This window comes from Diabrotica undecimpunctata, chromosome 1, assembly GCF_040954645.1.
Source record: "Diabrotica undecimpunctata isolate CICGRU chromosome 1, icDiaUnde3, whole genome shotgun sequence".
Classification (NCBI taxonomy): domain Eukaryota; kingdom Metazoa; phylum Arthropoda; class Insecta; order Coleoptera; family Chrysomelidae; genus Diabrotica; species Diabrotica undecimpunctata.
In genome coordinates this window covers 3,110,773-3,170,161 of record NC_092803.1, presented here as the reverse complement: position 1 = coordinate 3,170,161, position 59,389 = coordinate 3,110,773, and the positions used below count along the sequence as shown (strand labels likewise).

At 32.1% G+C, this 59,389-nt stretch overlaps 1 protein-coding gene across 1 annotated transcript; it reads right to left on the bottom strand.

The window, feature by feature from the left end:
• Nucleotides 1-13,792: 13,792 nt before the first annotated feature.
• On the bottom strand, nt 13,793-43,738 carry LOC140442797 (uncharacterized). Its single transcript, XM_072533774.1, has 4 exons — nt 42,386-43,738; nt 32,853-33,751; nt 21,749-22,097; nt 13,793-15,973 (listed from the first exon to the last, which is right to left on the bottom strand). Exons 1-4 carry the CDS (start codon nt 42,711-42,713, stop codon nt 13,893-13,895), a joined length of 3,657 nt encoding a protein of 1,218 aa, XP_072389875.1. The 5' UTR covers nt 42,714-43,738; the 3' UTR covers nt 13,793-13,892.
• Between the last annotated feature and the right edge of the window lie 15,651 nt (nt 43,739-59,389).

The following is a 59,389-nucleotide window of genomic DNA, read 5'->3' as shown; positions in this document are numbered from 1 at the left end:
CCTACAACACATACCTACAGGAGAACCAACTTATTGGCCTACAGATCCAAATAAAACACCAGATCTCTTAGACTTCTGTGTGATTAAAGGTATCTCTCTTAACTATTTAGCAATAGAATCATGCTGGGACCTCTCTTCAGATCATTCTCCCATTCTAATTGACCTAGACTCCAAAATCATACTCAGAAATAAGCCTCCAGTCCTAACCAATAACCAAACAAATTGGAAAATATTCCGAAGCGCACTAGCAGAACAAATACCAACGAACTTGCCACTTAAAACAGAATTACAAATTGAAAATGCGGTACAACAACTTACTACCTCCATACAAAAGGCAGGTTGGATTTCTACTCCTGAACAAACAACATGGAAGGAAAGCATAAACTGTTCGCAAAGTGCAAAAAACCTGATCGATGAGAAAAGAAAACTTAGGAAAAAGTGGCAAAACACACACGCTCCTATTGACAAACAAAATTTAAACAGAATTACCAGAAGACTTAAAAATCTATTAAAAGAAGAGAAAAACAGGGGGATCCAAACTTACTTAGAAAATTTGACTCCGTCCAAAGACACCAATTATTCTCTATGGAAGGCGACGAGAAAGGTAAAAGGTCCACAAGACGCCATACCTCCTCTAAAAAATGTCAAAGGTAAATGGGCAAGAACAGACACAGAAAAATCTGAGACATTCGCTGAACATCTTTCTACAGTATTTAGTCCATTTAACAGAGTAGTGCCATTAGAACAAAAAGAACCATTTAATTCTTTTCTTGAGGCTCCATATCAAATGGATCTACCAATCACCAAGTTTAATATTAAAGAAGTAAAACAGATAATAAAGAATGAGATACAACCCAATAAGGCTCCGGGATTCGACCTCATAACGGGTAAGATCCTCCAGGAACTAACCAATGACTGTTACAGAATAATCACTATGATCTTCAATGCTATGCTTAGTCTGCATTACTTCCCTCTGCAATGGAAAGTGGCACAGATTATACTCATTCAAAAACCTGGTAAAGATCCAAAAGATGTCAACTCATACCGACCGATTAGTCTACTCCCAGTCATCTCTAAGGTCTTCGAAAAACTTCTACTACGAAAAATCAAACCAATATTGGACGAAAAGTGTCTCATACCTGACCATCAATTCGGTTTTCGTAACCAACATGGTACAATAGAACAAGTTCACAGACTATACACAACAATAAGAAGTAGTCTCGAGAACAAGCAATATTGTACTGCAGCCTTTTTAGACGCCTCTCAAGCTTTTGACAAGGTGTGGCATACAGGACTTCTGTACAAATTAAAGAAAAATTTACCTTACCCTTACTTTAAACTGCTTCAATCATACCTTACAGAAAGGAGATATCTGGTAAAATATAGTGAAGCCTATACAAAACTCTACCCCATCCTATCTGGTGTACCTCAGGGTAGTGTGCTCGGACCGATTCTGTACCTGATATATACGGCTGACTTGCCAATAAGCAATAACCTAACGCTTGCAACATTCGCAGATGATACTGCTTTCTTGGCCTCTCATAGCAACCCAATAATAGCATCAGAGAGACTGCAACTACATCTGAACAAAACAAATGAATGGCTTAAACTCTGGAGAATTAGAGTAAACCGCTCAAAATCTACACAAATTACATTCACTCTAAGAAGAGGTACATGTCCACAAGTTAACCTCAATGGACATCCTTTGCCCCAAAAGCATGACGTAAAATATTTAGGTATTCACCTTGACAAACGTCTAACTTGGACCAAACATATATGGACGAAAAGGCTTCAATTGGGAATTTTATACAGAAAACTTTACTGGATGTTGGGAAAAAACTCTCACCTATCGATTGACAACAAGCTGCTGATATACAATACAATAATAAAACCCATTTGGACATATGGCTCACAGCTCTGGGGTTCAGCTAGCAAATCTAATATTATGATAATACAAAGATTCCAATCCAAAACTCTGAGAACAATCGCTAATGCACCTTGGTATATCCAGAATGATGCAATACATAGAGATCTTCAGGTACTAACAGTCTCTGAAGAGTGCAAAAAAACTTCTGAACAATATCAAAACAGGTTGCGGGTGCATCCTAATACCCTGGCACACAATCTTCTCAACAACCAACAAGCGAAGAGATTGAAGCGACATGACCCCTTGGACCTACCTCACCTATCCTGACAGAGCCTACAGCAGTGGCAGTTACGCCTTCAACAGCACCCAGCCATTGTGATCAGTGCCGCTTTTAGTGCTCGCGTATCAGTGTAAGTGCGCATCCTACCGGTAAAAAGCCAATTTGTGTCGTGATGATTTGGTCACTGGACCTTACATCTCTCTGTCATGTAAAGACAAAAAATTTTACTTATTGTTTTCACTGCAAAACAGATTGTAAAAATCTTAAATGTTAATAAAAAAAAAAAAAACAAAAAATCTTTCAGATAGTAAGAAATAGTAAATAACGGTAGGATTATTCTTTGTATTTTAAAATTAATGATTCCCTGATAAAGATGCAAATATGGAAGCTGTAAATACCCGTTTTAATTTAAATAATAGCTACAACTCTTCTGATAAAGGCCCGTATTTTGTTTTTATAGAGTCCATCGACTCAAATATTAAAAGATTATCACCAGTCCGAGAAGGTCATCATTTATTCACTTCTAATAAGTTTATTGCTATATTCCTGAATTTCCTTAATCACAAAAAGGAATAATTAGACAGGTAGATACTTTCTTGGACGAAAAATATATAATGAATAATATTATTTCCGACCAAAAAATAACCGAGGTAATACGTATGAAAAGAAAGCTTATCGATTCAGATAATGAAACTATTTTTGTTCCTAGACAAATGGTAATTTTAACATTTGAAGGAGTTTTTAAATTATTTTAAATTCAGTCATACGCTCAGACAGTGTAAGTCCACTTCCAGCTTATGCAAAAATTGTGAAAAAGAACACGAAGGCAACTCCCGCTGTAGTAACTCACAATATTGTCTTCACTGTAGAATAAATGATCATACGACTCTAACGAAACAATGTCCAGTTTATCAACATCAATTTAATATAAAAAAAAATAATGGCCATTGAGAATACCACATTTAAAGAAGCTGAGTATATAGCAAAAAAACCCATCTTATGCCAAAATCACGAAACAATAAATTTGAATTGCTTAGAAGCTTAAATAATTTTCATTTAGAATTTCAATTTATGAACATTTCATATGTTCCTAAACCTAAACAAATTTCTAATCCTCTTAAACGAAAAGCCATATCCCCCACTCAATGTAAAACTGCCTTACAATTTACTTCAACTTCTCAAACCAAAAAATCAGTATCACATGCAATGCTTTTGCAATGACATCACTGATTGTAATTCTAAAATTGACAGATTGTGCTAATGGCTCGAACAATGGCTTTTGCGCGGTAGGTCGTCGCCAGTCCACTGATTTGCGTTCGGCTTGCGGAGGAGGATTGTCGGTCGGTAGTGATTGGTCCCTTGGGGGTGGGGGAGCTTAGCCTGGTGGAGTGTAATCGTTAGCAAGTTCATTTCCAAATAAAACAATTCTTTTCAGATATTCTTCGTAATTTTTTCAAACGTGTAGGATAGCTTTGGATTGGGAACCAGAGAAAACCAATCTCGTCCTGTCCTTTTAATTATTGACGTGGTACTCATACGGAGTGTTTTCGACGACATTAAAGTATTCATCGGTTAGTTCATTACCGGCTGCTGGAGAACACCTGGATCCTAACTATTTCGCAAGACGTATCTCTTAGCTCTTAGCCGTTCGCACAAGTAGCGTTTATTTTGCTTACCCTATCTCCACCCCCATAGTTTCTATTCCCCAATCTTCTACCTTCAAAATCTTACCCTATGGTATGCAAAATATTTCGTTACAAGGATTGTAATCAGGTACGATTACAGCTCGATTATTTTGACGTTTCGATTTCCACTTCGGTATTGTTCTCAAACTATTTAAAACAAAGTTCAGAACAAATGGAGGATTAAAAATCAGAACGATGAAACTCTTTTACATCATCCATAAATAACGTCAGCATTAAGTTTTATCAATTCCTGTTTAAAAACATTTTATTTTGAAAACTTTCAATTTTCCGAATTAGTTTGGGTATACATTTAAAGACAAACGGCAATTGCTGCAGAAATATACTTAAGTTCTTTTGAACAACAACAGCACGTAGTTCAGAGGCGCACTGATCAAACTAGTTCACAGCAATATGGTGGCTATCACACATGACAAACTTTCATAAATGATAAGCAAGTTTATTTTCTCAACTGGAACATTTGCTAACCATATGGAAAAGGAAGACGAAACGCTAAGCGCACTTACGATAACAGTTATATTAATACCTTGACTATAAGAAGTGAAGGGGTACATTAAAATTTATCTTCTAAGGTTGTTTCCATTCTCAGCTGACATGTCAAGTTGGCCATACACCATGAAAATGAATAAACAGTGGTATTTTTTGTTTTGTTTTATTATTGATTAATCAAGTGACCAAGAGTTTCATAAATAAATATACACATTATTTATTCTAGAATGATTTTATATTTTAACTATTAATCTCCAGTATGTGTTGCCACATGCTTCGATAATTGATTATTGTCAGTAAATTGCTTAAAACAAATTTTACATGTATAAGGCTTTTCTCCAGTGTGTATCCTTAAATGCTTTTTTAAATTTACATCTTGACTAAATTGCTTAGAACAAATTTCACACTTGTAAGGCTTTCCTACGGTGTGTACTCTTAAATGCTGTTTTAAAGTTACAGCATAACTAAATTGCTTAAAACAAAATTGGCACCTGTAAGACATTTCTCCAGTGTGTATCCTTAAATGCGTTTTTAAATTTCCATCTCGACTAAATTGCTTAAAACAAATTTCACACGTATACGGCTTTTGTCCAGTGTGTATCCTTAAATGATTCTTCAAAGTTCCATCTCGAACAAATTTCACATTTGTAAGGCTTATCTCCAGTGTGTATCCTTAAATGATTTTTTAAAATTCCATCATGACTAAATTGCTTAGAACAAATTTCACACTTGTAAGGCTTTTCTCCAGTGTGTATCCTTAAATGCGTTTTTAAATTTCCATCTCGACTAAATTGCTTAAAACAAATTTCGCACTTGTAAGGCTTTTCTCCAGTGTGTATCCTTAAATGCGTTTTTAAATTTACATCTTGACTAAATTGCTTAAAACAAATTTCACACTTATACGGCTTTTCTCCAGTGTGTATCCTTAAATGCCTTTTTAAAATTCTATCTTGACTAAATTGCCTAGAACATATTTCACACTTGTAAGGCTTTCCTCCGGTGTGTACTCTTAAATGCTGTTTTAAAGTTACAGCATCACTAAATTGCTTAAAACAAAATTGGCATCTGTAAGACATTTCTCCAGTGTGTATCCTTAAATGCCTTTTTAAATTTCCATTTTGACTAAATTGCTTAAAACAAATTTTACACTTATACGGCTTTTGTCCAGTGTGTATCCTTAAATGATACTTCAAAGTTCCATCTCGACTAAATTGCTTAGAACAAATTTCACACTTGTAAGGCTTATCTCCAGTGTGTATCCTTAAATGATTTTTTAAAATTCCATCATGACTAAATTGCTTAGAACAAATTTCACACTTGTAAGGCTTTTCTCCAGTGTGTATCCTTAAGTGATTTTTCAAAGTTCCATCTTGACTAAATTGCTTAGAACAAATTTCACACGTGTAAGGCTTTTCTCCAGTGTGTATCCTTAAGTGATTTTTTAAAGTTCCAGCTTCACTAAATTGCTTAGAACAAATTTCACACTTGTAAGGCTTTTCTCCAGTGTGTATCTTTAAATGCGTTTTTAAATATGCATGTTGACTAAATTGCTTAGAACAAATTTCACACTTATACGGCTTTTGTCCAGTGTGTATCCTTAAATGATACTTCAAAGTTCCATCTCGACTAAATTGCTTAGAACAAATTTCACACTTGTAAGGCTTTTCTCCAGTGTGTATCCTTAAATGATTTTTTAAAGTTCCAGCTTCACTAAATTGCTTAGAACAAATTTCACACTTGTAAGGCTTTTCTCCAGTGTGCACTCTTGAATGAATTTTTAAATGGCCTGCTACAGTAAACTGCTTAAAACAAATTTCACACTTATACGGCTTCTCTCCAGTGTGTATCCTTAAATGATTGTTCAAACTTCGATCTTGACTAAATTGCTTAAAACAAATTTCACACTTGAAAGACTTTTTTCCAGTGTGTGTTACCAACGTTTTTTCTGATTTCGGCTTAATCTCATTCTGACGTAAACCTAAAAGAAAAATCAAACTATAAAACTTTGCATGCTGAAACTGTAGATGATAAACAAAATCTAACAACGCTGGAATAAATAAAGTAAACACACACTATGACAACGTCATTTATCGTCCAACCTAGTTGGTACTACGCCCAAGTTTCCACATATTTGTATACATTGGGCAGATAGTTTCTAGCGTGTCACGTGACCCGGTCTTTATCTAAAACATTTGGAGGAAAACTAAAAATGATTATTTTATTTAACAGCCTTATAGAAACTGACTTCATTAGTGGGAAAATACAAAAAGTGGATGCGAAAGTTGCATTTTTCGCCTTTAAAATGCACTTAGATTTTTGTCGACGGGACACTCGGATTTAAAGAAGTCGAATTTTTACCGTCGAAATTTTACTTAAAAATTTGATTTCGCTCGTGTAACTAACATTCAAAATCGCCGGTCCCTTCAAGCGCCATTTCTGAGAGAACTATTTATTCTACACCAAAAATGCTAACACATATTTTTCTTCAAAATTTTCTCAGTTACATTTCTAGTTTGAAACATTTTTTTTTCTACGGCGTACCGATTCTTGATAAATCAAAGTTTTCCGTTTTTCACTGCCAACGAGGTGGTTTTAGAGGAAAGTCCGAGGAAGGAGCGGCAAACATTTTTGCATCTTTTTGAGGTCCTAAAAAAGGTTTTAGAGGTTGTGTGGCAGTTTAGTCTTAAACGACTGTTGTAATCATTATTTAAATGTGGAAAGTAATAATAATAATTTACTCCTGTTTCATTTAATAATCTCTTTACTTATCCCCCACTCAATGTAAAACTACCTTACAATTTCCTTCAACTTCTCAAACAAAAAAATCAGTATCACATCGTATAATTCCTAACCAATCTCGGAATAAGTTTATGGCATATAAAGAAAAAATACAATTACAAATTCTACAAGAAATTCCATTTGCTTTAGAGAGAATAATTAAACAAATTGACCCCAAACTAGCCTCGGTTGAATTACAGAAAGTCACTCAAAATGAAATCAGAAATATACTTTCTTCTTTATGAGACAACGATAGTAATGGAGAATCATAGAACAATCAATATTCTTTAGTAGAACGTTCAATCTGTTATAAAACAAAAGACTAATTTGCTTAATTTTCTAGAAAACATTTGGTTGTCACAAAATAAAAATTTATATATTAAAGGTTTTAATAATGTTACGAGTTGATCAACTTGACGGCTATTAAGATGTTGCTGTTTTAGTTGCAAGTCCTCATCAGACAGGTCCTAAAAGGGTAAAGTCCATATAAACAGCTGATAGATGTTGATCAAATACGCGCAGCTTTGAGAGTTTTGTTCGTCGGTTAAGCTAGTGTTTTCATTGTTTTCCAAGTGATTTAAAGTAAATAACAATGAATACAGAAAACAATAGTAGTGGAAATGAGAATGAATTAGTGCATAGACAGAATGAATCAAAAAAGAGGAAAAAGCACGGCAGAATGAGAGATGTGAAGAAAATTGGACTGCAGTCACGAGATAGGTGCAACCTGTAATTGTCATAAATGATGTTTTCAAAACGTGCCTGAAGAAACAAGAAAAACTGTAATCAAGAATTTTAAAACAATAACTTCCAATAATGAGCAGAATTGGGGAAAAACACATATGTGGATTGATTAGAGTTCTCCCTATTCGCTGAAAAAGGCCTAGGAAAGATGAAGATGAAGCAAATTTGAGAAGTGCTTCATATTCTTACAGGGTACGTTTTAGCACTGATAATAGCTTAAATTAAATAAATATTTGTAGACAAGCTTTTATGTCTATTCTAGAGTCGCCCCTCTAGTAAAAACCATCCTAGAAAATTGGAATCTCACGTTTTTACAGCAATATACGAACATATAAAGTCATTTAAAAGTAGGAAAAGCCACTAAGGTGTAAATGATATTAAAAAATTATACTTAAACATAAAAAAAGATGTTCAAAATGTTTTGTGAGTTGAACCCTTCTATGAAAATATCTTACGAGTCTTACAGAACAGTCTTTAATAAAAAATTTAACAAAGCCTTTGGATATCCCAAAACCGATACATGTAGTTCCTGTGATGAGTTTCCTGTAAAAAGAAAATCTCTTCAGTCTGATGTTTTAAACAGTTTCGATGTTGCTCAAAATGAACGCTTGCAAAACGAAATACGCCAGCTTATGATACAAAATGATGTACACAAAAGAAAGGCTGAGGTATTTTACAGTAGAAAAAGGACTGCGAAGGAAAAAAGTCGAACCTCTGTGACTCACGAAGCTATTTGTCTCGATTTTGGAAAAAATCTTAGTATCCCAAACATAACAAGAAACGATGTTTAAGATAAGAGCCAGCTGAACGTCTATGCCTTTAATGTCCACATTCTATCTACAGCAAAAAGTGTGTTTTACATTTATCGGTAAACACTTAGCAAAAAGGGAAGCGACGATATATGCTCAATGCTAAATAACTTTCTATGGAATTTTCTCGATATACAAGTAAGATTGCTTGAAATATTCTGCTACTCGTTTGAGGGGCAAAATAAAAATTTCACGTTTCATTTTTTGCATTATATTCTCCGCAATATATGTAGACTTGATTATATTAAAGTTACTTTCCCTATTCAATTACATTCCTACATGGAATCAGACAAAAATATGGGGTTACTAAACTCCAAACAAGGAGCTGAGATTCCTTCAGATTGGGTTAAAATGATTAAAAGTGCTCATGTAAAACCATCGCCATTTCACGTTGTGGAAATAGATCAATCCTACTTTTGAGCATGGACGAATTTTCTTAATACTAAAACAGATTATTTGAAGAAATGTCCTTTCAGTTCTCTTCCAATTCGAGAATTAAAAATATATCAAGAACATCGTAGACTAATATATCACCGGGAGTCCTATAATGGAGCTTCAGAGTCAGCAATAGTAAAGGAAAAAGAAAGTAAGCGAAAAAGACCTGTGCTACTACAAAATGAATTTGAACTTTCTCCGTATTCTTATTCAGGCATAAAAAAAATATTAATATATTGAAATACTATTATTAAACAACATTATTTCGAGGTTTGATACCAATCTCGGCTAAAAAATTTAAATGCCTACGAGATTTAAAACGATTCTTTGGTGACGAAACAAAACAATTTTTTAATAACCTGTCCAAGAATTAGAATTATTTCATATTAATAACTTTTGTCTACTTGTCATTTTAACTTGTTTTTTTTTGATTTGGCCCTTCTAGGCCAATAATGTTTTGTGGTTTGACCAATTAAAGCTTATGTTCTATTTTGCATAATATCAATATAAGTTTAAATTCTTGTGTATGTCTCATTAATTACCCAAGTAACTGATTTAATCAACAGGATTCATGATAACCATCAATAATTTATCAATAACTGGTTTTAAAATTGAAACTTGGATTTGTATGAATAAAACATTTGGTGACTTAGCTCTTTATGGACCTGTACCCTTCAGATATAAAATTCAAAAGAAATGATAATCCAAATATAGAGGTTTGCAGTGTTTTTCTAGAACAAGTAAAATTATCAATACTATGTGTTTACAAACCTCCTAAAATGTATGTCTCATCCAAAGATTGGGAAAATTTATTTGGCCAAATTGAAGGTAGCGTTTTAATTGGTGGCGACTTTAATAATCATCACTGTAGATGGGATTCCGTACAGGATAGTGCACAAGGTAATATTGTAGCTAACGCTTTAGACAATACTAATCTAATTTTACTCAATGACAGATGACCATCCAAAATATCCAGACCAAACAAGCATCTTCCAATAATAGATTTAACATTAGTATCTCCTCATTTATAACAGGCTTTACTACCTGAATCCTCTAAATGACTCACTAGGTACAATCCACATCCCTACCCAAAGCATCATAGATTTGAAATATTCTCCAATAACAATTCATACCTCCACAAAGTGGAAAGAATCTTGAGCAGAGTGGTCTATATTTGAAAATTACTTGAAAAATGTCTTCCTGACACTCGTTCTATAGATCTTAAATCTTCAGAAATGTTTAAATAAAAACAATTCGTAAAGATGTAGATTGTGTTATAATTACTCAAAAATGATTGCAACCAAAAACCGGTCTTCCACTATGGTGGGATGACGAATGTAAAAATGAATCTTATATTGTCAAAAAAAAAGCTTTTAGAGATTATAATATTGAGCTAAAATTTAAACACATCCAAGCTAAATGCAAAGTTGTTCTCGCGAAAAAACAAAAATCATTATGGACAAAATGAAAGAAACAATAATATTATGCCTTTTTATCAAACCCAACAGACAGAGACAAAACTCTCTCATTGTCTTACCAAGCCATTTCTCTATTGTCTTAACGGTAGTCTTAACGGGACAGTTGAACACTAGAGGAGACACCGCACAGCAGACAACACTAGGACACGCACAGCAAAATCTTCTCCGGAAGAAGAAAAAACATTTGTTCAGTATTTATAAATTGATTAACTTTTTAAACTCAGTTAAAGAAAATTAATATGTTCGGATATTGTAATTTTGATTAAATGTGAGACATTTTCCTTTGTATGTTAAACACCACCTTTCGTTCCTTTTTTATATTATGATGTAAATAATAAACCTGGTTTAGTATAATTGTGTGGTTTCATTTTACAATAAATGGTTACGTTTGTGTCTCCAAAACATTTAAATTGGGCTATGTTGTCTTCTTTTCTCATAATTAAAATAAAACAAAAAATCGATAATTTTAGAATTTAAATATTCTTGAATTAAGCACGTGCATATACATTTTAAAATATGCAGACGTAACTTGTATTAAAAAAACATAGAGTAATATTTTACTTGTAAAAAAGTTAGGGAAAGTGCGTTCCGGCACTGCTAATTTTGCAATGACACCACTGATTGTAATTCTAAAATTGACAGATTGTGCTAATGGCCCGAACAATGGCTTTCGCGCTGTAGGTCGTCGCCAGTCCACTGATTTGCGTTCGGCTTGCGGAGGAGGATTGTCGGTCGGTGGTGATTGGTCCTTGGGGGTGGGGGAGCTTAGCCTGGTGGAGTGTAATCGTTAGCAAGTTCATTTCCAAATAAAACAATTCTTTTCAGATATTCTTCGTAATTTTTTCAAACGTGGAGGATAGCTGTGGCAATAACCTCACCTAGGATCAGAAATCATTGCGCAATGAGATTGGGAACCAGAGAAAACCAATCTCGTCCTGTCCTTTTAATGATTGACGTGGTACTCATACGGAGTGTTTTCGACAACATTAAAGTATTCATCGGTTAGTTCATTACCGGCTGCTGGAGAACACCTGGATCCTGACTATTTCGCAAGACGTATCTCTTAGCTAAGGATGTAGCATTTGTAAATTTCTTCAAATCCCCTCGTATATGTAATATATTGAAATCCCCTCATATGTGTTTGAAAATCGAAGAATATTTTTAATGTTACTCAGTTCCTATCTTACAAGTTAAAATACGCAAAAAGTATTTTCAATTCCTGCTTAGGTCGGCTCGAATTAATATAAATCATTTTAAAGTTGTTTATTTCGCAGCTGCGTATGTTGCCCGATATTCTTTGATTTATGTCGCCCGAAGTATTGCGTTTTCAAATTAATAATTTGCGTCATAGAAATAGGATATCTACGTCTTAGTTTTCTGTTTTGTTTATTTCAGCATTTGTTTATTTTCAAGTTATGCGAACGAATTTTTAATTTCGTCATTCTTACTTGGCTCGCTGTCGGCACAAGTGTGGATGAATTCTTACTTGGGTCGCTGTAGGCTCAGTTTGAATCCAAATTCACCGTCGAATTTGTAGTTTTCTGTTTTTGGCCCCTTTTGTGGAAATATGTAGCAGTGGAAGATAAATTGTGTAGTATACCAGAACATGGTAAAATTTTGAAGCAGTACATAGGGTGTGCCCACTATGTGCAGTTAATTTGATTCCAACCTCATTTTGTCGTCTCCGATCGTCATTGCAGTCTATGGAGACAGTTTTCTTTTGTTCCTGCTCGGAAATGGTCCATCTAGCTTCTGCCCCGGAGATGTTAACAAGATTTTCAGAAGTTTAAGTGCAAAATTTTATGTGAATTAAAAGGTAACATTTAATGTATTAATTTTCAAAGTAAAATAGAAATTTTTTTTCTAAGTAACAATAATTGCTTTCATTAAAATTTAAAGGATTTATAATAATTAATAAATTATAAAATTTTAGAGTTTGACTTTAGCTGTCAATTTGTGTGTTCAGTTTTTTTTAAATTTATTGTTAACTTATGACAGCACGTTTTTGTATTTTTTTTTTAGTTTATTTTATTTTTAAAAAAAGGTTAACCTCCATGCCATTTTGAAAGATTTTGTAGCAATCTCCTTTGTAAACAGATGAACATGTAAGTTTTTTCTTTGTATTTGTGTATTTTAAAACTATTTATATAGTAGCTCTTTTGTGTCATCTGTATTTGTGTAACTGTTTGTGGTAAGACACAATAAATGTTAAATTTTGTTTATTCTTTTTTTAACTACCCCTTTTTTGAGTTTTATTTGAAAAAGATATGTTTTGCATTTCTGATAATTATTTCCCTAGTTACAACTAGTTGTTTTAATAGTTATAATTACGCACCTTGAAGTGGCGCTCTTTATAAATTACTAGAGGTGTTTCCTGTTTCTTTTTATTTTGTCCCAAGAGAATCATGACCGCTTGTTTCATTTTTCTGTAGTTGCCCCAATCCAAACCCCATTATATTTTTTACTTATCCACGAACCCAGCTCTCCTAACAAACCCTGAGTGCCGTTCGCACAAGTAGCGTTTATTTTGCTTACCCTATCTCCACCCCCAGTTTCTATTCCCCAATCTTCTACACCCAAAATCTTTCCTATGGTATGCAAAATATTTCGTTACAAGGATTGTAATCAGGTACGATTACAGCTCGATTATTTTGACGTTTCGATTTCCACTTCGGTATCGTTCTCAAACTATTTAAAACAAAGTTCGGAACAAATGGAGGATTAAAAATCAGAACCATGAAACTCTTTTACATCATCCATAAATAAGAAATTAGCACATCTGTCAGCATTAAGTTTTATCAATTCCTGTTTTAAAACATTTTATTTTGAAAACTTTCAATTTTCCGAATTAGTTTGGGTATACATTTAAAGACAAACGGCAATTGCTGCAGAAATATACTTAAGTTCTTTTGAACAACAACAGCACGTAGTTCAGAGGCGCACTGATCAAACTAGTTCACAGCAATATGGTGGCTATCACACATGACAAACTTTCATAAATGATAAGCAAGTTTATTTCCACAACTGGAACATTTGCTAACCATATGGAAAAGGAAGATGAAACGCTAAGCGCACATACGAAAACAGTTATATTAATATCTTGACTATGAGAAGTGAAGGGATACATTAAAATTTATCTCCTAAGGTTGTTTCCATTCTCAGCTGACATGTCAAGTTGGCCATACACCATGAAAATGAATAAACAGTGGTATTTTTTGTTTTGTTTTATTATTGATTAATCAAGTGACCACCAGTTTCATAAATAAATATACACATTATTTATTCTAGAATGATTTTATATTTTAACTATTAATCTCCAGTATGTGTTGCCACATGCTTCGATAATTGATTATTGTCAGTAAATTGTTTAAAACAAATTTTACATGTATAAGACTTTTCTCCAGTATGTATCTGTAAATGCTTTTTCAAAGTTCCTGATTCACTAAATTGCTTAAAACAAATTTCGCACTTGTAAGGCTTTTCTCCAGTGTGTATCCTTAAATGCTTTTTTAAATTTACATTTTGACTAAATTGCTTAAAACAAATTTTACACTTATACGGCTTTTCTCCAGTGTGTATCCTTAAATGCCTTTTTAAATGTCCATATCGACTAAATTGCTTCGAACAAATTTCACACTTGTAAGGCTTTCCTCCGGTGTGCACTCTTAAATGCTGTTTTAAAGTTACAGCATCACTAAATTGCTTAAAACAAAATTGGCACATGTAAGACATTTCTCCAGTGTGTAACCTTAAATGCTTTTTTAAATTTACATGTTGACTAAATTGCTTAGAACAAATTTCACACTTATAAGGCTTTTCTCCAGTATGTATCTTTAAATGCTTTTTTAAAGTTCCTGATTCACTAAATTGCTTAAAACAAATTTCGCACTTGTAAGGCTTTTCTCCAGTGTGTATCCTTAAATGCTTTTTTAAATTTACATGTTGACTAAATTGCTTAGAACAAATTTCACACTTATAAGGCTTTTCTCCAGTATGTATCTTTAAATGCTTTTTTAAAGTTCCTGATTCACTAAATTGCTTAGAACAAATTTCACACTTGTAAGGCTTTTCTCCAGTGTGTATCCTTAAATGCTTTTTTAAATTTGCATCTAGACTAAATTGCTTAAAACAAATTTCACACTGGTAAGGCCTCTGTCCAGTGTGTATCCATAAATGATTTTTGAAAGTTTCATTATGACGAAATTGCTTAAAACAAAATTGGCACATGTAAGACATTTCTCCAGTGTGTATCCTTAAATGCTTTTTTAAATTTACATGTTGACTAAATTGCTTAGAACAAATTTCACACTTATAAGGCTTTTCTCCAGTGTGTATCCTTAAGTGATTTTTCAAAGTTCCATCATGACTAAATTGCTTAGAACAAATTTCACACTTGTAAGGCTTTTCTCCAGTGTGTATCCTTAAGTGATTTTTCAAAGTTCCATATTGACTAAATTGCTTAGAACAAATTTCACACTTATAAGGCTTTTCTCTAGTATGTATTTTTAAATGCGTTTTTAAATTTCCATCATGACTAAATTGCTTAGAACAAATTTCACACTTGTAAGGCTTTTCTCCAGTGTGTATCTTTAAATGCGTTTTTAAATTTCCATCATGACTAAATTGCTTAGAACAAATTTCACACTTGTAAGGCTTTTCTATAGTGTGTATCCTTAAGTGATTTTTCAAAGTTCCATATTGACTAAATTGCTTAGAACAAATTTCACACTTATAAGGCTTTTCTCCAGTATGTATTTTTAAATGCGTTTTTAAATATGCATCTTGACTAAATTGCTTAGAACAAATTTCACACTTGTAAGGCTTTTCTCCAGTGTGTATCCTTAAATGCCTTTTTAAATTTACACTTTGAATAAATTGCTTAGAACAAATTTCACACTTATAAGGCTTTTCTCCAGTATGTATCTTTAAATGCGTTTTTAAAAATGCATCTTGACTAAATTGCTTAGAACAAATTTCACACTTGTAAGGCTTTTCTCCAGTGTGTATCCATAAATGCGTTTTTAAATTTCCATCATGACTAAATTGCTTAAAACAAATTTTACACTTGTAAGGCTTTTCTCCAGTGTGTATCTTTAAATGCGTTTTTAAATATGCATGTTGACTAAATTGCTTAGAACAAATTTCACACTTATACGGCTTTTGTCCAGTGTGTATCCTTAAATGATACTTCAAAGTTCCATCTCGACTAAATTGCTTAGAACAAATTTCACACTTGTAAGGCTTTTCTCCAGTGTGTATCCTTAAGTGATTTTTCAAAGTTCCATCTTGACTAAATTGCTTAGAACAAATTTCACACTTAAAAAAGTTTTTTCCGGTGTGTGTTACCAACGTTTTTTCTGATTTCGGTTTAATCTCATTTTGAAGTAAACCTAAAAAAAAATCAAACTATAAAACATTGCATGCTGAAACTGCAGATCATAAACAAAATCTTACAACGCTGGAATAAATAAAGTAAAGACACATTATGACAACGTTATTTATCGTCCAACCTAGTTGGTACTACGCCCAAGTTTCCACATATTTGTATACATTGACCTATTTTATTTGGGTTTACTGTAACTTTTTTTTTGTGATGATTCTGAGCTTGTTTCTGCTTTTTTATGCAGTACTTCAGCCTATCAACGCATGTGTACTCAATACTTATTTTCTATGTGTTTGACTGGGTATATTTCCCAGTTATGTTCACAGGATATAACTCTCAAGCACGTTACCTTCTCTAGCAAGAAGTAGGCAGATAGTTTCTAGCGTCTCACGTGACCTGGTCTTTAACTAAAACATTTGGAGGAAAACTAAAAATGATTATTTTATTTAACAGCCTTATAGAAACTGACTTCATTAATGGCAAGACGCAAAAATTGGATACGAAAGTTGCATTTTCCACATTTAAAATTTTACGAAATTTTACTTAAAAATTGATTTCACTCGTGTAAGTAACATTCAAAATCGCCAGTCCCTTCAAGCGTCATTTCTGAGAGAACTATTTATTCTATACCAAAAATACTAACACATTTTTCTTCAAAATTTTCTCAGTTACATTTCTAGTTTGAAACATTTTTTTTTCTACGGCGTACCGATTCTTGATAAATCAAAGTTTTCCGTTTTTCACTGCCAACGAGGTGGTTTTAGAGGAAAGTCCGAGGAAGGAGCGGCAAACATTTTTGCATCTTTGTGAGGTCCCAAAAAAAGGTTTTAGAGGTTGTGTGGCAGTTTAGTCTTAAACGACTGTTGTAATCATTATTTAAATGTGGAAAGTAATAATAATAATTTACTCCTGTTTCATTTAATAATCTCTTTACTTATCCCCCACTCAATGTAAAACTACCTTACAATTTCCTTCAACTTCTCAAACAAAAAAATCAGTATCACATCGTATAATTCCTAACCAATATCGGAATAAGTTTATGGCATATAAAGATTAAATACAATTACAAATTCTACAAGAAATTCCATTTATTTTAAAAAGAATAATTAAACAAATTGACCCCAAACTAGCCTCGGTTGAATTATATAAAGTCACTCAAAATGAAATCAGAAACATACTTTCTTCTTTATGAGACAACGATAGTAATGGAGAATCATAGAACAATCAATATTCTTTAGTAGAACTTTCAATCTGTTATAAAACAAAAGACTAATTTGCTTAATTTTCTAGAAAGTCATACAATTGATGTCATTCTTTTTAACGAAACTTGTTTGTCCCAAAATAAAAATTTATATATTAAAGGTTTTAATAATGTTACGAGTTGATCAACATGACGGCTATTAAGATGTTGCTGTTTTAGTTGCAAACGACATTTCCTTTTCAGATGAAGGGTACAGGTCGAAAATAGGGCAAGTCACAATTTTTCATAAATCGATCTAGTGGTGCCATCTTGTAGCAATTCTAACATACAAGTGCTCAGCGGCTTGTTACACGTCCTAAAAGCGCCTAGTTCCTTTGAAATGCTAATTATAATTTACGCATAAACCGCCAATAAGGGGCAAGTCCTCATCAGACAGGTCCTAAAAGGGTAAAGTCCATATAAACAGCTGATAGATGTTGATCAAATACGCGCAGCTTTGAGAGTTTTGTTCGTCGGTTAAGCTAGTGTTTTCATTGTTTTCCAAGTGATTTAAAGTAAATAACAATGAATACAGAAAACAATAGTAGTGGAAATGAGAATGAATTAGTGCATAGACAGAATGAATCAAAGAAGAGGAAAAAGCACGGCAGAATGAGAGATGTGAAAAAAATTGGACTGCAGTCACGAGATAGGTGCAACCTGTAATTGTCGTAAATGATGTTTTCAAAATGTGCCTGAAGAAACAAGAAAAACTGTAATCAAGAATTTTAAAACAATAACTTCCAATAATGAGCAGAATTGGGGAAAAAACACATATGTGGATTGATTAGAGTTCTCCCTATTAGCTGAAAAAGGCCTAGGAAAGATGAAGATGAAGCAAATTTGAGAAGTGCTTCATATTCTTACAGGGTACGTTTTAGCACTGATAATAGCTTAAATTAAATAAATATTTGTAGACAAGCTTTTATGTCTATTCATGGAATAAAGAAAAAAAATAGAGACATTACAAAATTCACTGAAAATGACTCGAGTCGCCCCTCTAGATAAAAGAGGAGAAAATAAAAACCATCCTAGAAAATTGGAATCCCACGTTTTTACAGCAACATACGAACATATAAAGTCATTTAAAAGCAGGAAAAGCCACTAGGGTGTAAATGATATTAAAAAATTATACTTTAACTTATACTTTATACTTTAAATTATATTATAACATAAAAAAGATGTTCAAAATGTTTTGTGCGTTGAACCCTTCTATGAAAATATCTTACGAGTCTTACAGAACAGTCTTTAATAAAAAATTTAACAAAGCCTTTGGATATCCCAGAACCGATACATGTAGTTCCTGTGATGAGTTTCCTGTAAAAAGAAAATCTCTTCAGTCTGATGTTTTAAACAGTTTCGATCTTGCTCAAAATGAACGCTTGCAAAACGAAATACGCCAGCTTACGATACAAAATGATGTACACAAAAGAAATGCTGAGGTATTTTACAGTAGAAAAAGGACTGCGAAGGAAAAAAGTCGAACCTCTGTGACTCACGAAGCTATTTGTCTCGATTTTGGAAAAAATCTTAGTGTCCCAAACATAACAAGAAACGATGTTTAAGATAAGAGCCAGCTGAACGTCTATGCCTTTAATGTCCACATTCTACCTACAGCAAAAGTGTGTTTTACATTTATCGGTAAACACTTAGCAAAAAGGCAAGCGACGATATATGCTCAATGCTAAATGACTTTCTATGGAATTTTCTCGATATACAAGTAAGATCGCTTGAAATATTCTGCTACTCGTTTGAGGGGCAAAATAAAAATTTCCCCATGTTTCGTTTTTTTGCATTATATTCTCCACAATATATGTAGACTTGATTATATTAAAGTTACTTTCCCTATTCAATTACATTCCTACATGGAATCAGACAAAAATATGGGGTTACTAAACTCCAAACAAGGAGCTGAGATTCCTTCAGATTGGGTTAAAATGATTAAAAGTGCTCATGTAAAACCATCGCCATTTTATGTTGTGGAAATAGATCAATCCTACTTTTGAGCATGGACGAATTTTTTTAATACTAAAACAGATTATTTGAAGAAATGTCCCTTCAGTTCTCTTCCAATTCGAGTATTAAAAATATATCAAGAACATCGTAGACTAATATATCACCAGGAGTCCTATAATGGAGCTTCAGAGTCAGCAATAGTAAAGGAAAAAGAAAGTAAGCGAAAGAGACCTGTGCTAATACAAAATGAATTTGAACTTTCTCCGTATTCTTATTCAGGCATAAAAAAATATTAATATATTGGAATACTATTATTAAACAACATTATTTCGAGGTTTGATACCAATCTCAGCTAAAAAATTTAAATGTCTATAAGATTTAAAACGATTCTTTGGTGACGAAACAAAACGATTTTTTAATAACCTGTCCAAGAATTAGAATTATTTCATATTAATAACTTTTGTCTACTTGTCATTTTAACTTGTTTTTTTTTGGATTTGGCCCTTCTAGGCCAATAATGTTTTGTGGTTTGACCAATTAAAGCTTATGTTTTATTTTGCATAATATCAATATAAGTTTAATTTCTTGTGTATGTCTCATTAATTACCCAAGTAACTGATTTAATCAACAGGATTCATGATAACCATCAATAATTTATCAATAACTGGTTTTAAAATTGAAACTTGGATTTGTATGAATAAAACATTAGGTGACTTAGCTCTTTATGGACCTGTACCCTTCAGATATAAAATTCAAAAGAAATGATAATCCAAATATAGAAGTTTGCAGTGTTTTTCTAGAACAAGTAAAATTATCAATACTATGTGTTTACAAACCTCCTAAAATGTATGTCTCATCCAAAGATTGGGAAAATTTATTTGGCCAAATTAAAGGTAGAGTTTTAATTGGTGGCAACTTTAATAATCATCACTGTAGATGGGATTCCGTACAGGATAGTGCACAAGGTAATATTGTAGCTAACGCTTCAGACAATACTAATCTAATTTTACTCAATGACGGATGACCAACCAAAATATCCAGACCAAACGAGTGTCTTCCAATAATAGATTTAACATTAGTATCTCCTCATTTATAACAGGCTTTACTACCTGAATCCTCTAAATGACTCACTAGGTACAATCCACATCCCTACCCAAAGCATCATAGATTTGAAATATTCTCCAATAACAATTCATACCTCCACAAAGTGGAAAGAGTCTTGAGCAGAGTGGTCTATATTTGAAAATTACTTGAAAAATGTCTTCCTGACACTCGTTCTATAGATCTTAAATCTTCAGAAATGTTTAAATAAAAACAATTCGCAAAGATGTAGATTGTGCTATAATTACTCAAAAATGATTGCAACCAAAAACCGGTCTTCCACTATGGTGGGATGACAAATGTAAAAATGAATCTTATATTGTCAAAAAAAAAAAGCTTTTAGAGATTATAATATTGAGCTAAAATTTAAACACATCCAAGCTAAATGCAAAGTTGTTCTCGCGAAAAAACAAAAATCATTATGGACAAAATGAAAGAAACAATAATATTATGCCTTTTTATCAAACCCAACAGACAGAGACAAAACTCTCTCATTGTCTTACCAAGCCATTTCTCTATTGTCTTTTATAACAAAACCTTTCTAAAGAATTATCAAAAGTAGTCTTAACGGGACAGTTGAACACTATAATCTTTCGCAAAGCACTCAGTATGGATTTTAATCTGGTCTCGATACACTACATGCAATAAGTCACTTAACAGATATCCAACTAAATTTTCTAAAAATAAATATTTAGAGTGTCTTTTTCTAGACCTTAAAGGTGCTTACAACTGTGTGAACTTTATCCACAAATGTATCCGCTAATATAGTAAATATTTTTAGCAACCAAACTTTATGTATCAGAGACCATACTAATCAGTTACAAGGTCCAAGAATAACTCATACAGGATTACTACAGGGGTCTGTATTAGGCCTGATTCTCTTCAGTATATTTTCGGCAAGTATACACAGCATTTTTGTTAATTACATACAATGTATCCTTAATGCCAATGATATATACCTAATATAAAATGATAATTTAAAAACGGAAAATTCATATTAATAATGATGAAAACCTATGTTCCCTCCTATGTTCTGGTAATTTAAGGTTTAATTATAATTAAGTCAGAATAATAAACTTTCAAGTGTGCAGTTTTTTTCTGACTAAGACTACACACATTTATTTATCACATAAAGAAACAAGCCACCCATATGTAAAACAAACCTGGCAATAAATCATTCTAAAATATGAGCTTTATGATAGTAAACAAAAACTTTATTTAAGATCTAGGCTAATCTCCAAATCTTGTTTTAATATAAATACCATTATTACAATATTGTCACAGAAAAAAAAGGTTATTTTTTATTGTAATAGTTGAATTGAGGTTACACTATATTTAAAAATAAAGATACATTTTAGAGATGTACCCAAATAAAAAAAAAAACATTTATGTAATTACAGTTTGCAAATGATTAGGATAATCTACATTTTTCCTTTTCCATTTTTTTAAAATTATTTTCCCAAAACTATTTTGATTTATACATACCACATTGACTCTGATTTTCTTCAATTAGGTCTTTATCATCCTTAATACTTGGTTCAGACTCCAAATTTTTACAGGTTAACAAATTACTATTACCTTCCATTTGTTCATGTTTTACATTTTCAATAGATATTGTCATATTCATTTGATTGAACCAATCCTTAGAATCATCATTAGTTGTATTATCCTCGAGTAGAAGTATTTCTTGTTTAAATTCATTTTTTATAGTAACTGGAAATTTTGTATTATTCACATCATCGTTCTCTAATTGGGTTTGGCATTTTATGTTAGATACTTCACTCTTTGTATAAATGTCTTCCTGTGTCTCCATACTGTTTACAAGATTCAATTTTCATCCAATATGAAAAATTTGAACACCAAATAATCAAATCCAAAAGACCTATTATATATACTATACTATTGTATTTATCTAAGCAAAAGACAGGCAGAGTATATACTCCCCATATATGTGTATGTATTGTCACACTTGTCACAGTCACCAAACACGTTGTTCGGTGTCACAGTACAGTATATTGTATATTGCTTCTTAAAAAGAATCAGTAGTATTCTCTGTCAGTCAGTAGGTTCACTCTGCCGCCAGTCCTTTGTTCTTCATGTTCCATTTTTTTCACGCGCATTACTTCCACGCGCAGATAAATTCCAGTTTTTGATACACTGCTCAATATAATTTTTAATACACTGCTCGAAAATAAATAGGAAAAAAGTGACTTGTGGCGACCTAAAATTTAATTAGATTTTCGGAATAATGAATACTTTCCTAAATTTAGTGTTTTCGACAATTATCAATAGTTTCCCAAAATAATTATTACTGTTTGTCCTTCAAAATGTATTAAGTGTGTTGAATCCATCAGTTTTGATTAATCGAATATTAAATTTTTTGTATTTATTAGAAAATCACACTATATTCACTGTTACTGGTGAGAAATCTCATAAAACGAAGAGCTAATGAGGAAACTAATTTCTATAGATGAAAAAATAATAATACATTCGAATTATAAATTACATTTTGATGATTTGAATTTTACAATACCGGTTATAATACAAATATGATTATAAAAACACAAGTAGCGAACTATGAATACAAGTTAGAATAGAATATATCGGTACCTCGGAGGTAAAGGACACTATGTCCATTTTCTTACTTTTTCAGGAGAGTAGATAATTTTAAATTTTTTTAAATTTGTAATCAGTAAATACTCAAATGTTTCTTATATTTAACTAAGATTAATATATTATTATTGTGGTGTGTATAATCGTCTTTCATTCCATGAAGTGTTATATACCTGAGGTTTACCGTTCATTATTTAACATTTTTTTTTAAAATGTGTACTTGGACATAGTGTTGTTTACCTTTAATAACTTTTTTAAATAATGTGGCATTGCATGTTAAGGTCTTTACGAAATAAACAATTTAAACAGCCTATACTATTATTTTATTAGAGGTAAATATTATAACGTTATAATAATTAAGTAAAATTATAGAAGACAAGTTTCAAAATTGTTAAAGATGCTCCATATTATCTTCATCTTCTTGTGGGTAATCGTTTGTGGCTACATCGCTTTGTGTCAAATTTTGATAAAACGCATGACAAACTGACGGAACAAAAGGCAGTAGTGCAATTAAGTCATTGTACTTTTGTTTTGTGATTGGTAATGGGATTACTGAGACTTGATTTAATTGGGCTGGAAACGTTACTTACTGTCTTCGACACCTCATGAAGTCCACTTCATACATATTTTGATTATTGAAATCGGTCTTATAAAAAAACTTTCCAATGTGTTCTTGTTGGACTTGTAGGAAAACACATATTGACAGTAGAACAGGGTCTTTATTAATATTTTTTTTCTACTTACAAAAGGAGGATTAGATGACAATTTCTTCTCGAACAGCGTTTTGAAGTTTTTGAAATCTGCAAGTTCCATATTGTGCACTGTGTATTTATCTGATGTTTGCCTAACTAGTTGTTGCTAGTCCCATGGTGTTAAAATGGCCAAATTGGAGAGTTTCTTTCTTTTTCTTTCGATTAAAACATGAACAGTGTCTGCTTCCATATGTGTGTGCCCTTTCAGTAAACACTTTTGAGTGATCGTCTTTATTTGCAGTATCCAAAAATAGCACATTATAATACTTATATTTTTATTTTGTCCATAGCAGTTATCGGTTCAAAGAGTGATGTCCTCTACTTGACTACCTGGAATTGTATTGTCAGACAGTTTCAAAATTGTAGGAGTAATAATAGCTTCCTCTTTTACCTTTGTTTTCGCTGGTTTACTTATACGTCTCATATCATTGTCGTCCGATTCTGAGCTTTCACCACTTAGAGGCTCATAGATTTTATCAATATCCGAATTTTCATCTCCAAACAAATTATCATTTTTGTCCACTTCTTTCATATAACGAATATATTATATCAAACCAGCTAAAAGAAGGGCTTGAATCGTGTTTTATTATAATTTATGAAAATATTTTAATTAAATAATGTTAAAAAATAAAAAATTTAGACATGACTTTAAATTATTATGTTTAATTTCAAATCGAGAGCTGCTATTCGTTTCTCGTAAAGTGTAGCACAAAACTGTATTGAGTTGTGGCATACTAGAATAAATAAAACACACTAAAAAAATTAAAAATTAATTTTGAAATTAATACAAAATGAATAACTTCTACAGTGAACAAGTGTACATTATTAAAAAATTCTTCAAACATTTTGGACATTAACTCAACCGTCTCTCTGGTTATTAAATTTATTAGATACCGTTTTTTGTTATTAATAATAAAAATAATAATTATCTAAACACATTTTTAAACGTTATTTTTTTTTATTTAGATTTAATGCAATTCCGTTATGCGTGATGGCAACAATGAATTGTTTCACGAACCATTGTCTCCAGTCTGAACTAGAGATATGTAAGAGAGGCTCTCTTATATATCTCTTGTCTTAACACTGGTTTACATTGGGAAAAAAAGTGTACCATATTTATATGACGGGAAGTGTCCGGATGGTAAATGACGGTGCACACATATAGTAGAGGTAAACAACACCAAGTCCACATGGTGTTGTTGACCTCTGACTGGAACTGGACTTGGTGTTTATTAAAAAGTCGGTAACTTGCCGTAAAATTGTCTCTGGACATAGTATGCTTTACCTATGTGTAGAGCCAGAAAAGTTATATTCAAAAGTGCAATAATCTAAATTTCGATAAAAATGGACATAGTGTCCTTTACCTCCGGGGTACACACACACACATATATATATATATATATATATATATATATATAATATATAATACTTTAGATATATATATATATATATAATATATAATACTTTAGATATATATATATATATATATATATATATATATATATATATATATATATATATATATATATATATATATCTAAAGTATTCAACTAGTGAATTCAGAGGTTTAATCGGTCATTCAGGTTGGCAAATAAAAAAAGAAGTCAACTACTTCATAAGTTTATCGAAGACGTTTCGCTTTATATTTCTAAAGCTTCATCAGTTCTCTAAAATATAACAAATGACATAGAGTTTATAAGAAATACAGATGTTTATAGTTCATAACTTACAACTCAATATGTAGTATATTATCGATGTTATCATATATCTACTGTACACTTTACTCATTATTTAAAACTAACTTAACCAAAAAAGAAAAAACAAAAAACAAAAACAAAAAACACAAACTTTGAAGAAAATAATGTTCATATTCGTAGATATGAATATTTAAAAAATTTTAAACGAACATTTGGCTTCATTTAGATGGTTCTCCACTGAAGACCAACAAAGTTCTGATTTATTGCAATCTAAGCAAACAACTTGACGCGATACCGAAATTTTTTTTTTTTTTAAGGGCCATGTGTCACCAAATTCCAAGGTTTGAGACAATTATGAACTTCTACAGGGGTCATTGCATAATTAGTTGGACGGGTGGAATTTGTATGGCGGAAATATTTGATATATTATTTTTAATTTATGTTTTAATGAAACTTGGAAATAGGGGATGATTTTGTTATTATTTTGAATGGAAAATACGCCAACTTTTAACTGAAGAATAATTGGTATCATTTATTTCGTAAGATGAGAGAGTGGTAAACCTGGCTCAAATTGTCGATGTCGGTTCTTTTGTTTATTGCCGATGAGTTCTTGAGGATCTCACACATTTCAATAAAGGAGCGACAAAAATATGGGGTTACTAAACTCCAAACAACAAGCTGAGATTCCTTCAGATTGGGTTAAAATGATTAGAAGTACTCGTGTAAAACCATCGCCATTTCACGTTGTGGAAATAGATCAATCCTACTTTTGAGCATGGACGAATTTTCTTAATACTAAACAGATTATTTGAATAAATGTCCTTTCAGTTCTCTTCCAATTCGAGAATTAAAAATATATCAAGAACATCGTAGACTAATATATCACCGGGAGTCCTATAATGGAGCTTCAGAGTCAGCAATAGTAAAGGAAAAAGAAAGTAAGCGAAAGAGACCTGTGCTACTACAAAATGAATTTGAACTTTCTCCGTATTCTTATTCAGGCATAAAAAAATATTAATATATTGAAATAATATTATTAAACAACATTATTTCAAGGTTTGATACCAATCTCGGCTAAAAAATTTAAATGTCTACAAGATTTAAAACGATTCTTTGGTGACGAAACAAAACAATTTTTTAATAACCTGTCCAAGAATTAGAATTATTTCATATTAATAACTTTTGTCTACTTGTCATTTTAACTTGTTTTTTTTTATTTGGCCCTTCTAGGCCAATAATTGATTAAATTTGAATTGTTTTTATTGGAAATTAGGGTGCAAAAAAATAGACATCGATAGACAAAAATTAGCGTGTGTATTGCCTTGCTAAAATTGTTATTACATTGCTTATATGCTTATAAAAAAAGAACAAATATGGAGGAGATATGTCTTCCGACAGTTGACATAAAAATGACAGGCAAACTTTTAATACAGTGTTGCCAGACATAAAATATTAATATAAGATAATAAAATATTAAATTGAACAATAATGTTTGGTGGTTTGACCAATTAAAGCTTATGTTCTATTTTGCATAATATCAATATAAGTTTAATTTCTTGTGTATGTCTCATTAATTACCCAAGTAACTGATTTAATCAACAGGATTCATGATAACCATCAATAATTTATCAATAACTGGTTTTAAAATTGAAACTTGGATTTGTATGAATAAAACATTTGGTGACTTAGCTCTTTATGGACCTGTACCCTTCAGATATAAAATTCAAAGGAAATGATAATCCAAATATAGAGGTTTGCAGTGTTTTTCTAGAACAAGTAAAATTATCAATACTATGTGTTTACAAACCTCCTAAAATGTATGTCTCATCCAAAGATTGGGAAAATTTATTTGGCCAAATTAAAGGTAGAGTTTTAATTGGTGGCGACTTTAATAATCATCACTGTAGATGGGATTCCGTACAGGATAGTGCACAAGGTAATATTGTAGCTAACGCTTTAGACAATAGTAATCTAATTTTACTCAATGACGGATGACCAACCAAAATATCCAGACCAAACGAGGATCTTCCAATAATAGATTTAACATTAGTATCTCCTTATTTATAACAGGCTTTACTACCTGAATCCTCTAAATGACTCACTAGGTACAATCCACATCCCTACCCAAAGCATCATAGATTTAAAATATTCTCCAATAACAATTCATACCTCCACAAAGTGGAAAGAGTCTTGAGCAGAGTGGTCTATATTTGAAAATTACTTTAAAAATGTCGTCCTGACACTCGTTCTATAGATCTTAAATCTTCAGAAATGTTTAAATAAAAACAATTCGCAAAGATGTAGATTGTGCTATAATTACTCAAAAATGATTGCAACCAAAAACCGGTCTTCCACTATGGTGGGATGACGAATGTAAAAATGAATCTTATATTGTCAAAAAAAAAGCTTTTAGAGATTATAATATTGAGCTAAAATTTAAACACATCCAAGCTAAATGCAAAGTTGTTCTCACGAAAAAACAAAAATCATTATGGACAAAATGAAAGAAACAATAATATTATGCCTTTTTATCAAACCCAACAGACAGAGACAAAACTCTCTCATTGTCTTACCAAGCCATTTCTCCAACTAAATTTTCTAAAAATTAATATTTAGAGTGTCTTTTTCTAGACCTTAAAGGTGCTTACAACTGTGTAAACTTTATCCACAAATTTATCCGCTAATATAGTAAATATTTTTAGCAACCAAACTTTATGTATCAGAGACCATAGTAATCAGTTACAAGGTCCAAGAATAACTCATACAGGATTACTACAGGGGCCTGTATTAGGCCTGATTCTCTTCAGTATATTTTCGGCAAGTATACACAGCATTTTTGTTAATTACATACAATGTATCCCTAATGCCAATGATATATACCTAATATAAAATGATAATTTAAAAACGGAAAATTCATATTAATAATGATGAAAACCTATGTTCCTTCCTATGTTCTGGTAATTTAAGGTTAAATTATAATTAAGTCAGAATAATAAGCTTTCAAGTGTGCAGTTTTTTTCTGACTAAGACTACACACATTTATTTATCACATAAAGAAACAAGCCACCCATATGTAAAACAACACTGACAATAAATCATTCTAAAATATGAGCTTTATGATAGTAAACAAAACATTATTTAAGATCTAGGCTAATCTCCAAATCTTGGTTTAATATAAATACCATTATTACAATATTGTCATAGAAAAAAAAGGTTATTTTATTGTAATAGTTGAATTGAGGTTACACTATATTTAAAAATAAAGATATATTTTAGAGATGTACCCAAATAAAAAAAACATTTATGTAATTACAGTTTGCAAATGATTAGGATAATCTACATTTTTCCTTTTCCATTTTTTTAAAATTATTTTCCCAAAACTATTTTGAGTTGAAGACCAAAAACCGGTCTTCCACTATGGTGGGATGACGAATGTAAAAATGAATCTTATATTGTCAAAAAAGAAGCTTTTAGAGATTATAATATTGAGCTAAAATTTAAACACATCCAAGCTAAATGCAAAGTTGTTCTCGCGAAAAAACAAAAATCATTATGGACAAAATGAAAGAAACAATAATATTATGCCTTTTTATCAAACCCAACAGACAGAGACAAAACTCTCTCATTGTCTTACCAAGCCATTTCTCTATTGTCTTTTATAACAAAACCTTTCTAAAGAATTATCAAAAGTAGTCTTAACGGGACAGTTGAACACTAGAGGAGACACCGCACAGCAGACAATACTAGGACACGCACAACAAAATCTTCTTCGGAAGAAGAAAAAACATTTGTTCAGTATTTGTAAATTGATTAACTTTTTAAACTCAGTTAAAGAAAATTAATATGTTCGGATATTGTAATTTTGATTAAATGTGAGACATTTTCCTTTGTATGTTAAACACCACCTTTCGTTCCTTTTTTATATTATGATGTAAATAATAAACCTGGTTTAGTATAATTGTGTGGTTTCATTTTACAATAAATGGTTACGTTTGTGTCTCCAAAACATTTAAATTGGGCTATGTTGTCTTCTTTTCTCATAATTAAAATAAAACAAAAAATCGATAATTTTAGAATTTAAATATTTTTGAATTAAGCACGTGCATATACATTTTAAAATATGCAGACGTAACTTGTATTAAAAAAACATAGAGTAATATTTTACTTGTAAAAAAGTTAGGGAAAGTGCGTTCCGGCACTGCTAATTTTGCAATGACACCACTGATTGTAATTCTAAAATTGACAGATTATGCTAATGGCCCGAACAATGGCTTTCGCGCTGTAGGTCGTCGCCAGTCCACTGATTTGCGTTCGGCTTGCGGAGGAGGATTGTCGGTCGGTAGTGATTGGTCCCTTGGGGGTGGGGGAGCTTAGCCTGGTGGAGTGTAATCGTTAGCAAGTTCATTTCCAAATAAAACAATTCTTTTCAGATATTCTTCGTAATTTTTTCAAACGTGGAGGATAGCTGTGGCAATAACCTCACCTAGGATCAGAAATCATTGCGCAATGAGATTGGGAACCAGAGAAAACCAATCTCGTCCTGTCCTTTTAATTATTGACGTGGTACTCATACGGAGTGTTTTCGACGACATTAAAGTATTCATCGGTTAGTTCATTACCGGCTGCTGGAGAACACCTGGATCCTGACTATTTCGCAAGACGTATCTCTTAGCTAAGGATGTAGCATTTGTAAATTTCTTCAAATCCCCTCGTATATGTAATATATTGAAATCCCCTCATATATGTTTGAAAATCGAAGAATATTTTTAATGTTTCTCAGTTCCTATCTTACAAGTTAAAATACGCAAAAAGTATTTTCAATTCCTGCTTAGGTCGGCTCGAATTAATATAAATCATTTTAAAGTTGTTTATTTCGCAGCTGCGTATGTTGCCCGATATTCTTTGATTTATGTCGCCCGAAGTATTGCGTTTTCAAAATAATAATTTGCGTCATAGAAATAGAATATCTACGTCTTAGTTTTCTGTTTTGTTTATTTTCAAGTTATGCGAAAGAATTTTTAATTTAGTCATTCTTAGTTGGGTCGCTGTCGGCACAAGTGTGGATGAATTCTTACTTGGGTCGCTGTAGGCTCAGTTTGAATCCAAATTCACCGTCGAATTTGTAGTTTTCTGTTTTTGGCCCCTTTTGTGGAAATATGTAGCAGTGGAAGATAAATTGTGTAGTATACCAGAACATGGTAAAATTTTGAAGCAGTACATAGGGTGTGCCCACTATGTGCAGTTGATTTGATTCCAACCTCATTTTGTCGTCTCTGATCGTCATTGCAGTCTATGGAGCCAGTTTTCTTTTGTTCCTGTTCGGAAATGGTCCATCTAGCTTCTGCCCCGGAGATGTTAGCAAGATTTTCAGAAGTTTAAGTGCAAAATTTTATGTGAATTAAAAGGTAACATTTAATGTATTAATTTTCAAAGTAAAATAGACATTTTTTTCTAAGTAACAATAATTGCTTTCATTAAAGTTTAAAGGATTTATAATAATTAATAAATTATAAAATTTTTAGAGTTTGACTTTAGCTGTCAATTTGTGTGTTCAGTTTTTTTTTTATTTGTTGTTAACTAATGACAACACGTTTTAATATTTTTTTTAGTTTAATTTATTTTTAAAAAAAGGTTAACCTTCATGCCATTTTGAAAGATTTTGTAGCAATCTCCTTTGTAAACAGATGAACATGTAAGTTTTTTCTTTGTATTTGTGCATTTTAAAACTATATAGCATATTTTTTGTGTCATCTGTATTTGTGTAACTGTTTGTGGTAAGACACAATAAATGTTAAATTTTGTTTATTCTTTTTTTAACTACCCCTTTTTTGAGTTTTATTTGAAAAAGATATGTTTTGCATTTCTGATAATTATTTCCCTAGTTACAACTAGTTGTTGTAATAGTTATAATTAGGCACCTTGAAGAGGCGCTCTTTATAAATTACTAGAGGTGTTTCCTGTTTCTTTTTATTTTGTCCCAAGAGAATTATGACCGCTTGTTTCATTTTTCTGTAGTTGCCCCAATCCAAACCCCTTGATATTTTTTACTTATCCACGAACCCAGCTCTCCTAACAAACCCTGAGTGCCGTTCGCACAAGTAGCGTTTATTTTGCTTACCCTATCTCCACCCCCATAGTTTCTATTCCCCAATCTTCTACACCCAAAATCTTTCCTATGGTATGCAAAATATTTCGTTACAAGGATTGTAATCAGGTACGATTACAGCTCGATTATTTTGACGTTTCGATTTCCACTTCGGTATCGTTCTCATTAGAATCTTCTAATAAACGAAACCAACGTCGAACAAGTGGACAAATATGCATACCTGGGAACAATGATTAACTCCACAAATGATTACAATCAGGAGATAAAAATAAGAATAGAAAAGGCTAGAGCAAATTTCAACAAAATGAGAAGAGTTCTATGTACCAGGGATTTAAAACTGGAACTAAGAGTTAGGTTGGCGAGGTGCTATGTTTTTTCGACCTTATTTTATGGAATGGAATCTTGGACCTTGAATGCGACATCAATGAAAAAACTGGAATCATTTGAGCTGTGGGTGTACAGAAGAATTCTGAAAATATGGACAGAACACGTCACAAACAAAGAGATTCTGAGAAGAATGAACAAAGAAATGGAAATTTTAAATTCAATAAAAACAAGAAAATTAGAATATCTCGGACATATTACACGTGGAGAGAAATACACCTTGCTCCAACTGATCATGCAGGGAAAGATCCAAGGAAAGAGAAGCATAGGGAGGCGTAGAATGTCATGGCTGCGCAACCTGAGAGAGTGGTACGGATGTACATCAAATGAACTTTTCAGAGCAGCCGTCTCAAAAATCCGAATAGCTATGATGATTGCCGACCTCCGCCGCGGAGATGGCACTTGAAGAAGAAGAAGATCGTTTTCAAACTATTTAAAACAAAGTTCAGAACAAATGGAGGATTAAAAATCAGAACCATGAAACTCTTTTACATCATTCATAAATAAGAAATTAGCACATCTGTCAGCATTAAGTTTTATCAATTCCTGTTTCAAAACATTTTATTTTGAAAACTTTCAATTTTCCGAATTAGTTTGGGTATACATTTAAAGACAAACTGCAATTGCTGCAGAAATATACTTAAGTTCTTTTGAACAACAACAGCACGTAGTTCAGAGGCGCACTGATCAAACTAGTTCACAGCAATATGGTGGCTAATAAATGATAAGCAAGTTTATTTCCACAACTGGAACATTTGCTAACCATATGGAAAAGGAAGACGAAACGCTAAGCGCACTTACGAAAACAGTTATATTAATACCTTGACTATAAGAAGTGAAGGGATACATTAAAATTTATATTCTAAGGTTGTTTCCATTCTCAGCTGAGATGTCAAGTTGGCCATACACCATGAAAATGAATAAACAGTGGTATTTTTTATTTTGTTTTATTATTGATTAATCAAGTGACCACCAGTTTCATAAATAAGTATACACATTATCTATTCTAGAATGATTTTATATTTTAACTATTAATCTATAGTATGTGTTGCCACATGCTTCGATAATTGATTATTGTCAGTAAATTGCTTAAAACAAATTTTACATGTATAAGGCTTTTCTCCAGTATGTATCTTTAAATGCTTTTTCACAGTTCCTGATTCACTAAATTGCTTAAAACAAATTTCGCACTTGTAAGGCTTTTCTCCAGTGTGTATCCTTAAATGCTTTTTTAAATTTCCATGATGACTAAATTGCTTAGAACAAATTTCACACTTGTAAGGCTTTACTCCGGTGTGTACTCTTAAATGCTGTTTTAAAGTTACAGCATCACTAAATTGCTTAAAACAAAATTCACACTTGTAAGGCTTTTCTCCAGTATGTATCCTTAAATGCCTTTTTAAATTTACACTTTGAATAAATTGCTTAGAACAAATTTCACACTTATAAGGCTTTTCTCCAGTATGTATCTTTAAATGCGTTTTTAAATATGCATCTTGACTAAATTGCTTAGAACAAATTTCACACTTGTAAGGCTTTTCTCCAGTGTGTATCCTTAAATGCCTTTTTAAATTTACACTTTGAATAAATTGTTTAGAACAAATTTCACACTTATAAGGCTTTACTCGAGTATGTATCTTTAAATGCTTTTTCACAGTTCCTGATTCACTAAATTGCTTAGAACAAATTTTACACTTGTAAGGCTTTTCTCCAGTGTGTATCCTTAAATGCCTTTTTAAATTTACACTTTGACTAAATTGCTTAGAACAAATTTCACACTTATAAGGCTTTTCTCCAGTATGTATCTTTAAATGCGTTTTTAAATTTCCATCATGACTAAATTGCTTAGAACAAATTTCACACTTGAAAAAGTTTTTTCCGGTGTGTGTTACCAACGTTTTTTCTGATTTCGGTTTAATCTCATTTTGAAGTAAACCTAAAAAAAATCAAACTATAAAACTTTGCATGCTGAAACTGCAGATCATAAACAAAATCTTACAACGCTGGAATAAATAAAGTAAAGACACATTATGACAACGTTATTTATCGTCCAACCTAGTTGGTACACTTCCCGTCATATAAAACTGGTACACTTTTTTTTCCCAATGTAAACCTGTGTTCAGACTGGACACAATGGTCCGTGAATCAATTCGTTGTTGCCATCACAGACAACGGAATTGCACAAAATCTAAATATATAAAAAATAACGTTCAAAAATGTATAAAACTTTTAGATAGGTATTATTTTTATTATTAACAACAAAAAACCGTATCTAATAAATTTAATAACCAGAGATAGGGTTGAGCTAATATCCAAAATGTTTGAAGGATCTTTAAACCTAGGGTATTGGCACAGGGAACATTGGAATGCATATACTGTAATTTTATACTTCAATTATCTACCGAACACGAATTGTATTTTGTGTCAATAAGTTTAGTAACATGCAAACTACCAAAATTAAATTATTATTTATTACAAGAACAATAAAGGTGGTTAAAGGTTGGTAAAGGACCTCGGAGGCAGTACGAGTTGTCGATGCTCACACTGCAATAAAACTCTGAGAAACGTCCACTGTTTTCTGACGAAAAAGTCGGAAGTTCTAGGAATAGAACTCAGCTCTGCCAACAAATCCTAATCTCACGTCCTCGAAGGCAATATGCCGCGTAAACACTGGGTGCATGGCGCACAATGGGTGTGCGTTATGTAGCTGACGAGAGAGGGTGAAAGGCGAGTTTCTGGCGCCTTAAAACTGGAACATATCGGCTATGGGAATAAACCCAGATAGAAAATTCTGGTCCTCCAGGTTGGAGGTTGTGCTATGGACCAGCGATCCATACACGGAAAAATACACTGCTACGAAACGAATACTATTGCCTCGGAATAGGACAGATTATCAGGACAAACGACGTAAGCTACGAATAAAGGACACTCTATTAGGGACATGGAACGTACTAAGTTGGTATCGACCTGGAATTTCCACAAGAGCAATAAAACAGCTGGAAGAACTACAATACGATGTGACTGCAATCCAAGAAGTCAGATGGACTGGGTCTGGGGCAATCCAAATGGAGAAGTCAATAGTGTTATGGTCTGGACATGAAACACGTCATGAAAGAGGGTGTGGTTTTGTAATAAGCGAAAGGATTAAATCTGCTATACTAGATTTCAAAGCAATTAATGATAGAGTCTGTAGCATAAGAATAAAGGGCAAATGGTTCAATCTATCGATATTCTCAGTGTATGCACCAACCGAAGAAGCAGCAGAAAAAGAGAAGGAAGAATTCTATGACTCCCTAACCCGATTATACACGGAAGCCCCAAAACATGACATCAAAATAATATTAGGGGACTTAAACGCAAAAATAGGCAAAGAAGAACACATAAGGCCGGTAGCTGGAAATCAGAGTCTACATGACATTACCAATGACAATGGTTCAAGGCTGATTGAGTTTGCAGCAGGGTGCAACATGATTATCAAAAGCACCCAATTTGCCAGGAAAAACATATATAAGGTAACATGGAGATCAAATAATGGAAGAACGAGGAACCAAATTGATCACGTATTAATTGATGGGAGGCATTCCAGTAGTATAATAGACGTAAGAACTAGACGGGGACCAGATAGTGATACAGACCATTTCCTAGTAAAGGCCAAGCTCAGAACTAGAATCTCAACACAAACAACAGACAAACAGATGAAGATCGAAAGATGGAATGTGTCTAAATTGGAAGAAGAAGAGGGAAAGAGACAATACCAACTAGAATTGAGAAACAGATTCCAGGTGTTGGAAACGAAAGAAAATGAAAGAGAAAATATAGACCAGAAATGGCACTCCATTAAAACGATCATTACAGAAACAGCAGAGAAGTGTATAGGTCGGAAGAGAAAAGCAAAAAGAAACAAATGGTTTGATGAAGAATGCGAGGATACCTTAAAAGAAGCAAACAAAAGAAGAATCGACTACCTAGCAAACCCGACGGATGAAAAGCGTGAACAATATAATAGAGAGAGAGCCTTAGCCAGAAGAACAGTAAGGAGAAAAAAGAGACAACATTTACAACAACATACAAGAAAAAACTAAATACATGGTCGTATCAAAAAAGGAACGACAGCGAATAAGACAAAACATTACCATAAACGATCATAATTTTGAGGTGGTCAAAGAATTCAAATACCTAGGAGCAACAATTACCAGTGAAAACACAGGAGAACGGGAGGTTGAAATACGAATACTGGCGGGGAATAAATCATTCTTTGCCATTCAACATCTAATGAGGTCAAAGCTTCTCTCAAGGCGTGCCAAAATCCAAATGTACAAAACCATAATACGACCAGCAGTGACATATGGAAGTGAAACATGGACATTGAGAAAGAGAGAAATCAATAAGCTATTAGTATGGGAACGCAAAATCCTGCGAATTATATATGGTCCTTGCAGGGACAGCCTGACAAATGAATGGAGGAGCAGATACAACAAAGAAATAGAGACTCTCTTCGGGAAAGGAAACATCGTAAGATACATAAAAGCCAATAGATTAAGATGAGAAGGCCACGTGGTACAGAGTGATGACGACAGACTGATTAACAATGTGTTTTGGGAAAGACCAGATGGTAGAAGATCGACAGGAAGGCCTAGAAAAAGGTGGAAAGACGCAGTCAGGGAAGACCTGGAGAAGATGGAAGTGAGGCCATGGGAAATACTAGCACAGGATCGGAATCAATGGAAGGCAATAGTAAACGCGGCAACAACTCACGAAGAGTTGTAAAAGCCAATGATGATGATGATGATGATGACAAGAACAATAAATGTGAAAAACTAACATTATACTTTATCCTACGTATTATAAACTATAAAATATCCGGGACGAAAAAACGCTTTTCAAAACGTGACAGTTACAATCCAATATCTCACTGTAATGTTTTATTATAATAATTTAAAGTTATGTCTAGATTGATTATCTATCATTATTTTTAAATTGAAATATGTTCATAAATTGTAATAAAACACAAATCAATGTGTGGATACTTAATTAAGATTATGGAAAATTACAATAGTAATAGGAGAATTTTTAGGATGCATGTTTAAATAAATGTGACTGACTGATAGAAAATGATCGATAATGTTTTAGTTTTTAGTATACTCAAAACTGGCGATCTGTCGCACAGCCCTACTTTTAGCTGGTTTCATATAATATTTTCGTTGAACTGGCAACAGTGCCCTAGAAATTAGAATGACACATGTGACAAGACCAACGTACACAACTTAAAAAACACGGTTTTTGGTTATAAGAGTTGTACCAGTTTTTTATGACGCGAACGGTACTACGCCCAAGTTTAAACATATTTGTATACATTGACCTATTTTATTTGGGTTTACTGTAACTTTTTTTTTGTGATGATTCTGAGCTTGTTTCTGCTTTTTTATGCAGTATTTCAGCCCTATTAACGCATGTGTACCCAATACTTATTTTCTATGTGTTTGACTGGGTATATTTCCCAGTTATGTTCACAGGATATAACTCTCAAGCACGTTACCTTCTCTAGCAAGAAGTAGGCAGATAGTTTCTAGCGTCTCACGTGACCTGGTCTTTAACTAAAAAATTTGGAGGAAAACTAAAAATAATTATTTTATTTAACAGCCTTATAGAAACTGACTTCATTAATGGCAAGACGCAAAAATTGGATACGAAAGTTGTATTTTTCACATTTAAAATGCACTTTGATTTTTGTCGACGGGACACTCGGATTAAAAGATATCGAATTTTTACCGTCGAAATTTTACTTAAAAAATTGATTTCGCTCGTGTAACTAACATTCAAAATCGCCGGTTCGAGGATCCGAAAAAATTTAGAGGAAAGTCCGAGGAAGGAGCGGCAAACATTTTTGCATCTTTTTGAGGTCCTAAAAAAGGTTTTAGAGGTTGTGTGGCAGTTTAGTCTTAAACGACTGTTGTAATCATTATTTAAATGTGGAAAGTAATAATAATAGTTTACTCCTTTTTCATTTAATAATCTCTTTACTTATCCCTCACTCAATGTAAAACTACCTTACAATTTCCTTCAACTTCTCAAACAAAAAAATCAGTATCACATCGTATAATTCCTAACCAATATCGGAATAAGTTTATGGCATATAAAGAAAAAATACAATTACAAATTCTACAAGAAATTCCATTTGCTTTAGAGAGAATAATTAAACAAATTGACCCCAAACTAGCCTCGGTTGAATTACAGAAAGTCACTCAAAATGAAATCAGAAACATACTTTCTTCTTTATCAGACAACGATAGTAATGGAGAATCATAAAACAATCAATATTCTTTAGTAGAACTTTCAATCTGTTATAAAACAAAAGACTAATTTGCTTAATTTTCTAGAAAGTCATACAACTGATGTCATTCTTTTTAACGAAACTTGGTTGTCACAAAATAAAAATTTATATATTAAAGGTTTTAATAATGTTACGAGTTGATCAACTTGACGGCTATTAAGATGTTGCTGTTTTAGTTGCAAACGACATTTCCTTTTCAGATGAAGGGTACAGGTCGAAAATAGGGCAAGTCGCAATTTTTCATAAATCGATCTAGTGGTGCCATCTTGTAGCAATTTTAACATAGAAGTGCTCAGCGGCTTGTTACACGTCCTAAAAGCGCCTAGTTCCTTTGAAATGCTAATTATAATTTACGCATAAACCGCCAATAAGGGGCAAGTCTTCATCAGACAGGTCCTAAAAGGGTAAAGTCCATATAAACAGCTGATAGATGTTGATCAAATACGCGCAGCTTTGAGAGTTTTGTTCGTCGGTTAAGCTAGTGTTTTCATTGTTTTCCAAGTGATTTAAAGTAACTAACAATGAATACAGAAAACAATAGTAGTGGAAATGAGAATGAATTAGTGCATAGACAGAATGAATCAAAGAAGAGGAAAAAGCACGGCAGAATGAGAGATGTGAAAAAAATTGGACTGCAGTCACGAGATAGGTGCAACCTGTAATTGTCGTAAATGATGTTTTCAAAATGTGCCTGAAGAAACAAGAAAAACTGTAATCAAGAATTTTAAAACAATAACTTCCAATAATGAGCAGAATTGGGGAAAAACACATATGTGGATTGATTAGAGTTCTCCCTATTCGCTGAAAAAGGCCTAGGAAAGATGAAGACGAAGCAAATTTGAGAAGTGCTTCATATTCTTACAGGGTACGTTTTAGCACTGATAATAGCTTAAATTAAATAAATATTTGTAGACAAGCTTTTATGTCTATTCATGGAATAAAGAAAAAAAATAGAGATATTACAAAATTCACTGAAAATGACTCGAGTCGACCCTCTAGATAAAAGAGGAGAAAATAAAAACCATCCTAGAAAATTGGAATCCCACGTTTTTACAGCAACATACGAACATATAAAGTCATTTAAAAGCAGGAAAAGCCACTAGGGTGTAAATGATATTAAAAAATTATACTTAAACATAAAAAAAGATGTTCAAAATGTTTTGTGTTGAACCCTTCTATGAAAATATCTTACGAGTCTTACAGAACAGTCTTTAATAAAAAATTTAACAAAGCCTTTGGATATCCCAGAACCGATACATGTAGTTCCTGTGATGAGTTTCCTGTAAAAAGAAAATCTCTTCAGTCTGATGTTTTAAACAGTTTCGATGTTGCTCAAAATGAACGCTTGCAAAACGAAATACGCCAGCTTACGATACAAAATGATGTACACAAAAGAAAGGCTGAGGTATTTTACAGTAGAAAAAGGGCTGCGAAGGAAAAAAGTCGACCCTCTGTGACTCACGAAGCTATTTGTCTCGATTTTGGAAAAAATCTTAGTGTCCCAAACATAACAAGAAACGATGTTTAAGATAAGAGCCAGCTGAACGTTTATGCCTTTAAGTGCCTAGACTTGATTCTATTAAAGTTACTTTCCCTATTCAATTACATTCCTACATGGAATCAGACAAAAATATGGGGTTACTAAACTCCAAACAACGAGCTGAGATTCCTTCAGATTGGGTTAAAATGATTAAAAGTGCTCTTGTAAAAAAATCGCCATTTTATGTTGTGGAAATAGATCAATCCTACTTTTGAGCATGGACGAATTTTTTTAATACTAAAACAGATTATTTGAAGAAATGTCCTTTCAGTTCTCTTCCAATTCGAGAATTAAAAATATATCAAGAACACCGTAGACTAATATATCACCGGGAGTCCTATAATGGAGCTTCAGAGTCAGCAATAGTAAAGGAAAAACAAAGTAAGCGAAAGAGACCTGTGCTAATACAAAATGAATTTGAACTTTCCCCGTATTCTTATTCAGGCATAAAAAAATATTAATATATTGGAATACTATTATTAAACAACATTATTTCGAGGTTTGATACCAATCTCGGCTAAAAAATTTAAATGCCTACAAGATTTAAAATGATTCTTTGGTGACGAAACAAAACAATTTTTTAATAACCTGTCCAAGAATTAGAATTATTTCATATTAATAACTTCTGTCTACTTGTCATTTTAACTTGTTTTTTTTTGGATTTGGCCCTTCTAGGCCAATAATGTTTTGTGGTTTGACCAATTAAAGCTTATGTTCTATTTTGCATAATATCAATATAAGTTTAATTTCTTGTGTATGTCTCATTAATTACCCAAGTAACTGATTTAATCAACAGGATTCATGATAACCATCAATAATTTATCAATAACTGGTTTTAAAATTGAAACTTGGATTTGTATGAATAAAACATTTGGTGACTTAGCTCTTTATGGACCTGTACCCTTCAGATATAAAATTCAAAAGAAATGATAATCCAAATATAGAGGTTTGCAGTGTTTTTCTAGAACAAGTAAAATTATCAATACTATGTGTTTACAAACCTCCTAAAATGTATGTCTCATCCAAAGATTGGGAAAATTTATTTGGCCAAATTAAAGGTAGAGTTTTAATTGGTGGCGACTTTAATAATCATCACTGTAGATGGGATTCCGTACAGGATAGTGCACAAGGTAATATTGTAGCTAACGCTTTAGACAATACTAATCTAATTTTACTCAATGACGGATGACCAACCAAAATTATCCAGACCAAACGAGCATCTTCCAATAATAGATTTAACATTAGTATCTCCTCATTTATAACAGGCTTTACTACCTGAATCCTCTAAATGACTCACTAGGTACAATCCACATCCCTACCCAAAGCATCATAGATTTGAAATATTCTCCAATAACAATTCATACCTCCACAAAGTGGAAAGAGTCTTGAGCAGAGTGGTCTATATATGAAAATTACTTGAAAAATGTCTTCCTGACACTCGTTCTATAGATCTTAAATCTTCAGAAATGTTTAAATAAAAGCAATTCGCAAAGATGTAGATTGTGCTATAATTATTCAAAAATCATTGCAACCAAAAACCGGTCTTCCATTATGGTGGGATGACGAATGTAAAAATGAATCTTATCTTGTCAAAAAAAAGCTTTTAGAGATTATAATATTGAGCTAAAATTTAAACACATCCAAGCTAAATGCAAAGTTGTTCTCGCGAAAAAACAAAAATCATTATGGACAAAATGAAAGAAACAATAATATTATGCCTTTTTATCAAACCCAACAGACAGAGACAAAACTCTCTCATTGTCTTACCAAGCCATTTCTCTATTGTCTTTTATAACAAAACCTTTCTAAAGAATTATCAAAAGTAGTCTTAACGGGACAGTTGAACACTATAATCTTTCGCCAAGCACTCAGTATGGATTTTAATCTGGTCTTGATACACTACATGCAATAAGTCTCTTAACAGATATCCAACTAAATTTTCTAAAAATAAATATTTAGAGTGTTTTTTTTCTAGACCTTAAAGGTGCTTACAACTGTGTAAACTTTATCCACAAATTTATCCGCTAATATAGTAAATATTTTTAGCAACCAAACTTTATGTATCGGAGACCATAGTAATCAGTTACACGGTCCAAGAATAACTCATACAGGATTACTACAGGGGTCATTTTTGTTAATTACATACAATGTATCCTTAATGCCAATGATATATACCTAATATAAAATGATAATTTAAAAACGGAAAATTCATATTAATAATGATGAAAACCTATGTTCCTTCCTATGTTCTGGTAATTTAAGGTTAAATTATAATTAAGTCAGAATAATAAACTTTCAAGTGTGCAGTTTTGTTCTGACTAAGACTACACACATTTATTTATCACATAAAGAAACAAGCCACCCATATGTAAAACAACACTGGCAATAAATCATTCTAAAATATGAGCTTTATGATAGTAAACAAAACTTTATTTAAGATCTAGGCTAATCTCCAAATCTTGGTTTAATATAAATATAAATCTAAATACCATTATTACAATATTGTCACAGAAAAAAAAAGGTTATTTTATCGTAGTAATAGTTGAATTGAGGTTACACTATATTTAAAAATAAAGATATATTTTAGAGATGTACCCAAATAAAAAAAAACATTTTTGCAAATGATTAGGATAATCTACATTTTTCCTTTTCCATTTTTTTTAAATTATTTTCCCAAAACTATTTTGATTTATACATACCACATTGACTCTGATTTTCTTCAATTAGGTCTTTATCATCCTTAATACTTGGTTCAGACTCCAAATTTTTACAGGTTAACAAATTACTATTACCTTCAATTTGTTCATGTTTTACATTTTCAATAAATATTTCTGTATTCATTTGATTGAACCAATCTTTAGAATCTTCATTAGTTGTATTATCCTCGAGTAGAAGTATTTCTTGTTTAAATTCATTTTTTATAGTAACTGGAAATTCTGTATTATTCACATCATCGTTCTCTAATTGGGTTTCGCATTTTATATTAGATACTTCACTTTTTGTATAAATGTCTTCCTGTGTCTCCATACTGTTTACAAAAAATTTTCATTCAATATGAAAAATTTGAACACCAAATAATCAAATCCAAAAGACCTATTATACATACTATACTACAGTCCATCTAATTTACAAACCGTTGCACGTCATTATCATTGACAGAGATCGAAGTTGACATAGTTGCCAAAGTATAAAAAAATCCTGAATCCATTTTAAATCAAATAGGTCACATAATTATTATTATACTCTTTACAACGACTATTTAAATTCTTACGTGACATTTTTGAAATAAAACACACTAATTTTGTTCTAAAAAGAACAGATTTTATTAAATAGGTAAAAATATAAAACAAGAGGTATTCACTTTAAAATTTAAAATAATAAAGTACAAAAAGTGTCAACACCGCAACTGTCAAATAAGTGTTACCAATTTATGCCAAAATTTCACCTTCGTTCGATTACAGTTACAGTGTGTTCCGAACAAATGTTCTTCATAAAAACGTTTTATAATGCATTTATACAAGTTAAATGAAGCTTATTATTGTCTATTTTTTTAAGTTAACATTAATAGAAATCTTTAAATATTAGTTCTACGCGTATATAATAAAATATGTCTAGTGGCTGTAATGCCAGTGTACTCGGCAAAGTGATTCTAAAAAAGAACACACCGACCGCCTAAATATTTCGTGTTGGTATCATGTGACGTCACGGGCTATGACGCCGATGACGTGCAACGGTTTGTAAATTAGATGGACTGTATTTATCTATGCAAAAGACAGGCAGAGTATATACCAGGAGCGATTAATTACAGGGACCCGATCCGTCAATCATTCGAGCTGTGGGTGTACAGAAGAATTCTGAAAATATCATGGACAGAACACGTCACAAACAAAGAGGTTCTGGGAAGGATGAACAAAGAAATGGAAATTTTAAATACAATAAAAACAAGAAAATTAGAATATCTCGGACATATTACACGTGGAGAGAAATACAACTTGCTCCAACTGATTATGCAGGGAAAGATCCAAGGAAAGAGAAGCATAGGGAGGCGTAGAATGTCATGGCTGTGCAACCTGAGAGATTGGTACGGATGTACATCAAATTGAACTTTTCAGAGCAGCCGTCTCAAAAAGAAGAAGAAGAAGATCCATCAACTGCGCATGTGCGAGACGACTGCGTTCGAAATATTTCGAACCTTCAAATGAAAATGTTAAACGGTATCTTGCCTTGTCGAATATTATACTTTGATCTTTAATATTGTGTTTGCACAGGTATAAAATCAGGACAAAGAAAATTGTTTTTAATAGTTTCCTATTTACGTAATTAGTAAAAATGTCAGTGAACTGTTTTGATTGTGGTAAAACTTTATCAAATCATCAATGTTACATTTTAAAATCAGTGAGTGCGAAAGGTTTTATATACAGAAGAGTTCCAGATCTAGCAAGATACTAGTAAAAGGGGAACCTGTTTATCGGCAGGATATGATTAAACATAAATCAGTCACAAAAAAGAATGGAAATATGGACCAGTATTATCCTGGTATAATACCAAAGTATAGTTTACAAGTAAAACAAGAAAAAGCAGTTGATGTTAGAAAAACATTATGTTTTTTTAACATCAACATTCCCTTGAACTGGAAGAGTATTGAATAATTAAGCTACTTTAAACACGTTTTAGAAAGAGACAACTTTGGAAAACATCCACCTGAAGACAACGATTTATGCCAACCTAACTTATACAAAATTTACCAGAATATGTCATTTAAATTTAGTTAAGTTAAATAGTCAAATATTCAAATTTTAGTTCAAAGTTTAGTTAAATAGTCAAATAAATAATTTGTTTACTTTCAACAACAATAAATCATTTTAAGTTTATAATAATTTATTATAATACTTATCTTCACTCATAAACGTATATTACGTTAAATATTTTAAATTATCTGGTGCAAAATTAACAGTCTCCATATGCTACTACAACAAAATAAACAATCTTCGATGATTCATGTCAAAGTCGTCAATATCCACTAGATTAATGTGATTTTCTTTCTTATTACTGAGAGTACAAGTTATTTATTCTCTATATTTTAGTTATGAATCTAAAAACTATGTACCTGTAGAAGTAAATATTTTAAAATTAACGATTTTTATGCCTAAATCGTTTTTATATTATAAATTTGCTCAGATTATTTTAGATGGGAGATTGTCACTTTTGATGTCATTGTCATTTCAAATAATGCACATGCGTAGTTGACGGATCGGGTCCCTGTAATTAATCGCTCCTGTATATACCCCCCATATATGTGTATGTATTATGTATTGTCACAGTACAGTATATTGCCATAGAATAATCGATCGGTTGTTCTCTGATTTTGCTTAAAAAGAATCAGTAGGTTCACTCTGCCGCGTGCCGCCAGTCCTTTGTTCTTCATGTTCTATTTTTTTCACGCGCATTACTTCCCTTCCACGCGCAGATAAATTCCAGTTTTTGATACACTGCTCAATATAATTTTTAATACACTGCTCGAAAATAAATAGGAAAAAAGTGACTTGTGGCGACCTAAAATTTAATTAGATTTTCGGAATAATGAATACTTTCCTAAATTTAGTGTTTTCGACAATTATCAATAGTTTCCCAAAATAATTATTACTGTTTGTCCTTCAAAATGTATTAAGTATGTTGAATCCATCAGTTTTGATGAATCGAATATTAAATTTTTTGTATTTATTAGAAAATCACACTATATTCACTGTTACTGGTGAGAAATCTCATAAGGGCCGATTGTTCAATTGGAGATTATCTTCAGATTAAAAATAATCTTCAATTAAACTTAATATAGCGTTGTTCAATGCAAGTTTAACACTTAACCATCTGTTAACCAGAGATTACCTTAATCGCCCAAAAACGAAGGATTAACGGTGTTAACAAGAGATTTGTAACCTTACTTTCTAGTTTTAAATTAAATATTGTCTCTAGCTCTGGACAATTCCAGATTAAAACAAGCATATTTATATCACTTAAATATTGTGTTTTTATTGCTACAAATTTGCAGTCGTAGATAAGATTTACAGTAATAATGGTTTATTTTATAATAATTTTGTGTCTATAATAATAAATATGGCTATTGGTAATAATGGTGTCTTTGATTTTGATGATGGAGATATTACAGAGGATGAAGATTTCTTAGCTGTTGTTAATATAATTTTTCCTCTGCGAAAAAATCCTGTTTTTCGAGTAAGAGAAAATCATTTTCATAAATGGTCAGATAATGAGTTTTTGAATAGATTCCGTTTACCAAAGGAAACCGTTTTTATGCTGGTTGATCGCATAAGAGACAGAATAGCTCATCTTACAAATAGGTAAGCTTTTTATAATAGTTAATTAAAAAAATATATATTAAATAATTTTTAGAAATCATGCTGTCATGCCAGAGACAATGGTTTTGCTTACTATGCGATTTTATGCATCAGGAAGCATGATAATTACTGTGGCAGACTTTTGTGGTATCGACAAATCTACAGCTTGTAGAATAATCCATAGAGTGTCAGATGCAATTGCTAATTTGTACAGAGTATTTATAAAAATGCCTAGTACTGAAGAGGAAATTAATTCGAAGATATTTGAATTTTATCAGTTAAGTAGATTTACACAATGTTGTATAGGAGCTCTTGACTGTACACACATTAAGATTCAGTCACCAGGCGGAAATGATGCAGAGATATTTCGAAACCGTAAAGGGTACTTTTCTTTTAATGTTCAGGTTGTCTGTGATGCAAATTTGAAGATACAGGATATTGTGTGTCGTTGGCCAGGATGTAGTCATGACTCCACAATACTTAATAACAGCAGACTTAGATATAATTTTGAAGCTGGTCAAGGGCTACGTGTAAAGAGAAATAGAATAGAAGCAATTGTTGTTGCCACAGCAATTCTTCATAACATTGCAAAAGAAGCAAATGTTCCTGAACCAGATGTATCAGATGAGTTACGACAAACTATTGAGGAAGATTTGGCAGCAAATTTAAATGCTAATAATAATGTACACTTTGAACAAAATGGCAGACTAAACAATAATACAAATAGATTGTCAATAATACATAACCATTTTGCAAGGTTGTTGCAATAAAATTACATTTCAAACAAAATTCATTTATTATTATTAATTTGTTTCTTTTTCCTAGTGATATTTTTACACAACAGTTGTTGTTAATGCTTTAGATTTTTTAATAAATATTTGCAACTCTTTATTGTATTTTATATTTTTTAGTATAATACATGTAAAAAATGAAAATTAAATGTCCTAGATTTTGTAATAAAACAATGTATTATAAAGCATTATAAATTAAGAAAAATAAGTGTTTCATTTCCATCCAAATTGTTTTGCTAATTACATTTTGACTTCAAAAAATGTACTAATATTACAGTAGACTCCCTCTATAACGAGAACTGAAATGACAGACTAATTACCTCATTATAAGCGGATCTCGTTATATCCAACAACAATATTACTGTGCATACATATGCATATGTAGTTTTCTAAAACATTAACTTTCTATAGTGAAGCCATTCGGAGCAATATAAGATACTAATAAATATTGTTTGAATGGCGTTTTTAAAAAAAAAAGTTGTTTACTTTTATAGTCAATGAAATACATTAAAACAAAAAAGAGTTATTTACTTTTATTGTCAATGATATACGTTAAAACAAAAAATCTGTATTCTGTAAATCTGTATAAAGCGTATTTTCAAGAATAACATAAACTACTGCGTCTGCAATTGGAAGAAGTCTGTCATTTTTGACTGCTTTAAATTGTCCAGTATTATATCTATCATATTTTCTAAAGATGTGAAACAGTTTTATGCTTCTTCATTTGCGTTTTTTCTTTGGATAAAGTTTCTGACAACCTTTAAAACACTTTCTACTTGTCTATTAGGACCTATATTATTAGGTGTGAATGGTCAACCCCCTACAATGACACTTCTGAATCATAAATTGTAAATTTCCAACTAAGAATCATAAATTGTAAGAAGTTTATTGCGGACGGCATTTAAAAAGGGTATTTATTTATAGCTACGGTCGGGCCAAAACGTAAAAAACACCTTTTTCAATCTTATTTTCTCGCGTTATAAGCAAATTTACCTCGATATAGAGGGTTATAGTTCAATAGAAATTTCACGTTACATCTAATGTACCTCGTTATAAGCGAAAACTCGTAATAACCGTGTTCGTTATAGAGGGAGTATACTGTATTATAATCCAGTGATACACATAGGCAGCAAAAAAATAAATTAGATTTCTCAGTGTATACTTATTGGTTTTACCAAATTAATTACCAAAATTAATGCCTGGTATATTTATAAATACCCATTGCCATTTTCAAGTTTTTCATTATGTGTAAAAATCATTAATTGTTTTGGGAAGGAGATCCAAAGAAAAAACATTCATCTGATATAAAAATTTTTACAACATTACTATTTAAACATATGTTTTTCTTTTTCTAGAAGCAGTATTTTCTTTTTAATTTCCCATTCTTCCTTTTGAATATTCATATGCAATTCATGTTTTTCTTGCATATGCTGAAGTTTTAGTTGGTGCTCTTCAAGAAAACATTTTCTTTGCAGTTCCACTAATTCAGTTTTGGATAAAGCCCAAGTCGAAACTTTTTTTTGAATATTTTTTTCATCATTTTTTAATCTCAACTCTGAGGACTTTGGCCTTTTCAGTTTTACAGTATTATATTTTGAACAATCGGTTGAATTGGTCGTGGGGGTTTCTGACATTAAAGTAATCTTCATTGAATCATTAATGCTTTTTTCACAACTTTCTTCTGAGTTTACTGTGGGTTCTGTTTCTAAAAAAATGTATATATAATATTACCAAAAATTAGGTCAAATTACCTCAGCAAAATCCATCGCCCATTTCAAATCAACAACCTTCTACTGTTGTTCACAATTTCTCAGATATTCACATATCCGATTCAGCTACCAAAGCTCTGTCAAAAGACTTCAATTTTTCTGTCACTCCTCTTTCCATTCCAACTGAGAAAATTATTTGTCAAACCGAAGAAGCTATTTCCCATCTTCCTTCCGACCAAGCCGAAGTTGTACTTCCAAACCCCCACCTTCAAATATCAGTCTTTCAGAAAGACGTGCCCTCAAAGAACTTTACAACAACCCTGACATCGTCATCCTTCCGGCCGACAAAGGTAATGCCACCGTCATTCTCAACTCTTCTAACTATTTCGACGAAATGTCCGAACTTCTGAATTCCACAGAATACAAACATGTCCCCAATGATCCAACCACATATCTAGAAAAAACGACCAAATCCATTATAAATAAGTCTACTCTACCTCCAGACCTCAAAAAATCTATATCTATTATACCCAGAGAAAAATCATCCCGAATTCCAAAGATATACGGCCTTCGAAAAATCCATAAGCCCAATGTTCCCCTAAGACCCATCGTCAGTGCATACAACTGTCCCACTCAGAAATTGGCAAAACATCTCGCTTCATCCTTACAACCATTAGCCGAAAACGCCTCGTCCTTTGTCAAAAACTCTTTTCATTTCATTGATCTTCTGAAAAACTTTTCTATTTCACCCTCAGACATACTAGTCAGTTTTGACATTGTTTCTTTATTCACCAACATTCCCATCGATGAAACCATTTCCATCTTGGACTCTAAACATCAAATTCCCCAAGACACATTATCTCTTATAAAACACTGCATGTCTAATACATATTTCACGTTCCAAAATCATTTCTATCGTCAAATCAAAGGTGCCCCAATGGGATCGCCCCTCTCTCCCGTAATAGCAGATATCTACATGGAACATTTCGAAACAGTAGCCTTGTCCTCGTCAAATCTCAAACCCACCTGCTGGTTACGGTACGTTGATGACACCTTTGTCATTTGGCCCCATGGTAAAGACACATTAGATCTCTTCCTCTCCCACCTGAATGGAATACATCCCAGCATTCAATTCACGATGGAAGTTGAGTCTGAAGCGTCTTTGCCATTCCTTGATGTTCTTATTCAGAAAAATCCACCTCACAGTTTTTCCTATTCCGTGTACCGGAAACCCACTCATACAAACCGCTATCTCAATGCCCAGTCACATCATCACCCCGCCCAACTTAATTCAGTCATCAACACTCTTATTTCCCGTTCCATAAGACTAAGCGACAACAATCACAGATCATCCGAAATCAATTCAATAAGACAAACACTCCTACAAAACGGCTACCACAAAACCCAAATCAATAGAAGCATTCAAAAACTTCTAAACTCCATTCCACCCAAAAAAGAAACTTTGCCGCCGGATCAACCCAAAAGCTTTCTACCTTTCATTAAAGGTGTCACTGACAAGATCAGTAGAACTCTTATCCCTCTTAATATCAAAACCATCTTCACCATTCACTCCAAATTGTCCAATCTCGTCAGATCCGTAAAAGACCAAATCCCCAATGAAGACCATGGTGTCTACGAGATACCTTGTTCCAGTTGCCCACGTACATACGTAGGACAGACAAACAGACGAATCCATAACCGTATTTACGAACATTCTCTATCAGTCAAACTTTCCGATACCACTTCAGCCCTAGCCCAACATCATATTCAGACAGGCCACAAAATAGATTTCGAAAAAGCAAAAACCATCGCTCCCATCCGCTCATTAAAAGCGAAAATCATTCGTGAAGCTATAGAAATCGAAAAACGGCCTAACAGCTTGAACACGCGCGATGACGCGAAACGATTGCCGGCAACATGGCGACCCCTGCTTCAGCGACCTCCCGCCCACACCGCTCAGGCCACGTCAGTTCAGACCACGTAGTTCCACCACCAGTTCACCACAATACTATTGTAATTTGCGATAAGACTATTAGAAACAGGTTACATTCGGCGAATTTATTTACAAGAAGACCATTGTTTGTACCAAAGCTTACGTTAGAGCAGAAAAGGACTCGACTGGAATGGACCAATGAACATTTACAATAGCATGACAACAGATGGGGAAACGTGTTATTTTCTGATGAAACCAAAATTAGCCTTTTGTCGGATAATCGCCGAATTAGGATTTGGAGAAACCCAAATCGACAGGATAGATTTAACCAAGCTGTCCAGGAGCTGTCTTTAGAGCAGAAAAGGACTCGACTGGAATGGACCAATGAACATTTACAATAGCATGACAACAGATGGGGAAACGTGTTATTTTCTGATGAAACCAAAATTAGCCTTTTGTCGGATAATCGCCGAATTAGGATTTGGAGAAACCCAAATCGACAGGATAGATTTAACCAAGCTGTCCAGGAGCTGTCTTTAGAGCAGAAAAGGACTCGACTGGAATGGACCAATGAACATTTACAATAGCATGACAACAGATGGGGAAACGTGTTATTTTCTGATGAAACCAAAATTAGCCTTTTGTCGGATAATCGCCGAATTAGGATTTGGAGAAACCCAAATCGACAGGATAGATTTAACCAAGCTGTCCAGGAGCTGTCTTTAGAGCAGAAAAGGACTCGACTGGAATGGACCAATGAACATTTACAATAGCATGACAACAGATGGGGAAACGTGTTATTTTCTGATGAAACCAAAATTAGCCTTTTGTCGGATAATCGCCGAATTAGGATTTGGAGAAACCCAAATCGACAGGATAGATTTAACCAAGCTGTCCAAAAAGTCACATATCAAGGTGGCTCCATAATGTTTTGGGGCAGCATCATGCTAAATAATAAAACTCCTTTAATTCCTATTGTTGGTAACATGAATGGACAAATGTATGTTGATGCCATTTTTAGGCCTGTTGTACGCTTATGGCGAGGAGCTGTTGGTCCAGAATTTATTTGTATGGACGACAATGCACCTCCCCATCGTGCGAGAGAGGTGGCAGATTTTTTAGAGACAGAAGTTATCGTCAGATTACAATGGCCACCTTGCCCGCCTGACCTCAATCCCATTGAGCACGGATGGGATATGCTCAAAAGAAAATTTTAATCCCGGCCGCCACCCCCAAGGACCTTACAAGCTCTTAGAATAGCAGCGATTGAAGAATAGGGCACCATGGACCAGAACTACATTAATACACTTATAAGAAGCGTGGGACATTGCAGTAAGCCTTGCATTAATTAAGTATTAGTTTCTATATCTGTACAAATTTAAAAAAATATATTTATAATACATATTATAAATAATAATAATAAATTGTTAATCCTTTAAATTTTGTTTATTGTTTTTTTTTTTTTCAAAACATACAATTTTATATGTATAATAAAGTATTTTGTTAAAAAAAAAAATAGATTTCACCAGATTTGGTAGATAATTTTAAAAATATTACATTATGAAAAACATTTTTGAGTGTGTATATATATATATATATATATATATATATATATATATATATATATATATATATATATATATATATATATATATATATATATATATATATATATATATATATATATATATATATATATATATATATATATTGTTATGATATGTAAAATCAAGAAAATATTGGTTTGTTTAAAATATTTCAAAGTTCAACAAAAAATTAAAATAATTCAGAAAGTATAACCAACAAACATTTCTAAGAAGGAAAGTTATTAAATTCTTGGATTATCTGTACTAAACAAAAAGTAAGCTTTACATAAATTATTTCTTTGTAATACTTTAGTTGACCCGCATAAGTTTAAGTGAAACAAAAGACAAATTGAAACGGGTTTTTACAAATACATTAGTGCAGTGATTAAAGACAATAGAAGATATTTTAGAAAGAGGTTTTTGTTAGTTTTAAGAATTATAGAAAATAATATTTGTAAATAAGTTTTAGGAAATTTTATAATTATAGGTAAAAATTTGTTTGTTATCGAAATGAAAAAATGGGGAATTGTGACGAGTTTTGATTGGCGGAGATTGAAAAAGGTGGGATAAGGAAAGTTTAGCTAGATTGAGGAGAGAGAAAATATAGGCAGTTGGTTTCCAAGTCTTTGAGAAGAACATTTTTTGTTCTCTGGCGATTCCGAAGAAGTAGCAAGCAGTAGTGTTGAATGTTAGTGAGTTTTTGTGGAGTTAGTGTATCTGACAGAAGCTATAGCAGCCAAATATTGTAAGTCATATTTTTCTACTTATATTCCAAGAGTCACTGTTCAGGCCAACGAGAGATTCAGTTTATCGTAAAGAGAAGATATTCCAAGAGTCATTTTATCACTCGGGCCAACGAGAGATTCAGTTTATCGAGAGGAGAAAGGCTATCATAATTTGAATGATTTGTGCTTTTGAAGGAGATCATTAAGGACGATATACTTGCAACAATCTGTTGTAAGATTGCTGATTACATAGGGAGCGGTTGAGAGGAGATAATACAGTCAACAAGGAACAAGGATTTGGACCACTCATCATCAGAGAGAGATATTTTTGTTTTCTGCAGTTTTTTCTTTTATTGATAACACAATTTTTACACATAATTTAGAAAGGATATAAATATTTTGATTAGGAGAGTTAGAATAGTTTGGGATTTTGAGTTTTCAATGAATATTGTTTGTATCATTAATTTTGATTGTTCACGTACGGAGAACAAAATTTTGAGAATCCTTATATGAGATTTGTTTATTGAAAACTTTTGAGTGTGAATTAATTCATTATTTTTATTTCAATATATAGTGTTAGATCATATGTGTTTTTTATTATTCCGGTATTCTCTGGACCTTACCTTTCACATGTAATAGCATAGATATTGAAGCACGAATTTAACCCTGAGATAAAAGAATTAAAAATTGTGATAGAGTCATAATCATATCATTTAAATAATTTTAATTAATAAAAAAAAATTAATTAGCTAATTATTGCTTGGCGCACCAAGACTTTAAATATCACAATAATATATATATATATATATATATATATATATATATATATATATATATATATATATATATATAAAGGCTAGGATGACAAGTCACACTGTTTATTCAGTAAGGTAACTACGCCATCTAGGAAGAAATCTGAACTACCAACATCTACCAAAATTAAATGTAATTTAAGTAAAAGCTGTAAAAACGCTGTTGAGACAGAAAAAATACACATTTCGGCATTGGAGCGTGTGATACGTTAACTGAAAGGTCACTACACAGTATCTTCAATATTAATGAACGTATCGCGACATACGAGATCTGATAGGGTACTATGAATAAAAATAGATTTACCATAAGACAAATTTTGATTTTTTGACTTAAAGAAGGCCTCAGGTTCAGTACAAAATAAACAACTGATTGAATCTTAACATGCGACATGGCAAATGAAAGAGGAGGATATAAAGAATATATTCAGATAGAAAAAATAAACGAGGCGACTACTTAAAGGGCACTACGCAGTATCTTCAATATTAATGAACGTATAACGACATAAGAGATATGATAGGGTACTATCAATAAAAATAGATTTACCATAAGACAAATTTTGATTTTTTGACTTAAAAAAGGCCTCAGGTTCAGTACAAAATAAAAAACTGATTAAATCCTAACATGCGACATGGCAAATGAAAGAAGAGGATATAACGAATATATTCAGATAGAAAAAATTAACAAGGCGACGACTAAAAGGGCACTACGCAGTATCTTCAATATTAATGAACGTATAGTGACATACAAGATATGATAGGGCACTATGATATATAAAAATAGATTTCCTTTAAGACAAATTTTGATTTATTGACTTAAAGAAGGCCTCAGGCTGAGTACAAAATTAATTGATCGAATGCTAACATGCGATATAAATCTTCTCAGCTATTTAATATTCTGTTTTAGAAGGTTCAAGAAAATTATGTTTTTTACATAGCTTACGTTTTTTAAGTTTAAAATTTAATTTTTGTTTTTAAGACTAAAGCATGAAGAATCAAACCAAAGCTGGATTTTAGGAGGCCTGTTATATAGTTTCTGTAGAAAATAAAATAGTAGAACATATGTTACACCCAGCTAAGATACCTACTCACAGAAAGGAACAGTAACAGTCGAATCTTAATTTTGAAAGACAAAATCAGATTCCACTTTCAGACAACGATGGCAAAGTGAAAGCATATATCGCTGTTCCGGAAGTATAGTGACATAACTGTAAAATTTTAAAAAATTACTTTATTGTGTTGGAGGGATCAAAACTGCATTTTCAACATATTTGTAAATCGTCGTAATTGTACTTACGAGTTTCGCCATGACCGGTGATTCTTCTGGAACAGCGATATATTGATTTCCAAGGACGTAGAAATTCTTTATGATATCAAGCTGATCAGTACTGCAGTTCTACAAGTACTACTTAGTACAAGTATTTGTATTACTAAACCAACGTAACCGTATAATAGAACATACCTTGAACTGGAATGTTTAATCTCACAAGGTGAATAGATGGTTTTGAGTTTTTTTTTCAACCTGCTTTTAAGCATTCCTGCAAAGGCCGGTTCCTCAAAATGTAAACTGCATATTCTAAAGTGATCATAACAATATTGAGCATTGTACATGGCAAGTTTTTCACATTGAAAAATTTTCTTCCATTCTGCAAACCTAAAAATACAACACCGATGAGGTCAATTATATTAAATAGAGAATTTAGTTCTTACCGATTTTCATCCTTGGGAAACCTGAAGAAACTCAAGTTCAAGTTGTTATGGTCCCTGGAATTTTTTCTATATACACAGCAATAATAAACTCTTGTTTTGGCTGAATTCATCATAATCCGTCGTTTAAAATAATAAAACCACTTAGAAAACTGGAGAAATATCACATTAATATGTATTAAAAACGAAATAAACTTATAAAACCAACTATATACCAACAAATAAATGAAATTTAGATATAAATTACTGAAATAACTGTAGTTTAAATCAATGGATAGATACTTATGATTAATTATTTGAGAATAGAATAATTAAATAATATGTCAATCAGGCAATATGATTTTTCAAACTTTAGAAGTGTGTATAGTGGTTATGTGAAGAATTTTACCATTTATGAAATTTATTTTCCTCTTTTTGAAGAACTTCTATAATAATTATTATTTTATTATAAATTTGGACTATTCTATGAAACTGATGGAATATTTTAAATCTTGCAACAGCGGCATTTTTCGCCAAATCTATTGCGCAATCAGCCAGGAGTGGATTCAAAATTGGAACCGTGAAAATGCGAGAGTGAACCTACTGATTCTTTTTGACGTGACAACGTCTTAAATTAGGTTGTGGCTCGGAGTCATTCATGAAAAAGTGTAACGCCCGCTCACGTCTGTTACAGTGAGTCACCGAACGAGAGAGAGGCCCGCCGGACCGGCGACATCGAGCAAAAAGACAAAAGAGGGAATGTAAAGGTAGTGGGGGCAAAAATATTGTTAGACAGGAAGTGCCATCTTGAGAGGCCAAATTAAACAAGGAAAGAGAGTCTTTCCTTGTTTAAGAAATCAAATTTAGTTGGGTTATGTTATTATGTGTCCCAACTGTCACATGAAATCTTATTTATATTGAAGTTTTTTAACAATTGTTTCACATTTTAGACTGTTATCGTTAATATTTAATTAAAATTTTTTCGTCTAAGACACATTCTGAAAACTATTTTATAGCTACTGTTAATAAGTGTCGGAAAATTTAAATTTGGCGCATTCGCATTTCCGGATATGTCCGCCACCAGAGGCCACTTTTTTGGTCGCCTTTTCATAACGATTAGATTCCCTCTTTTGTCTTTTTGCTCGATGACCGGCGAATGCCTTGCGTCTCTCTCCCACTCAAACATGATCGGTCCGCTGCGCGCGCAGCACGATACACAGACTAAACGGTATGCCGATTATCGTCGCTAAATTTGGTTCGGCCGCGCATATACGTCACGCGGGAACCTAAAATTTATTTGCTCCTTGTTTGTTGTTTGGAGTTTCGATACATTAAATTCGTGTGGCGTTGAAAGTGATTAAATTGAAGTTTTAAAATATTAAGCTGTAAACGATTAAAGTAATTCTGGATTATTTTAGTTACAAATTGTTGTTTATTGTTGTAATATTGATTAATAAATTTAAACAGTTTCTTTTTATAATATTCAGAATTTTATATTTTTTTGAGTAAAAAACATATGAACAAAGATTCCAATATTTCAAAATTTTCATATGAAGTGTAATTATTTTACGAATATCCAAATTTCTTGTTTATGTTGTTTTATCAATGTTATAAAAAAACAAACTGATAAATATTTGGTAAATTAAAATTATTTTATGTGGTACAATTTTCATTGGGACAGTTAAGCCCATGGCATTTATTTGATAAATCTTCATATTATTTCTTTTGATAATACAAGATATTGGTATTTGTTTATTTATGTTATTTCTATTTATTTCCTTTTCCTATTTTATCCCGATAACGAACAACTAAGAGATACTGAAAGCCACGAGAAAAGATAAGTATAACCTAAGCTGATTTATTTTTTTTTGTATAATAAAATGGCACCCTGAGATTATTTTTTTTTTATGTATGATTTGCGACACCTAGATAATTAATTAAAGTAATTTAATAAATAAAAAGTTAATATAAAAGTAAGCAGATCTTAGTAATATATATATATATATATATATATATATATATATATATATATATATATATATATATATATATATATATATAATATATATATATATATATATATATATATATATATATATATATATATATATATATAATATATATATATATATATATATATATATATATATATATATATATATATATATATATATATATATATATATATATATATATATATATATGTATGTATATCAAAGTCTAATAAAATTTTCTCACTTTAAGTTTTTAGATTCCTGACCTGGTTTAACTTGAAATCAACCTTTTTCTACTTTGTAAATAAAATTTGAAAGTCATCAAGTAAGTTTATGTGAAACATTTTTACAGACCCAAAAGTAAAGTGAACGTTTATATTAATTTTGTTTGATATGGTAAATGTATATTGGACAAAAGATAAAATCTTTATTTGCCAATGGAAATTCTTGTTTAATAAAAAATGCATATTGGAAAATGGCAGTAAAAAGATTATAAAATACAATTTTTTATTTAAAAAGCGATGATAGGTACATAATTTTAAAATTCAAACAATTACCGCTACTAGTGCGCGCGCAGCACTAGAGAATTAGGCGCGTTGAATCGGTGCGTGCTTGTGTGTCTGTCTTTCTCGAGCGTTCTTGGCGTTCAAAACACATTACAGCAGAAACACTTCCTTTCATTTCATATTTCTCCTATCATCGTCCTATCCTCAACAAAATCACTCAAATAGAAATTAGTTAAGTTTAAGTTTACATGTACAATGTTTTAGTAAACAAAATATATTTCTATAGTTAAAATTTGTGCAATTCTTATTTTCATTCAATTCCTTGTTCCTATTGTGCAATTTAATAATATTCATATCAATAAATATTCTACCGAGAAAAAGACGTTGTCACGTAAAATCTTCGCCCGTAAAACCGACTTTACAGGCAACCGATTTTTTTAAGCAATATTCTTTTTAAGCGATATACTGTGGTATTGTGAAGACTCTTTGTTTATCTATGGTGAAGACAAGGCACATCATACACCATATTTCATATGTGACACCAAATATATTCTGTGGTAGTTGGTACAATGAACGGACGTGCATGATTTGGACGCTAAACTTAAAATTCGACACTGAAAAATAAAATTACCTGTTTCTGCATACATGATTTGGACGCTGGGTATAATTGAAATGTAAATGGAAAGTCAGGTAATAAAATTCTAGAGATTAAGCTTGATAATGTTTATTTGTCACTTTGAAATAAATACGACATACATTTTACGAAATGGAATCGATCGATACAGTTAGTTTGATACTCATGTATCCTATTTCTAACGAACATAATTTTTTTTCTACTCTTTGGATCTTTAAGTCTATTACTTTCACTATTACAGACACTATTAATTTTAATGTAAGTTTCAGTTTGAAAATTTTTTAAAACATCAATAAAATGGAAAATATTTGGATGAGCATGGTAAAAATTATCATTAAAACGCGAGTGGAACGATTCACAAGCATTAGTTGTTAATTGTAAACTCTCACTCATCGCAGCCCACATCTCCGACGGAAATGTTGGGTGGTCGCCAATGTAGTTGTCCAATAAGTAGTCGGAAAACTTTTCCATTTTTGAATCCTTTGGTTGAATAGCCATAAAATCATATATGAAAGATTCTTCGACTTCTGAGGGAGGTAAAAATGGCATCCCAAAAATATATTTCAGCCATTTAGATATTTCACTGTCTGCCAATTTATATTCCCGAATTAAGCAACAACCACCGATATTACGATACCAAGCTTGCATAAGATGAAAACGGCACCCTTTAATGTGCACATTTGGAAATTCAAAACGCGCAGCATTGTGGATAGCAATTTCAAAATCGGAGAAAATGATTTTTGGATTGAATTTTAGACCAATTACTTCACATTTGCGTTTCAAAACATTAAATACTTTTATATAGGTTTGTTCCGATTTGTCGGGAAGTAAACAATAACACAATGGTATATAATGTCCATTGATAAATACATATATGGTAAAAAATTGCTTGAAATATTGAGCACAGTAACTAAATGTACCGTCCATATAAATCGTTTCACTGCCGCACAGAAAACGCATGTAAGTGTTACACGAGAAAA

What these genes read in the sequence shown, in the direction of transcription:
- LOC140442797 (XM_072533774.1), bottom strand. Translation starts at nt 42,713, where the DNA reads ATGGAGACACAGGAAGACATTTATACAAAAAGTGAAGTATCTAATATA. An exon ending in AGAAAATCAGAGTCAATGTG is followed by an intron (nt 33,752 to 42,385) that starts GTATGTATAAAT and finishes GATTTTTTTTAG; the next exon opens with GTTTACTTCAAAATGAGATT. An exon ending in AGAAAATCAGAGTCAATGTG is followed by an intron (nt 15,974 to 21,748) that starts GTATGTATAAAT and finishes ATTTTTTTTTAG; the next exon opens with GTTTACTTCAAAATGAGATT.